Source organism: Rutidosis leptorrhynchoides, chromosome 8 (assembly GCF_046630445.1).
Source record: "Rutidosis leptorrhynchoides isolate AG116_Rl617_1_P2 chromosome 8, CSIRO_AGI_Rlap_v1, whole genome shotgun sequence".
Lineage (NCBI taxonomy): Eukaryota > Viridiplantae > Streptophyta > Magnoliopsida > Asterales > Asteraceae > Rutidosis > Rutidosis leptorrhynchoides.
This window is the reverse complement of record NC_092340.1, coordinates 225,515,007-225,587,095: the sequence shown is the minus strand read 5'-3', so window position 1 is coordinate 225,587,095 and position 72,089 is coordinate 225,515,007.

Sequence of the window (72,089 nt, the reverse complement as noted above, 5' to 3'; positions counted from 1 at the left end):
CAAAGTACCGGATGCTTTAGTACTTCGAAATTTATATCATATCCGAAGGGTGTCCCAGAATGATGGGGATATTCTTATATATGCATCTTGTTAATGTCGATTACCAGGTGTTCACCATATGAATGATTTTTATCTCTATGTATGGGATGTGTATTGAAATATGAAATCTTGTGGTCTATTGTTACGATTTAATATATATAGGTTAAACATATAACTCACCAACATTTTTGTTGACGTTTAAAGCATGTTTATTCTCAGGTGAATACCAAGAGCTTCCGCTGTTGCATACTAAAATAAGGACAAGATTTGGAGTCCATGTTTGTATGATATTGTGTAAAAACTGCATTCAAGAAACTGATTTCGATGTAACATATTTGTATTGTAAACCATTATGTAATGGTCGTGTGTAAACAGGATATTTTAGATTATCATTATTTGATAATTTACGTAAAGCTTTGTAAACCTTTATTTATGAAATAAAGGTTATGGTTTGTTTTAAAAATGAATGCAGTATTTGAAAAATGTCTCATATAGAGGTCAAAACCTCGCAACGAAATCAATTAATATGGAACGTTTTTAATCAATAAGAACGGGACATTTCAATTTAAGCCACGATGAATACCTTCAATCACAAACTGCCACTGCTTCATGTTAACTTCTCGAACTTCTGCTACTGCTACGGGTGTTCTGTTTTGATCAACCAACAACCACCATCAAACCAACACCGCTATTACAGCTACTGCTATGTCTCTTTTACTGTTGCAATAAAAACCCAACAAAATTTTGGTCAGACATATGTATTTAATCACTACAATTAATCTGACCACTTCTCTTTACAGTTCATAATCGCTACCATTGTAATCGACTACTTGAAAACCATGGAAACCGAACCCACCATCAATCCACAACCAGGTTCAGCTACTATCTTAATTACAGCAAACTGCTACTGCTGCTTCTCTTTAACCTGATACTGTACGAATCTGTTCAAATCAAAGGCCTCATCAAACCCACTAATAATACCATTATTTACTACTCTTGTTCAATCACATATGGGTACAGAATACATAATAGAGGGATGAAGGAATTAAATGAATAATAGATGAACCGATTACTTACTTGAATCAATTTACTAACCGATTTAGTGATCGATTGATGAGGGATGAAGATGAACGATGATGAAGATGACAATGGAAGATGGAGGAGGATGATACTGTAAATATAGTATCGATGAAGAACAAGTGACGGCTGCTAGTTTTGTTCATACTCCGATCACCCAACATCATTGAAGGCCTCTGTAAATCTTCAATCTACCATATTTATTTCTTCCTGATTCTGATTTCCTTTGCACCAAATTATAGCTGTAAAAAAACCCTAATTCGTGATGTCCTTTAAACCTATTTTTTTTTGTCGATTAATATTACCACTTGTCACTTGGGTTACAAACACTCTTGGGCTTCCTGATCTAATAATCAAATAAGAGGTTTATATGTGTTGGACTATGATTGTTGGGCTTATGCTTTGGATATTCTAATTGGGCTTAGACAGGTAGAACGGGTTAAATAGTTTGGGTCCGTAGTTTAAATAGGAAAACGATTTAGCTCAGCTGGTATGGTTTGGTGACATGGTAACGAGAGGTCGGGGGTTCGAACCTGGGCGCGAGCGGTTTTCTTTTTGGAACTCATTTTCTTTTGAGGTAGTCTTTTGTATTATTATTATTATTATTATTGTTGTTATTATTGTTATTGTTATTATTATTATTATTAGTATTAGTATTATACTTATTATTATCATATTTACATTTAAAGTATTATAATTATTGTATCATGAAAATTATTATCATTTTAGTATCATCCTTAGGTATTATTATTATTGTTATTATCATTAATTACTATAAGTATTATTAATACTATTATTATTTAATGTTACCATTTTAGTGTTAATATTATTATTATAATTATGGATATTATTATTATCATCACACTTATCATTTTTGTTACTATTATTATTATTATTATTGTTAAGTGTTAGAATTATTAATAGTATTAGTATTATTAATATTAGTTATTACTATTATTATTATTATTAAATCATTATTATTATCAAAACTATCTCTTTAACCAGATAAATATTTTGTATATAAAATATACTTGTTACATATACTTATTACATATACATATAACCAACTAATGATTTTAAATATAATACAGATCATATAATATATATAGATATATTGATACAACTAAATATATAATATTATTCATTTTAAATATATCTACAAATAATTATATATATAACATATAATGTAAGATATAATATATGTAAATGTTTTAATGGATTTTTAGAATAAATTCTATATAACTAAAATATATAAATAACAAATAATAATAAATAAAATTATGTGAATCCATTATATATTTTAATAATTATACAAATGATATAGGTTCGTGAATCTGAGGCCATCCTTGCATCGTTTAGTTGTTCAATGTCGTTATATGTATTTTTACTACAAAATACAATACGGTGAGTTTCATTTGCTCCCTTTTTAAATGCTTTTGCAATATATATTTTTGGGACTGAGAATACATGTGCTGCTTTATAAATGTTTGACGAAATAGACACAAGTACTTAAAACTACATTCTATGGCTGGATTATTAAACCGGATATGCCCCTTTTTAATCTGGTAATCTAAGAATTAGGGAACAGACACCCTAATTGACGCGAACTCTAAAGATAGATCTATCGGGCCCAACAAGCCCTATCCAAAGTACCGGATGCTTTAGTACTTCAAAATTTATATCATGTCCGAAGGAGGATCCCAGAATGATGGGGATATTCTTATATACATATTGTGAATGTCGGTTACCAGGTGTTCAATCCATATGAATGATATTTTTGTCTCTATGCATGGGATGTATGATTATGAGAAATGGAAATATGAAATCTTGTGGTCTATTGAAAATGATGGAAATGATTATTTATGTTAAACTAATGAACTCACCAACCTTTTAGTTGACACTTTAAAGCATGTTTATTCTTAGGTACGAAAGATATCTTCCGCTGTGCATTTGCTCATTTTAGAGATATTACTTGGAGTCATTCATTACATATTTCAAAAGACGTTGCATTCGAGTCGTTGAGTTCATCAAGATTATTATTAAGTCAATTATAGATGGATATATTATAAAATGGTATGCATGCTTTTCACTGTCGATGTAAATGAAAGGTTGTCTTTTAAAAACGAATGCAATGTTTGTAAAATGTATCATATAGAGGTCAAGTACTTCGCGATGTAATCAACTATTGTGAATCGTTTGTAATCAATATGGACTTCGTCCGGATGGATTGGGATGGGTCCTTTCATCATAAGTACATTCTTTCTTAGGAAGTGGAGGCAACTTATCACACAAAGCAAGCATTTGTACTAATGATTGACATTTAAGTTCCAAATCAACATTTTCCTGTTCAACTATACCTAATATACGTTTCAAGTTTCGTACAACTGGTATGTTTTAGTAAAATTCATTCAAAGGATCAATTGTTGTGTCAAAGTCTATCAAGTTTTCAACAGTTGGTTCATCTCGAGGTTCTACCTTTACATCTAAATCACTTTGACCTAGGGATTCTGTCTCAAAGAAGACAGTTAGTTCATGTGCTAGGTCTTCACAGAAAACATTATCAGAACACGCAGGTAAGGCCGGTAGAATTGGTTTCACATCAAAAGTTGGTTCATCAAACACGTTATCAATGGTAATAATGCTAGAACTAGGTTTATTAAACACTTCATTCTCAAGCATTAAAATGTATTTCTCTAGCATAAGTGTTGGGATATAAACCAGTCTACGTTTAGGCACATAATTTTCATGTTGCATATTATTTTCAGTTTCAACAAGTTTCTTCAAGAAATCAGGATTTGATTTACCCATTTTAGCATTGATTTTATCATACATTAAGCTAATTTAATGGTATTTCCTATATTTGCGATTAACAATAATATCATCAAAATCAGCATTAGAAGCATGCACAAAATGAGATGGTAAACCAGCTTGAAAGTAATCAAAATGATATAATCCTGGAATCTTTTTGGAAGCATTATCTAAGATCGTAGGATCTTCATAACCCAACCCCCACTTTTCACCATGAATTGTTTTTGGTCTATTCATGAAAATCATTTGTTTTGAAAGTTACATATTCATGATAGCTTTGGATTGATCTGTTCGATAGAGTTTTTCCTCATATCGAGCAAGTTGTGCTTTCATTTGAAAAGACTCTTTTGACAATGAAGAAATTTCAGAGTTCTTTTCAATTATGGTGTTTTCCAATTGAATAATTTTCTTGTTTAGCTTTGAAAGTGTGGGTTCATGTTCAGTTTTCAAATCAGAAAGATCTTTTTCTAGAAATTGAACTTTTTCTGCAAGTCGTTCCGATTTTAGACGATAATCTGTCCTTTCGACCTTAATCGGATGAATTGATTTTTTAAGATCTTTCAACTCAGTTTTCGTGGAGCTGAGTTGGACAGTCAATCTTTGCAATTCCAATTTTAATTTAGATGAAGATGGTTTGGTCTCAGAAACTTTGATTTTATCTTTTAAAACCTTATTTTCAGATTTTAAACCTTTGACTTCTTTTGACATTGAGACCAAATTCTTCATCATGTCATTTTGCACTTTTATAAAATCAGGTGGAATTTCAGATGATTGTACCTCATCATCATCAGATGCTGAGTCAGAATTCTCCATTACTTCCTTAGCCTTGATGAGCTTAGTCACCTTGTAAACATTTGCATGTTCCACCTCTGAATCTGAATCGTCAGTCCAGTTAAACCAAGTATCATCAACCGGTTTCAGCTCTCCCCCAGTTTCTACAATCTTAGCCATCAACATTTTCTTCTTGTAGTAAGCTGCATCCTTCTCCTTAGGCATCTTGCACTCACGAGAGTAATGACCATCTTTACCACAATTAAAACAGATTGATTCATCCTTCTTGGAATCATCAGCACATTGTTGTTGTTTTGAGTGATCAGCTTTCTTGTAGTACGAGTAAGACGATGAATTCTTGCGTTGATTGCTTGATTTGGCTTTAAACTTGTGTTATGGCTATCATTTTGACTAATTCAAGGTGAGAATCATTAACATCAGAAAGATTCAACTCTTCAGAATCAGTTGATTCTTCAACAAGCACTTTCTTGGACAAACTTTTGGAAGTCGTAAATGATTTGCTCTTCTTTTTGGCAATGAGAGCAAGATGATCACTTGGAGATGACTCTTTCCTTCCTTCTTGAAGTTTAGACACTTTAGGTTGGTAATGCATAAGAACTCCAACAAGCTCATGAATAGCCAACTTGTCAATCTCTTTGGTAGATCGAACGATGGTTCCATAAGGAACCCAATCAACATTGAGTTTTTTGAGAAATTTCATGTTGACTTCAGCATTTACTTTTATGATCTTGCACCTTTTCAACTCATTAAGAAAACCATTGAAATGACGGTAGGTATCCTTGAGTGGTTCATCAGGTTCCTACTTGAAAACTTCATAAAATCCCAGAGCCTTATTCAGTTTAGTAACAACTGACATGTCATAACCTTCTTGCTGTCGTTTGATCTCATCCCATATATCTTTTGCAGTGGTGTTACTATCAACATTTTCAAACAACTCATACGAGATAGCTTGCATAACAATGTTCTTTGCCTCTATGTCACCATGAGCTCTCTCACGTTTATCACCAGAAAGTTCATATACTGGAATTGGCATAACAGTATCCGGATGATAATCTACAACTGGACCATCTCTCAGAGAAGCCCATATGTACTTTGCTTTCTCACCCTTATAGTCTATGTACTGAGTGATTCGGTAAAGCCACTGAGTGTACTTTCCATGAAACAACACTGGAGGATGGGAATCTGATCCAATGATCAAAGTATCTTGAGTAGACATCTTGAAAATGAGGTAGATTCGGTATTATACAAATCTAGGATGAAAAATCACAACAATCTAAAAAAAATGTCAGATTCGCTATCTGATTCGGTACTATAGCAGATTCGGTACAGATTATGTACTGTAGTAGATTTGGTAAACCAGATTCTGTATTAGAAACTGATCAGAAATACAAGTAACACACCTAGATTCAGTATAGATTTGGTAACCACAAGATTTGTAGCCTGAGAACATTTAAAACCAATGAATTAAGTGATACCGAGATTCTGATTCGGTATCTGACTCGGTAATCAGATTCTGTATGAATTTGAATTCAAACACAATTCAATTCCTTTGAACTAGATTCTGTAACCTTGATGCACATGGAAACAAGTTAGTATCACACAAAATATCAAATATACCGAATGTATAGGATACCGAATGTCAACTGTAGCAGTTGACAATACCGAGTCTAAGTATGAAAACTTAGAATTCAAACGAATCATTTCTCAAATCACACCAATTAGTTACGTATGACCAAACCGAATGTGATAGAATCATAAACACGCCACAATCTGCAACACTGATTGAGAATTAATAGCTTTGAAGCAGATTCGGTATGGCAGTTACGATACCGAATGTAGATCAAATCTTCAAAACTTGAAGAATTGAAGAAATTAAACCGTCAGAAATGTGATTAAACACCTCACGATCACAACTGAAACCTCAAACCTTTACTAAATTACAGAATCAAGCTGGAAATGATGAATACCGAGAGTTTTAGCCACGAACTCTAAAAATCAACTTGATTCTTCATAATTGATGTTAAAAAGCTGTAATGATGATTGAAACTCTTTCTAATCAACCTAATACACCTTCGCTGAACTTATTACAAGAATCTGAACGTCAGATTATCAGATTCGATTATACCGAATCTGATTTAATATACCGAGAGTGCTCAGATTATGTAATCTTCAATCTTTGGATCGATCTAGTGATGTAATATCACTCCCTGGAAGCTCTGATACCAAATGATAGGTCATATCATGTTGAGATTAGAAGAAAAGACAAGTTAGAATGAGATTCGATAAGTTTAAAGGAGACTCGATATGAGAGAGAATCAATAAGATTTACATTACACAGCTTCTAGAACTCAGTTACAATGCAATGGCTATCTAATTAGGACTACTTAGTTTTCTTATATAGCCCTCCCATCATTTAAGCTTATTTCACATTAACACTATACAACTTCGGGGTCCTAACACATATCATTGATATACTTTGTTTGACTGATAAAAATCCCGTTTGGTAATTGTTTTACTTGTAAACCCAAGAAGAAATTAAGCTGGTCAAGCATGCTTATTTCGAATTTGTTGGCCATAAGGTCACCAAATTCTTTGCAAAGGGCTGGAGATGTGGGACCAAAAATAATATCATCAACGCAAATTTGAACCAAGAGAATATGACCGGGGTTTTAACGGATGAAGAGCGTTGTATCAATCGTTCCACGAGAGAAGCCATTATCCAGCAAGTACTTTGTTAAGGTCTCGTACTATGCACGCGGTGCTTGCTTCAGACCATACAAAGCTTTCTCCAAGTAGTAGACGTGGTTTGGATGAATGGGATCGACAAAGCCTTCTAGTTGATCAACATAAACTTCCTCTTGAAGATGACCATTCAAAAAAGCAGTTTTGACATCCATTTGAAACATCGTGAACTTCATATGAGAAGCAAATGCAAGGAAAAGACGAATATCCTCAATCCTAGCAACCGGAGCAAATGTTTCATCATAATCAATACCCTCTTGTTGTCGATATCCCTTGGCCATTAGACGTACCTTGTTTCTAACCACAATTCCATCAGAATCCTTCTTGTTCTTGAAAATCCACTTAACCCCTATTGGTGGTTGACCCGTTGGTCTTGGAACTAATCGCCATACTTTCAAACAATCAAACCGATTTATCTCCTCTTTCATTGCTACCACCCAGTTTAGATCTAGTAAAGCTTTAGCAACCGTTGGTTCAATTTTACTAAGAAAGGCAGTATATAGACACATATTCCGTGTAGCTCTTCAACTTGAGATTGGAGCAGATTAATCACCAATGATAAGATCAATTGGATGACATTTAGTCCATCGGTTGTGATGTGGAAGAGGTTGTACATCAGTGGTATCAATTGAAACATCAAATGTTGTTGACGTTGAGCCTTGATCTGCTTGTGCTGATGTAACACTTTCTAATGGATTCATTTGAGTATCTGGAGAAACAACTGGAGTTGTATCAACAGATGAATCTTGAATTGGTTCAAGATTATCAGCAGTAGGATATGGGAGGGAGGATGAAGAAGCAACAGGTGAATCAGTTGGTGTTGAATCTTCATCAAAGAGACTTGGTTGAGTATCCACATTAGTTGACTGTGATGGTGTAAACGGTACGGCTTGAACATTTGAATTTCGTTGAGGAGCATAAAGACTATCAAACAAGATATCCAGTTTCTCTGTTGTAACCGTCAGAACACCCTTCTTCAAGAATATTGAATTGTGCGCGAAAGAAGTAGTAGCCAGGTTAGGATCGGGTTTTAAACCGAGTTGTTTAAAAGCCATTCCCAAAAATTCATCAAACTTGACATTAATGCTTCCCTTGATCGTCTTTGTTCGTTTATGATAGACACAATAAGCAACTTTGTTCGAAGAATAACTGAGAAATATGGCCTGATCGCCATGAGGATCAAACTTTCTGAGGCTATCAAAATCGTTAAGCACATAGCATATACAACCAAAGACACGAAAATATTTGACATTCGGGCGTCTACCATATAATAACTCATAAGGAGTTTTGTCAAAGTGTTTATTAATGATTCAACGATTTTGGGTATAACAAGTAGTTGAAATGGCCTCCTCCCACATTTTTGGAGGTAGTTTGGAGAAGGCAAGCATCGTTTGAGCTGCCTCGCACAACGTACGATTACGTCGTTCGACTACTTCATTCTGTTGAGGGGTTCGTGCAGCAGAGAACTGATGTTCAATGCCTTAGTCTTTCAAATAACTATCAAGCAGGTCATTCTTAAATTCCGTCCCATTATCAATTCGGATGTTCTTAAAATGTTTGTTAAAAGAGCATTGAGTTTTTTTGATGAACTAAATGATAATGGCGAGGGTTTTAGATTTGGTCCTCAAAAGAAAAATCCATGTAAATCGTGTATAGTCATCTACAATGACAATCACATGTTTCCGACCACCAGACTAGAAATTCTCATGGGTCTACATAAGTCCATATGCAATAAATGCAAAGACGATGAAGTACTGGGGTTTTGCTTAAGCAGATGATTGGTCCATTTCAGCTTACCCATCACACATGATGACATACATGATGCTTATCATACTGAAAGCTAGGAATACCATCATCTAAGTTTTTAGAGACCAGTCGATTAATACCCTTGTAATTCAGGTGTGAAATCCGGTGATGCCATAACCATGAATTTTCTTTTGTCGAACGGGTAGCCAAACACATGTTCCCATGTGATGGTGCATCATTGAGGTCAATAGTATAAAGTGAAGCACAATGTTTACCAAAAAGGAGATCATTTCCATCGGTGGATTTCACCGAGCATTGACGACGTTCAAATAGAACTTAGAGATCTCCATCGCAGAATTGGCTGACATTAAACAAACTGCACCCCAAACCCTCAACATATAAGACCCGTTTGATCGTAATGCCATTTTTCACATAATCTCCATATCCCGTTATCGTTGCAATATCATCATTTTCGAATGTAACCGTTCCTAGGAATTTGTCAACGAAATTGACAAGCAAGGAGTTATCGCTCGTCATGTGTCGAGAGCAACCGGAATCGATATACTAAACACATACATCGAAATCCTGTAAATGTTAATTTCCTAAAGTTTAGGTGCCCAAAGTTTCTTGGGTCCTCTACGGTTAGTACCAGTAATAAACTTTGGATCAACAATGAGATAATAACGTACAGCATCATGCAATTTAGTCAATAAAGCATCATTTAAAACCACATTACATGAAGCATCATACGCCATATCAGGTTTTACATCATTATCAAAAGTGTTAACACACAGCTTATTCCATGTGGATGTTTTGTTCACAGAAGAAAATTAAAATACATGTGATGACTTCCTAGGTCGACTAGCATATTTCTTTGGTTTGTTTGCTACTTTCTTAGTCGTTGACTTAGGAACCCATACAGACTTGTAAGTCAATTTTGAATTATGACCTGTGACATGGAAAACACCTCTGTTAGTTAGACGCTCAAACTTTTCAGTTGACACATGAGATGATTGATTTTGCAAAATTTCCAATTTGATTTTACGTTCCTTTGCATCATACTCACTCAAATCAGGTTTAGGACTTGTTTATTGTTTAGACTTGACTGATTTCTTTAAAAGACTCTCCTTTGATTTATTTGACATTGGAATCATAGGAATCTTTTCATTTGACACAGAACCATCTTGAGAATGAACTTTCTTTACAACAAATTGTGTTGAAGGTACAACTTTTGAAACACGGTTACCAAATTGAGAACGTAGAGGATTTTTAAGAATAGTAATGGGTTTAGCATCCTTAGATGTTGTTGACCCTTTCCCTTTCTTAGTAATCCCACCAACACATTCAAACACATTGGTTTTAACAATAGATGGTTGCTAAAGTGTGATAGCCTGTTTTAGTTGAATTATCTTTTATTTTAAGCTTTTAATCTCAAAACATAATTCCTCAGCATTGATGAAACATGACTAGGAACTTCGAAATCAACAGGTTTAATTAACACAAAGGCAGAATTAGTGAATCAAACCATTCTAGTGAATATTATGCTTTTTGGGATTAATTTAGTCAAATCACAACAATGGATGTGTGATTAGATTAACACCTAGAGCTATTATTCACCTCTTGAGTGATTTAGGTTGAGAGATAATCAGACAAGGCTACCAGATCTGAGTGATGTGTGTGTAATGAGAGGCTTAAACAAAAATGAAGAACATAACACTTAAATACCCCTATTATTGAGTCAACCATGCGAGTCAGCCGTCACTCATACGAGTGGGCTGCCTCAGCCGTACGGGTGATCACTCACTCGTGTATGTATACTCAGATTAGATTTGTGACTCAGCTCAGCTCAACCGTGCGTATGAGCTTGTCAGCCGTACGAGTGAGCCTTCACTCGTATGTCTGACTGAGTCTAAGATAGTCAAACTTCCATATCGTGTTCCTGCAGTACCTGTAACCACATATAAACACAGATAGGATAATAACGAGCGATCATGGTAGCCCATAAACTGAAGTACTGTTCACAAACGTAAGGTAGATGTCTAGGGACTTACAGAAAATGCATCAACAACTCCCCCTAGGACCTAGAACATCGATTACAATAAAGTAAAAATCCGTGATATACATATAAGCCCAAAAGTAACATCATTTTAACATAAAATACACATCCAGATTCTCTCTCTCACATAAATACATAAAAAACAAAATACAAACTAGCTACACAGTATCTAACAGGATTCAGTTGGCCTGAGCTTGGTTTGAGCTTTGAGCATCACTTTCTCTATTGAGGTAGGCATAGTAGACATCGATCACACGTTTATATCTCATAGCTTCCTCCTTTTTATCATCTCTGAACGTAATGTGATGGCAGTGAAGTGTCTCCATATCAAATCTCGACAAGTTTCTCAGCCACATAGGATCTAGAATCCCCACATTGTCAAACTGTATGCTTCCATCTTCTTTCTCAATTGCAGTCAGTATCACTGCTTTCTCTGACAATTCGTCATAGAACCACCATCTGAAGTGTTTACATATATCCTTGGGTAAGGGCATCAACGAAGATTGTTTCATGTACTTGGCTGGACGGAACTTAACAACGCGAATAGGTCCACCTTTTGAATTTAACTTTGTTGGTGTATGGAAAACCTGGCGGCTATTGACTTAAAGATATTTCATTTCCATGTCTTGTACTCATATCTGATGAGACAACCTGGAAAGGTCACTATCTTCAGCGTTCAACATCTTCAGCTTCGCAAGTTGCATGATCTCAAAGTAAGGTAGAGTTTTGAAGTGACTCAGTCTTGCCATATAATGAACCCCTCCTTCCCTCTTGATCGCAAAACAATTGATCTCCTTAAAGTAACCCCAGCTCAAAATTTTACCCTTGGAATACTTCTTGGTTCTCTTTCCCTTTTCATAGAAACTCGTGACAACCCAAAAATTTCCAACCAAATTTAAAATTTAATCTTTATATGTTTCCGACACGATAAGCAAAGTTTGTTAAGTTAAATCACAAGAATTTTAAACTGTGTTCATACATTCATTTAAACCTCGACCAACTTCCGACGATTCACGAACCATTAAATGAACGGATATGATTATATGTATATGTGTATATATTATAACTTGAAACATTATTAAAGTACTAAACGTATAATACTTTACATGAATGTATTTGTTTTAATATGATTATAGATGGAATTAGAAGATAATATCAAATGATTGATTTATCAAATACAATGTATAATTACAAGTCTCTGTTAAGAGGTCCATTTTGATTTAGGAAACCTTTCCTTTTTAACGGAATTCGGAAGGAAGACAGACACGCGGTGGACTGATCTCTTTAGGCAAGGGAGGCAGTAGGAAGAGAGCCATTAGAAATCAATTCAAAATGTTCCTGATGGAAGTGGCCAATTAACGAGAACTGGACAAGGGTTAGTGGAGACTCCTGTTTGATTTTCAATACATGCCTTACAATAATTTTCTCGTGACTATTGATATGTTAATTACTAAGCTTTAATAATATTTTATCATGAAGAGTAAATAATTGAGATAATATTCGTCGGCAAGATAAAACCATTTGTCATGATAAGATGATTTCATACGTTTAATTTTCCTTAAGACTTAATCCTACGAGTCATGAATAAACTAGAAGTTAAAACCTTGAAACCTGTTATGATTCTTATATGATGTTACTTTCTTAAACGAAAACGTTTTTCGATATAATAGACTTTTATTCTTAAGAACGTATTATGACATAACAACTTCTACTATTATAACCTTTCTAAACTTTAAAAATACAAATGTTACAAAATAATATTTCTTAATAATTAAACGATTTCAAAATATATAAGTTTTGAATATCATTTAGTGTTGAAAAACTTTATAATATATTGTTAAATAGATATTTCAAATTTATATTTCGAAATGAAAATATAAATATATATATATATATATATATTTTAACTTAGTCATAAAATGTTTTGATAATATGTATGTACCACGAGACGATGATTTATAGAAGCAAATAACCAAAACATTCAAATTCATAAGTTACACTTTGTGTAATATAGTTTACTAATGATTTAAGTCTATATTTTGATAAGGGTACGAATCACTAAACGTAAAACGCTAATTTTCTAGGCATACGAAAATGAGTTCAAGAAACCGAAAACGGGACATAAGTCGAGTGATAACGTACGAGTCATTGGAACTAAATTTACAAGTTAACTATGCACGTAAATATTATATAATATATAATTAATTATATAGATTATTAATTATTAAATTATATTTAATATTAATCGAGTGTCGGCAAAAGCAAATGATGGATACCAGCTAGAATCAAGTCCCATGAGATCGCATGGGCACTCCACACAACAGCCATGCGATCGCATGGCAAGTAAAGTGAGGCCAAGTCCTTAAAAGCTCGATTCGTTCTGATTTCTGAATTCATTTACTCAAACTCCCTCGCATCTCTTTCTTTCTATACATATAAATTATATTATTATTATTATTATTATGATTATTATTATTATTAATCTTAAATATTATTATTAGTAGTATTACTGTTAGTATTAATACTATTATACATAAAATACTACGACGAGGTTCTACTCGCGTGTTTTCAAAAATGGGTTTTGAGAGGGACAGAGTTAAGAAAATTATGGGTTATAACTATGGAGGTGATGAGTATGATTCAGGGGTATGCTCGTGAAGTCAACCTAGTGTTTATCATCTCCTTTGCGTCTACGTACTTTCCTGCAATATTGAATCTCAATATTGATACGTGAGCACTCATAACTTTTATATATTAATAATGTATGCCTGACTAGTGCTCGAGTATATAGGATTATGCATGCTTGTACATTTGATATTGTCGTTAGATAGGTTATGTTGAATCTTGAATTAGATACATATGCTACTAGGATAAGGTAAATGATATGCATGTCGTTGGAAAGCTAACGAAAAATCAATAACTTTTCATGTAGATATCTAATGGTTTCGATGAACGGATTAGAAGTTATAGTCAACTGAATTGTAGTATTATTGTTAAAATGATTATTATTACTATCGACGTTATTATCGTCGTTATTATTATTATCTAGTAATTATTATTATTATTATTATTATTATTATTATTATTATTATTATTATTATTATTATTATTATTATTATTATTATTATTATTATTATTATTATTATTATTATTATTATCATCATCATTATTAATATAAGTATTATTATTAAATTGTTATTGTCATTACTATTATTATTGTTATTACCATTAAAAATTATTAATATTATCATTATTATTATAATTATTAGTATTATCATTAATATTATTATAATTCTTATTAGTATCATTATCATTAAAACTAATATTAGTATCACCTAATTATTTTGATTGCTATTATTACCATTATTATGAACGCGATATAAAAGATGACCAAAAGTTATTAAAAAATCGATTAGGAAATAATGAATATAAGTATCATGATGAAATTAAAATATTATAAGATATTGATTTAGATAAAAATATCGTTTGCATTATTTTTTATCATTATTAATATTATTAAAAGTATTATTAATATTAAAATTATCATTTTTATTAAAATTATCATTTTTAATAGAAATATCATATTGAATAGAATTATTATTTTTATATAAAAAATATTATTAATTCAGTTAATATTAAAAAGTATTGTTATAGTTATCATGATTAGAATTATCATTTTATCATAATTAATATCATCATTAGTAAATATAAATATTATTATTATTATTAGTAAAATAATTACTATTATTATTACTATAAAATAATACAACTTTTACTTATTATTATTATTAATAATATTATTTTATCAAATAGATATGTGTCACAAAGATATTTTACTACGTGTAATATAATTACATTAATAATACCTATCATATTATTTTTATGATACTAAATGAACTTTATAAATTTTATTATTCAAGATATATATAAAAGTATATTTTTATTATATAAATTTTAATATAAAATTTTAAACGACTATATTTAAACTATATAATAATTATGTATAAATTTTTGGAAGTCATTTTGGTCAAGATAACTTTCGTTGACTTTTGCATAGTAGTCTCGAGCATTAGGATTGTGATACACTATGACCTGACCTAAATTGTTAGACAGATACTGACCAACTTATAAATATATATATACTTAATATAGGTTCGTGAATACAAGGCCAACCTTGCATTGTTCAGTGCCGTCATTTGCATTATTACTACGAAATACAATATCGTGAGTTTCATTACTCCCTTTTTAAATGCTTTTACAATATATATTTTGGGACTGAGAATACATGAGCTGCTTTTATAAATGTTTGACGAAATAGATACAAGTACTTAAAACTACATTCTATGGTTGGATTACTATACCGAATATCACCCTTTTAGCTTGGTAACCTAAGAATTAGGGAACAGACACCCTAATTGACGAGAATCCTAAAGGTAGATCTATGGGCACTAACTCCCCCCCATACTGGAAAATGGTATGCTTTAGTACTTCAAGTTATTAATACAGATGGATTTCTATTTTGGGGATATTCTATATGCATTTTGTTAATGTCGGTTACCAGGTGTTCAACATATGAATGATTTTTTATGCAGATTGCTATATGCATGCATGATGTTTATGAAAAATGGAAATGAAATCTTGTGGTCTATTAATATTATGGAAATGATTGATTATAATAAACTAATGAACTCACCAACCTTTTGGGTTGACACTTTAAAGCATGTTTATTCTCAGGTATGAAAGAAATCTTTCGCTGTGCATTAGCTCATTTTAAAGATATTACTTGGAGTCATTCATGGCATATTTCAAAAGACGTTGATTCAATTCGTTGAGCTCAATAGAGATTATTATTAAGTAAATGATAGATTAGATCATTTATAGGTTGGATATGATGAAATGGTATGCATGCCTGTCAACTTTCGATGTAATGAAAGTTTGTCTTTAAAAACGAATGCAATGTTTGTAAAATGTATCATATAGAGGTCAAATACCTCGCAATGTATCCATATGTTATTGTATTCTTCCTTATAGATTAGGACGGGTCGCTTCATGTGGTATCAGAGCGGTGGTCTTAGCGAACCAGGTCTTGCATTAGTGAGTCTAACTGATAGTTGTTAGGATGCATTAGTGAGTCTGGACTTCAACCTTAGCTGCATGTCAAAAAGTTTTGCTTATCATATCCTGTCGGAAATTACATGCTTATCATTCTTAGTCTAGACACATGTTACTGCATTGATTGCATGAATAGTGTATAGAAAAAAAATTCATATCTTAGTGTATCTGCTAATTCATATCTTAGCGAATCTGTTACTGTAAACTTTACCTGACATATTCCGTAAATTCCTTTGTAATCTACGAAATCTTTTGTTCTACAAATATAGATATTATATGTAATTAGAATATCATCCAATAGCCGGAAATCATTTCATATCGAAACATCCTTTATTCCATCGTACGAAATGGAACTCGCCACTAGTTCAAGTTCCTCGGATTCCGATATGGAGTTTCGCTCGAGCTCCGAAAGAGTGTGACCGGAATGGATCAACCAATCAGCCATCATCTATTCTGGATGAATTGGGGAAGGGTTCGTAGCCTCCTCAATCATTGGAGACAAGAAGAAGGTGATCCCTTCCATCCACCACATTGCCCTCTTGGCGAAGAATCTGAAGCACTTACTGGCGAACCTGTCCGAAACACCATTTTCTCTCTCATCTCCAGAGTATCTCGTCACGATTATATACTATCTCAAATTCTAGATCTCATTCACCCGCTCGTCCGAACCGACAATCATCCCGGTGTAATAGAAGAAGTCAACGAGCTTCACGCTTGAGTAGTGGCTTTAGAGAATATGGTGCAAAGGTTACAAGCACTAGCAACAACACCGGTATCAACCGTACCACCAACAGCAACATCCGCATCCCACACCTCAACATCACAATCTGTACCTCGAGCATCAACGTCATACATACCATAGATACCAAGGAGTACCAACAACAATAACTGATGAAGTATTGATTCATAACTTCATTGGAGAAACGTTCTACGACGATTATGTAATATCTAAAGTCTTAGAGATTATCTATTCTAGCTTTAACCATAAATCAGATAAGTGGACCAAAATGATAGAAGGAAGATTAGAAACCCTGACCGGAATGGTACACGATTTACAAGCTAGATTTGTTTTACCAGCAGCATCAACAGTACCGTTAGCATCACCAGCACAGTCAGTGCCATCAACATCATCAGAATCAGTAGCTCCTATAACATCACAAACTCCACCAGTTCAAGAATCACCGTGGACATTATTACGAATCAATAACGCGTATATTGTATCAACGAGTTATGAAGTATTAACTCATTCCCTCTAAAGAAATTATATATATATATATATATATATATATATATATATATATATATATATATATATATATATATATATATATATATATATATATATATATATATATATATATATATAAATTTTGAGATCAAAATAAATCTTTCGTACTATGCTATTATGTATGAATTAAATAAGGGTAGATACTACTCGATTAAATTCATATTACTAATATGCTAAGATGTACATTTTTCCTTAACGATTTAACCATCGTTAACTACAATCTCTATTTCAATTCAATAAATTCCAGGTCATAATAAACCAAGTGTACTATTCAAATACATGTTTGATATTACACTTTCATTTTTACCGTACTCGAAACTTTCTAGAAAACATCACTCATATCTTGTGAAGTTCACAAGAATTCCACGAGCACCAACATCATTCACCGAGTAAATATCACTAAAAATGAATAATGAAGTATTGATTCATAATTTCATTTGCGTTGAAGAAATAATCCACGAAGATTACGTAATTTCTAAAGTTTTAGAGATTATTCATTTCTAATTCCAGCCAAAAATGAAATGAGTTTAATTTAATATTAACTCATTAAATCTGTATTACATCTAAAGAAAATATACACATATATATTTTCATAAAGACTGTAATAAAAATTCTTTTGTACAAAATATTAATTGTGAACATTTTTTAACGGGTAGATAACACCCGAGAGATATATATAAATTCACAATTAATATGTTACATTCTTCGAATCTGATTAAGCAAATCATCAACTATATTCCCTGCTTTCACAACAATGTACATTCTTCTATAGAAATCAAGACAACCATACTCATTTCAATCTAATTACATATTCTGATTTTTGAAATCTCAGAATTCAAATCGAGATATAATCAAAATCATCACTCTTAGATTCCTACAAAGCTATACTTTGACTTCAAAACTGTGTTAGAGCATCATAGGTTTATTAACAATTACAATCTGTGTTCAAACCCTCCGAAATTCCTGAAGACATTTCAAATAATGAACAATTGAGATGATGATCCAACCACATATTACCCACAGTCTTGTACCTGAAAAACCCTCGAAACCAAAGTCATAGTTTAACACGTATCCGTGTCAGACCCTTTGGTATCTATTAGCTAAAATAATTTTTTAATTCCTTTTCAAAATAGACAGTTTTGTCACAGCTCCAACAAGTCAACTTCGATTTTTCAATTGAAACAGTCTTATTATAACCTCGATATATACGATGCTCTTTCGCCATCGTTATCGGAGAATCATTTATAATCCACCACATTAGCAGTAAACTTATCAGCAATCGTAATGATCTAAGATTTTTTTTAAAAAAATCATTATATTCATCAAAACCCTATCACTTACTCATCTGCATCTTGTAACGAGGATTGCCATACAAATTATCGGGAATTAGCAATCAGTATTTTGAAATCTCGTAGTATGTCTACGCCAACAGTTATATGTGTACATATAATGTCTATCTCTTAGATTTACATACTTCGAATGTAAAGTTTCTGAAAAACACCTCAATCTACGATTGAGTTCTCTAAAATTTTTTTTAAAAGCTGAATGAAGCAGCAGAAACTGTAGACAACCATAACAGTCAAAAGTTTTAATAGTGTGTTGGCAAAGCTCAGAAAAAGAGAAGATTTGGAACTGGAAAACGGATTAAGCAAAGTATGAAGGAGGCTGTGGACAAATCACAAGGACGAAATCTACCTTCAATGAATCTAAATGATTTAGTGTCTGCTGAAGTCAAAAACGAATACCTTGCTCCTGACTCTAAACCCTTGCGGACAATATTCTTCATCATCCTCTGATATTAGAAATTCTAAGATATCATCGTATCTTTCATTATAAATATCCTCCATATTTCTGAAGATATTCCATATTTATTCTTACCTGAAATCATTTACCTCTTCGCGCTATCTGTATTACATCATAAAAGAAACTATTTTAGTTTCTAAATTCTGAAACCTTCGAGTTTAAAATAAGAATGTTTTTGAAGTAGTGTTGGGAACTGAAGCATGAGTTAGTATAATATAATGACACTTGATCAATGTGATTATATTACGGTAAGTCATGCTGAGTTTCTAAATGAAACGTGATGATTCACAGATCATAACATCATAATGTGCCATGTTACATGACTCTTGTATTCTATTTAACCTTTAAGAATATCAAGAAAAATATTTTCTTGATGATTCGGTCTTTTCCAGGATATTTTGGAAATTTGACAAATCAATATCGTGCCAATACAATTTCCTTATTAGAACATTAACTATCCATACCTACAAATTCTGGACCATTATTCGCTTGACTTGAAGTCGGGAAGAGGAGGCAAAAGTATGGAACTCTTGAATATAAAAGAAAATATAAAGCTTGACAGTAACAAATAAATTACAAACCGTGCATATCAATACGTATTGCCACGTAAAGGCACGGGAGAATTAAAATTTCTATAACCCCAAGGTAATAGTAGAAATAAACAAAATCCTCAAGTGGTAGATGAAAAAGAAGAATGACAGATATGAAAGTTAGGAGTATATCCAGAATTAGTAATGGATGGAGCATACTGATGAATGCTTTAAAATATGAGTTGAGGGAGAAAGAATAGAAGGTGTAAATTGTACGGAAATGAAGGGAGTGGATTTATAGTAAAATATCCGACAGAGAAATCAAAACAGATGATTGCATTTAAAGCGGATCCTAATTCCCTTGATTACCGAAGAATCAAATCTTATTACGAAGATTTTCTCCAAATCTCTTGAACTTAGAAATCAATCCTATCTATGTCAAAAGATATCACGAATCTACACCTACTCATTTCACTCTTTTGTGGCACAAACGGATTGTTCTATCCATATTACTCAATGGTGATAAAACTCTATTTATCAACTCATAATTGTCATGAAAACATTCTTATTGTTAGCCATGACAACCTTGATCAAATTTTGGGGACGAAATTTCTTTAACGGGTAGGTACTGTGACAACCCAGAAATTTCCGACCAAATTTAAACTTTAATCTTTATATGTTTCTGACACGATAAGCAAAGTTTGTTAAGTTAAATCTCAAGAATTTTAAACTGTGTTCATACATTCATTTAAACCTCGACCAAATTCTGACGATTCACGAACCATTAAATGAACGGATATGATTATATGTATATGTGTTTATATTATAACTTGAAACATTAACAAAGTACTAAACGTATAATACTTTACATGAACGTATTTGTTTCAATATGATTATAGATGGAATTCGAAAATAATATCAAATGATTGATTTATCAGATACATTGTATAATTACAAGTCTCTGTTAAGAGGTCCACTTTTATTTAGGAAACCTTTTGAAATGTCCCGTTCTTATTGATTAAAAACGTTCCATATTAATTGATTTCGTTGCGAGGTTTTGACCTCTATATGAGACATTTTTCAAAGACTGCATTCATTTTAAAACAAACCATAACCTTTATTTCATCAATAAAGGTTTAAAAAGCTTTACGTAGATTATCAAATAATGATAATCTAAAATATCATGTTTACACACGACTATTACATAATGGTTTACAATACAAATATATTACAATGAAATAAGTTTCATGAATGCAGTTTTTACACAATATCATACAAGCATGGACTCAAAATCTTGTCCTTATTTAAGTATGCGACAGCGGAAGCTCTTAATAATCATCTGAGAATAAACATGCTTAAAACGTCAACAAAAATGTTGGTGAGTTATAGGTTTAACCTATATATATCAAATCGTAACAATGGACCACAAGATTTCATATTTCAATATACATCCCAAACATAGAGATAAAAATCATTCATATGGTGAACAACTGGTAACCGACATTAACAAGATGCATATTTAAGAATATCCCCATCATTCCGGGACACCCTTCGGATATGATATAAATTTCGAAGTACTAAAGCATCCGGTACTTTGGATAGGGTTTGTTAGGCCCAATAGATCTATCTTTAGGATTCGCGTCAATTACGGTGTCTGTTCCCTAATTCTTAGATTACCAGAATTAATAAAAAGGGGCATATTCGATTTCGATAATTCAACCATAGAATGTAGTTTCATGTACTTGTGTCTATTTTGTAAATCATTTATAAATCTGCATGTATTCTCATCCCAAAAATATTAGATTTTAAAAGTGGGACTATAACTCACTTTCACAGATTTTTTTTTACTTCGTCGGGAAGTAAGACTTGGCCACTGGTCGATTCATGAACCTATAAAAAATATGTACATATATATCAAAGTATGTTCAAAATATGTTTACAACACTTTTAATACATTATGATGTTTTAAGTTTATTAAGTCAGCTGTCCTCGTTAGTAACCTACAACTAGTTGTCCAACGTTAGATGTACAGAAAAAAAATTGATATATATTATCTTGAATCAATCCACGACCCAGTGTATATACGTCTCAGGCTAGATCACAACTCAAGTTATATATATTTTTGGAATCAACCTCAACCCTGTATAGCTAACTCCCACATTACTGCATATAGAGTGTCTATGGTTGTTTCAAATAATATATACACATGGGTCGATATGATATGTCAAAACATTTGCATATGTGTCTATGGTATCCCAAGATTACATAATATATTACAATAAATGTATAATACAATATAAGTTAGCTAGGATATTATTAATATAGATTTGTTACCAATTTTCACGTTGCTACAACAAGAAAAATTATCCAATCTTGTTTTACCCATAACTTCTTCATTTTAAATCCGTTTTGAGTGAATCAAATTGCTATGGTTTTATATTGAACTCTATTTTATGAATCTAAACAGAAAAAGTATAGGTTTATAGTAGGAAATATAAGTTACAAGTCGTTTTTGTAAAGGTAGTCATTTCAGTCGAAAGAACGACGTCTAGATGACCATTTTAGAAAACATACTTCCACTTTGAATTTAATCATGATTTTTGGATATAGTTTCATGTTCATAAGAAAAATAATTTTCCCAGAAGAACAACTTTTAAATTAAAGTTTATCATAGTTTTTAATAAACTAACCCAAAACAGCCCGCGGTGTTACTACGACGGCATATGTCCGGTTTTACAGTGTTCTTCGTGTTTCCAGGTTTTAAATCATTAGGTTAGCATATAATATAGATATAGAACATGTGGTTAGTTGATTTTAAAAGTCAAGTTAGAAGGATTAACTTTTGTTTGCGAACAAGTTTAGAATTAACTAAACTATGTTCTAGTGATAAAAGTTTAAACCTTCGAATAAGATAGCTTTATATGTATGAATCGAATGATGTTATGAACATCATTACTACCTCAAGTTTTCTGGATAAAGCTACTAGAAATGAAAAAATGGATCTAGCTTCAAAGGATCCTTGGATGGCTTGAAAGTTCTTGAAGCAGAATCATGACACGAAAACAAGTTCAAGTAAGATTTCCACTCGAAATAAGATTGTTATAGTTATAGAAATTGAATCAAAGTTCAAATATGAGTATTACCTTGTATTAGAAAGATATCTTACTGTAAATAAGAAAGATTTCTTGAGGTTGGATGATCACTCTACTAGATTGGAAGTAAGCTAGCAAACTTGGAAGTATTCTTGATTTTATGAAACTAGAACTTGTAGAATTTATGAAGAACACTTAGAACTTGAAGATAGAACTTGAGAGAGATCAATTAGATAAATAAAATTGAAGAATTAAAGTGTTTGTAGGTGTTTTTGGTCGTTGGTGTATGGATTAGATATAAAGGATATGTAATTTTGTTTTCATGTAAATAAGTCATGAATGATTACTCATATTTTTGTAATTTTATGAGATATTTCATGCTAGTTGCCAAATGATGGTTCCCACATGTGTTAGGTGACTCACATGGGCTGCTAATAGCTGATCATTGGAGTGTATATACCAATAGTACATACATCTAAAAGCTGTGTATTGTACGAGTACGAATACGGGTGCATACGAGTAGAATTGTTGATGAAACTGAACGAGGATGTAATTGTAAGCATTTTTGTTAAGTAGAAGTATTTTGATAAGTGTCTTGAAGTCTTTCAAAAGTGTATGAATACATATTAAAACACTACATGTATATACATTTTAACTGAGTCGTTAAGTCATCGTTAGTCGTTACATGTAAGTGTTGTTTTGAAACCTTTAGGTTAACGATCTTGTTAAATATTATTAACCCATTGTTTATTAAATCAAATGAGATGTTAAATTATTATATTATCATGATATTATGATGAATGAATATCTCTTAATATGATATATACATTAAAATATCGTTACAACGATAATCGTTATATATAAGTCTCGTTTCGTAATTCTTGAGTTAATAGTCTTGTTTTTACATATGTAGTTCATTGTTAACACACTTAATGATATATTTAAATATCATTTTATCATGTTAAACATAGTGTATCAATATCTTAATATGATACATATGTATTTAGTAGACGTTATCATAATGATAATCGTTATATATATCATTTCGAGTTTCTTAACTTAGTAATATCATTTCTTATGTATATCACACATTGTTAATATACTTAGTGAGATACTTACTCATCATAATCTTATGTCAACCATATATATATATATATATATATATATATATATATATATATATATATACAACAACATGTAGTTTTTACAATTTTGTAACGTTCGTGAATCGCCGGTCAACTTGGGTGATCAATTGTCTATATGAAACTTATTTCATTTAATCAAGTCTTAACAAGTTTGATTGCTTAACACGTTGGAAACATTTAGTCATGTAAATATCAATCTCAATTAAGATATATAAATATGGAAAAGTTCGGGTCACTACAGTACCTACCCGTTAAATAAATTTTGTCCCGAAATTTTAAGCTGTTGAAGGTGTTAACGAATCTTCTGGAAATAGATGTGGGTATTTCTTCTTCATCTGATCTTCACGCTCCCAGGTGAACTCGGGTCCTCTACGAGCATTCCATCGAACCTTAACAATCAGTATCTTGTTTTGCTTAAGTCTCTTAACCTCACAATCCATTATTTCGACGGGTTCTTCAATGAATTGAAGTTTTTCATTAATTTGAATTTCGTCCAACTGAATAGTGAGATCTTCTTTAGCAAAACATTTCTTCAAATTCGAGACGTGGAAAGTGTTATGTACAGCCGCGAGTTGTTGAGGTAGCTCTAGTTGGTAAGTTACTGGTCCGACACGATCTATAATCTTGAATGGTCCAATGTACCTTGGATTTAGTTTCCACCGTTTACCAAATCGAACAACGCCTTTCCAAGGTGAAACCTTAAGCATGACCATTTCTCCAATTTCAAACTCTATATCTTTTCTTTTACTGTCCGCGTAGCTCTTTTGTCGACTCTGGGCGGTTTTCAATCGTTGTTGAATTTGGATGATTTTCTCGGTAGTTTCTTGTATTATCTCCGGACCCGTAATCTGTCTATCCCCCACTTCATTCCAACAAATCGGAGACCTGCACTTTCTACCATAAAGTGCCTCAAACGGTGCCATCTCAATACTAGAATGATAGCCGTTGTTGTAGGAAAATTCTGCTAACGGTAGATGTCGATCCCAACTATTTTCGAAATCAATAACACATGCTCATAGCATGTCTTCAAGCGTTTGTATCGTCCTTTCACTCTGCCCATTAGTTTGTGGATGATAGGCAGTACTCATGTCTAGACGAGTTCCTAATGCTTGCTGTAATGTCTGTCAGAATCTTGAACTAAATCTGCCATCCCTATCAGAGATAATAGAGATTGGTATTCCATGTCTGGAGACGACTTCCTTCAAATACAGTCGTGCTAACTTCTCCATCTTGTCATCTTCTCTTATTGGCAGGAAGTGTGCTGATTTGGTGAGACGATCAACTATTACCCAAATAGTATCAAAACCACTTGCAGTCCTTGGCAATTTAGTGATGAAATCCATGGTAATGTTTTCCCATTTCTATTCCGGGATTTTGGGTAGTTGAAGTAGACCTGATGATTTCTGATGCTCTGCTTTGATCTTAGAACACGTCAAACATTCCCCTACGTATTTAGCAACATCGGCTTTCATACTTGGCCACCAAAAATGTTTCTTGAGATCCTTGTACACCTTCCCCGTTCCAGGATGTATTGAGTATCTGGTTTTATGAGCTTCTCTAAGTACCATTTCTCTCATATCTCCAAATTTTGGTACCCAAATCCTTTCAGCCCTATACCGGGTTCCATCTTCCCGAATATTAAGATGCTTCTATGATCCTTTGGGTATTTCATTCTTTAAATTTCCCTCTTTTAAAACTCCTTGTTGCGCCTCCTTTATTTGAGTAGTAAGGTTATTGTGAATCATTATATTCATAGATTTTACTAGAATGGGTTCTCTGTCCTTTCTACTCAAGGCGTCGGCTACCACATTTGCCTTCCCCGGGTGGTAACGAATCTCAAAGTCGTAATCATTCAACAATTCAATTCACCTACGCTGCCTCATGTTCAGTTGTTTCTAATTAAATATGTGTTGAAGACTTTTGTGGACGGTATATATAATACTTTTGACCCTATATAAGTAATGCCTCCAATTCTTTAATGCAAAAACAACAGCACCCAATTCCAAATCGTGAGTCGTATAATTTTGCTCGTGAATCTTCAATTGTCTAGACGCATAAGCAATCACCTTCATTCGTTGCATTAATACACAACCGAGACCTTGTTTTGATGCGTCACAATAAATCACAAAATCATCATTCCCTTCAGGCAATGACAATATGGGTGCCGTAGTTAGTTTTTTCTTCAATAACTGAAACGCCTTCTCTTGTTCATCCTTCCATTCAAATTTCTTCCCTTTATGCATTAATGCAGTCAAGGGTTTTGCTATTTTGGAGAAATCTTGGATGAATCTTCTGTAGTAACCAGCCAATTCTAAAAATTGACGTATATGCTTCGGAGTTTTTGGGGTTTCCCACTTTTCAACAGTTTCGATCTTTGCCGGGTCCACCTGGATACCTTCTTTGGTCACTATGTGACCGAGGAATTGAACTTCTTCCAACCAAAATGCACACTTTGAAAATTTAGCGTACAGTTTTTCTTTCCTCAATACTTCTAGCACTTTTCTCAAATGTTCTTCGTGCTCTTGATCATTCTTTGAGTAAATAAGTATGTCATCGATGAAAACAATGATAAACTTATCAAGATATGGCCCACACACTCGGTTCATAAGGTCCATGAACACAGCTGGTGCGTTAGTCAATCCAAACGGCATAACCATAAACTCGTAATGACCATAACGTGTCCTAAAAGCAGTTTTTGGAATATCATCCTCGTTTACTCGCATTTAATGATATCCAGAACGTAAATCAATTTTCGAATAAATCGATGAGCCTTGTAGTTGATCAAACAAGTCGTCAATTCTCGGCAGTGGATAACGGTTCTTGATGGTAAGTTTGTTCAACTCTCTGTAGTCGATACACAACCTAAATGTACCATCCTTCTTCTTGACAAATAAAACAGGATCTCCCCATGGTGATGTACTTGGTCGAATGAAACCACGTTCTAATAGTTCTTGCAGTTGGCTTTGCAGTTCTTTCATCTCACTGGATACGAGTCTGTAAGGAGCACGAGCTATTGGTGTAGCTCCTGGTCTATTTGAAATTCAACAGATCGATGTGGAGGTAGTCCTGGTAATTCTTTCGGAAATACATCGGAAAATTCTTTTGCGACAAAAACATCATTGATGCTCTTTTCTTCAGTTTGTACTTTCTCGACATGTGCTAGAACAGCATAGCAACCTTTTCTTATTAGTTTTTGTGCCTTCAAATTACTAATAAGATGTAGCTTCGTGTTGCCCTTTTCTCCGTACACCATTAAGGGTTCTCCTTCTTCTCGTACAATGCGAATTGCATTTTTATAACATACGATCTCAGCTTTCACCTTCTTCAGCCAGTCCTTGCCAACTATTACATCAAAACTCCCTAACTCTACTGGTATCAAATCAATCTTAAATATTTCGCTACCCAGTTTAATTTCTCGATTCCGGCATATATAATCTGCTGAAATTAATTTACCGTTTGCTAAATCGAGTAAAAATTTACTATCCAACGGCATCAATGGATAACTTAATTTAGCACAAAAATCTCTACTCATATAGCTTCTATCCGTAGCCGAATCAAATAAAACGTAAGCAGATTTATTGTCAATAAGAAATGTACTCGTAACAAGCTCCAGGTCTTCCAGTGCCTCTGCCGCATTAATATTGAAAACTCTTCCGCGGCCTTGTCCATTCGTGTTCTCCTGGTTCGGGCAATTTCTAATAATGTGGCCCGGTTTTCCACATTTATAACAAACTACATTGGCATAACTTGCTCCGACACTACTTGCTCCACCATTACTCGTTCCGACACCATTTGTTCCTTTCGTTCTGTTAACCCCTGGTCCGTAGACCTCACACTTCACCGCGCTATGACCATTTCTTTTACACTTGTTGCAAAATTTGGTGCAGAACCCCGAGTGATACTTTTCACACCTTTGGCATAGCTGCTTCTGATTATTGTTGTTGTTGCGGTTGTTATTGTTGTTGGGATGATTGTTGTAGTTGTTGTTGTTGTTGTTGCTGTTGTTGTTGTTGTTGGGCCGTTTGTTGTAGTTGCGATTGATGTTGCAATTGTTGGGATATTTGTTACGATTATTGTTGTAATTGCTGTTGTTGTTGTATTGGTGATTCTTATCACCGTTTTCCTCCCACTTTCTTTTGACTTGCTTCACATTGGCCTCTTCAGTCGCCTGTTCTTTAATTCTTTCCTCAATCTGGTTCACTAGTTTGTGAGCCATTCTATATGCCTGTTGTATGGAGGCGGGCTCGTGTGAACTTATATCTTCTTGGATTCTTTCCGGTAATCCTTTCACAAATGCGTCGATCTTCTCTTCCTCATCTTCGAACGCTCTCAGACACAATAGGCACAATTCTGTGAATCGTCTTTCATACTTGGTAATATCAAATCCTTGGTTTCGTAACCCTCTAAGTTCTGTCTTGAGCTTATTGACCTCGGTTCTGGGACGGTACTTCTCGTTCATCAAGTGCTTGAATGCTGACCACGGTAGTGTGTAAGCATCATCTTGTCCCACTTGCTCTAGATAGGTATTCCACCATGTTAACGCAGTACCTGTGAAGGTATGCGTAGCATACTTCACTTATTCCTCTTCAGTACACTCACTTATGGCAAACACCGATTTGACCTTCTCGGTCCACCGTTTCAATCCGATCGGTCCTTTGGTTCCATCAAATTCCAAAGGTTTGCAGGCAGTTAATTCTTTATAGGTGCATCCTACACGATTTACTGTACTGCTAGATCCAAGGTTATTGTTGGTATGTAGCGCAGCCTGTACTGCGGCTATGTTCGAAGCTAGAAAAGTACGGAATTCCTCTTCACTCATATTCACGGTGTGTCGAGTAGTCGGTGCCATTTCCTTCAAAATAGTCAAATGGAACAAGTTAATCATACAGAATATTAAGAGTAGTTAATAGTATTTCGTAGCATAATATGAACTCATTTATAAAAGCTTTTTCTTCATATTAGCATTTTATAGTTTTCATTCGGGTAGTACCTACCCGTTAAGTTCATACTTAGTAGCTATTATACAATTCAACTACTACAATTCTATATGAAAAACTGATTATAATAATATTTCACGTTCAAACTTTTACACAATATTTTACAAACTTATAATACCGCTTATTTTACATATAGCATGAAATATAGCATACAATAACTTTGATACAAGATAGTTGTGAAGATAATTCTAGCTAGTACACAAGTCGTTCAGCAAAGGCAACAAAGACACGTAATTCATACGTCCAAAAACAAGTCATGCATTCTGGTTTTACTAGGACTACTTCCCATCCTTGGTCTTGTGGAACATAACCGTTATGGCCGTTGATAAGACAGCGTATTGTAACGTCGTCAAAGGGACGAGGGTTACGTAATGTCCAATAGTCCCGTAACAATCTAAAAACCTCATTTCTTACCCCAATTACAGACTCCGTCACTTGTGGGAACGTTTTGTTTAATAGTTGTAGCCCGATGTTCTTGTTCTCACTTTGGTGAGAAGCGAACATTACTAACCCGTAAGAATAACATGCTTCTTTATGTTGCATGTTAGCCGCTTTTTCTAAATCACGAAGTCCTATATTCGGATATATTGAGTCAAAATAATTTCTTAACCCGTTGCGTAAAATAGCATTTGGGTTCCCCGCAATATATGCGTCAAAGTAAACACATCGTAACTTATGGATTTCCCAATGTGATATCCCCCATCTTTTGAACAAAAGCCTTTTATAAACCAAGGCATTCTTGAAACGTTCTTCGAATGTCTTACAAACTGATCTCGCCTTAAATAGTTGTGCCGAGGAATTCTGACCGACTCTAGACAAGATTTCATCAATCATGTCTCCGGGTAGGTCTCTTAAAATATTGGGTTGTCTATCCATTTTGTGTTTTTATACTGTAAAATAGACAAGAGTTAGATTCATAAAAAAAATACTTATTAATACAAGCAATTTTTACATATATCATAAAGCATAAGCACACTATATTACATATATTACACCACACGAATACAACTATCTTATTCCGACTCGCTCGTTTCTTCTTCTTCGGTTTTGGTTTGTTTTGCCAAGTTTCTAGGGATATATGATGTTCCCCTAATACGAGCCGTCGTTTTCCACATTGGTTTAGAAAAACCTGGTGGTTTAGAGGTTCCCGGGTTATTGTCACAACTTAAGAAATACAGGTGTTGACGATACATATAAAGTTCATCGGGTTTGGAATCAAATTTCTCTATTTTTATGCCCTTTCCCTTATTGTTCTCTTTTGCCTTATTAAATTATGTTGGGGTAATTTCTATAACATCATCGGAATCCTTGTCGGGATCCGATTCATCGGAGAATTGGTAATCCTCCCAATACTTTGGTTCCTTGGCGGAAACACCATTGACCATAATTAACTTTGGTCGGTTAATTGAGGATTTTCTTCTACTTAACCATTTTATTATTTCCCCCACTGGTTCTACTTCTTCTTCCGGTTCCGATTCTTCTTCCGGTTCCGACTCTTCTTTCGGTTCCGACTCTTCTTCCGGTTCCTCTTCGGGAACTTGTGAATCAGTCCACGAATCATTCCAATTTACATTTGACTCTTCATTATTATTAGGTGAGTCAATGGGACTTGTTCTAGAGGTAGACATCTATCACATAATATCAAACACGTTAAGAGATTAATATATCACATAATATTTACATGTTAATAATATATAGTTTCCAACAAAAATGTTAAGCAATTATTTTTTAAAGAAACACGGTCGAAGTCCAGACTCACTAATGCATCCTAACAGACTCGATAAGACACACTAATGCAAATTTTCTGGTTCTCTAAGACCAACGCTCGGATACCAACTGAAATGTCCCGTTCTTATTGATTAAAAATGTTCCATATTAATTGATTTCGTTGCTAGGTTTTGACCTCTATATGAGACGTTTTTCAAAGACTGCATTCATTTTAAAACAAACCATAACCTTTATTTCATCAATAAAGGTTTAAAAAGCTTTACGTAGATTATCAAATAATGATAATCTAAAATATCCTGTTTACACATGACTATTACATAATGGTTTACAATACAAATATATTACAACGAAATAAGTTTCTTGAATGCAGTTTTTACACAATATCATACAAGCATGGACTCCAAATCTTGTCCTTATTTAATTATGCGACAACGGAAGCTCTTAATAATCACCTGAGAATAAACATGCTTAAAACATCAACAAAAATGTTGGTAAGTTATAGGTTTAACCTATATATATCAAATCGTAACAATAGACCACAAGATTTCATATTTCAATATACATCCCATACATAGAGATAAAAATCATTCATATGGTGAACACCTGGTAACCGACATTAACAAGATGCATATTTAAGAATATCACCATCATTCCGGGACACCCTTCGGATATGATATAAATTTGAAAGTACTAAAGTATCTGGTACTTTGGATGGGGTTTGTTAGGCCCAATAGATCTATCTTTAGGATTCGCGTCAATTAGGGTGTCTGTTCCCTAATTCTTAGATTACCAGACTTAATAAAAAGGGGCATAATCGATTTCGATAATTCAACCATAGAATGTAGTTTCACGTACTTGTGTCTATTTTGTAAATCATTTATAAAAGCTACATGTATTCTCATCCCAAAAATATTAGATTTTAAAAGTGGGACTATAACTCACTTTCACAGATTTTTTTTTACTTCGTCGGGAAGTAAGACTTGGCCACTGGTCGATTCACGAACCTATAACAAATATGTACATATATATCAAAGTATGTTCAAAATATATTTACAACACTTTTAATACATTTTGATGTTTTAAGTTTATTAAATCAGCTGTCCTCGTTAGTAACCTACAACTAGTTGTCCAACGTCAGATGTACAAAAAAAATTGATATATATTATCTTGAATCAATCCACGACCCAGTGTATACACGTCTCAGGCTAGATCACAACTCAAAGTATATATATTTTTGGAATCAACCTCAACCCTGTATAGCTAACTCCCACATTACTGCATATAGAGTGTCTATGGTTGTTCCAAATAATATAAACACATGGGTCGATATGATATGTCAAAACATTTGCATACGTGTCTATGGTATCCCAAGATTACATAATATATTACAATACATGTATAATACAATATAAGTTAGCTAGGATATTATTAATATAGATTTGTTACCAATTTTCACGTTGCTACAACAAGAAAAATTATCCAATCTTGTTTTACCCATAACTTCTTCATTTTAAATTCGTTTTGAGTGAATCAAATTGCTATGGTTTTATATTGAACTCTATTTTATGAATCTAAACATAAAAAGTATAGGTTTATAGTCAGAAATATAAGTTACAAGTCATTTTTGTAAAGGTAGTCATTTCAGTCGAAAGAACGACGTCTAGATGACCATTTTAGAAAACATACTTCCACTTTGAATTTAATCATGATTTTTGGATATAGTTTCATGTTCATAAGAAAAATCATTTTCCCAGAAGAACAACTTTTAAATTAAAGTTTATCATAGTTTTTAATTAACTAACCCAAAACAGCCCGCGGTGTTACTACGACGGCATATGTCCGGTTTTACAGTGTTCTTCGTGTTTCCAGGTTTTAAATAATTAAGTTAGCATATCATATAGATATAGAACATGTGTTTAGTTGATTTTAAAAGTCAAGTTAGAAGGATTAACTTTTGTTTGCGAACAAGTTTAGAATTAACTAAACTATGTTCTAGTGATTACAAGTTTAAACCTTCGAATAAGATAGCTTTATATGTATGAATCGAATGATGTTATGAACATCATTACTACCTCAAGTTTTCTGGATAAAGCTACTGGAAATGAGAAAAATGGATCTAGCTTCAAAGGATCCTTGGATGGCTTGAAAGTTCTTGAAGCAGAATCATGACACGAAAACAAGTTCAAGTAAGATTTCTACTCGAAATAAGATTGTTATAGTTATAGAAATTGAATCAAAGTTTGAATATGAGTATTACCTTGTATTAACAAGATATCTTACTGTAAATAAGAAAGATTTCTTGAGGTTGGATGATCACTCTACTAGATTGGAAGTAAGCTAGCAAACTTGGAAGTATTCTTGATTTTATGAAACTAGAACTTGTAGAATTTATGAAGAACACTTAGAACTTGAAGATAGAACTTGAGAGAGATCAATTAGATGAAGAAAATTGAAAAATGAAAGTGTTTGTAGGTGTTTTTGGTCATTGGTGTATGGATTAGATATAAAGGATATGTAATTTTGTTTTCATGTAAATAAGTCATGAATGATTACTCATATTTTTGTAATTTTATGAGATATTTCATGCTAGTTTCCAAATGATGGTTCCCACATGTGTTAGGTGACTCACATGGGCTACTAAGAGCTGATAATTGGAATGTATATACCAATAGTAAATACATCCAAAAGCTGTGTATTGTACGAGTACGAATACGGGTGCATACGAGTAGAATTGTTGATGAAACAGAACGAGGATGTAATTGTAAGCATTTTTGTTAAGTAGAAGTATTTTGATAAGTTTCTTGAAGTCTTTCAAAAGTGTATGAATACATATTAAAACACTACATGTATATACATTTTAACTGAGTCGTTAAGTCATCGTTAGTCGTTACATGTAAGTGTTGTTTTGAAACCTTTAGGTTAACGATCTTGTTAAATGTTGTTATCCCATTGTTTATTAAATCAAATGAGATGTTAAATTATTATATTATCATGATATTATTATGTATGAATATCTCTTAATATGATATATACATTAAAATATCGTTACAACGATAATCGTTACATATAAGTCTCGTTTCGTAATTCTTGAGTTAGTAGTCTTGTTTTTACATATGTAGTTCATTGTTTACACACTTAATGATATATTTAAATATCATTTTATCATGTTAAATATAGTGTATCAATATCTTAATATGATACATATGTATTTAGTAGACGTTATCATAATGATAATCGTTATATATATCATTTCGAGTTTCTTAACTTAGTAATCTCATTTCTTATGTATATCACACATTGTTAATATACTTAGTGAGATACTTACTCATCATAATCTTATGTCAACCATATATATATATATATATATATATATATATATATATATATATATATATATATATATATATATATATATATATATATATATATATATATATATATATATATATATATATATATATATATATATATATATATGGCTATATATACCACAACATGTAGTTTTTACAATTTTGTAACGTTCGTGAATCGCCGGTCAACTTGGGTGATCAATTGTCTATATGAAACTTATTTCATTTAATCAAGTCTTAACAAGTTTGATTGCTTAACACATTGGAAACATTTAGTCATGTAAATATCAATCTCAATTAATATATATAAATATGGAAAAGTTCGGGTCACTACACCTTTCCCTTTTAACGGTATTCGGAATAATTGGTAAAGTGAATTACAAGTAAAAACAAAAGTGTCAATTAACGGGAACTAGACAAGGGTTAGTGGAGACTCCTGTTTGATTTTCAATAGATGTCTTACAATAATTTTCTCGTGACTATTGATAGGTTAATTACTAGGCTTTAATAATATTTTATCATGAATAGTAAATAATTGAGATAATATTCGTCGGCAAGATAAAACCATTTGTCATGATAAGATGATTTCATACGTTTGATTTTCCTTTAGACTTAATCCTACGAGTCATGAATAAACTAGAAGTTAAAACCTTGAAACCTGTTATGATTCTTATATGATGTTACTTTCTTAAACGAAAACGTTTTTCGATATAATAGACTTTTATTCTTAAGAACGTATTATGACATAACAACTTCTACTATTATAACCTTTCTAATAAAATGATTTTTAATATAAAATAATTTGATTATTAAAATGTTTTTATGAACATTTGTACATAAATGAATTATATTAATTTTAAACTTTAAAAATACAAATGTTACGAAATAATATTTCTTATTAATTAAACGATTTCAAAATTGAGGCCAAGTCCTTAAAAGCTCGATTCGTTCTGATTTCTGAATTCATTTACTCAAACTCCCTCGCATCTCTTTCTCTCTATACATATAAATTATATTATTATTAAGATTATTATTATTAATCTTAAATATTATTATTAGCAGTATCAGTGTTAGTATTAATATTATTATACATAAAATACTACGACGAGGTTCTACTCGCGTGTTTTGAAAAATGGGTTTTGAGAGGGACAGAGTTAAGAAAATTATGGGTTATAAGTATGGAGGTGATGGGTATGATTCAGGGGTATGCTCGTGAAGTCAACCTAGTGTTTATCATCTCTGTTGCGTGTACGTACTTTCCTGCAATATTGAATCTCAATATTGATACGTGAACACTCATAACTTAACTTTAAATATTAATAATGTATGCCTGACTAGTGCTCGAGTATATAGGATTATGCATGCTTGTACGTTTGATATTGTCGTTAGATAGGTTATGTTGAATCTTGAATTAGATACATATGCTACTAGGATAATGTATATGTGATAATGCTTAAAACGGACATATATTTCATAGCATTATCCCTCAAAAAAGACAAGATTTTAGTTGAAATTGTTCTATTTACAAGTGATATTCGTTTAAATAATAAAAGGTGAAGACAAAAGACAGATTCGACGATTTGAAGACGCAAACGACCAAAAAGCTCAAAAGTACAAAGTACAATCAAAGTGGTTCAAATTATTGGTGAGAAAGGTCTCAAAATTACAAGAGTACAAGACGCAAAACGCGAAATACAAGATATTAAATTGTACGCAAGGATGTTCGAAAAACCGGAACCGGGACCAAAGTCAACTCTCAACGCTCGACGCAACGGACTAAAAATTACAAGTCAACTATGCACATGAATATAATATAATATATAATTAATTCTTAAAATTAATATATATATTATATTATATATTATAAATGTCGGCAAACAAGAAAACAAACTCATGTGAGCTGATACCTACCTCCATGCGATCGCATGGCCTGGAGGAACAAAAGCCATTCGATCGCATGGCACACTTTTTCAGCTCAGGCCCTATAAATTTCACAGTTTGGTGATCCAAATATCCATCATCCATCTCTCTATCTATCACGTGTATATATATATATATATATATATATATATATATATATATATATATATATATATATATATATATATATATATATATATATATATATATATATATATATATTTATATTATAATTTTCATTTTCATTTTAAATTCTAATAATAAGGGTATGTTAGCGAATGTTGTAAGGGTGTAAGTCAAAATTCTGTCCGTGTAACGCTACGCTATTTTTAATCACTGTAAGTTATGGTTAATGTTATTTTTAAATTAATGTCTCGTAGCTAAGTTATTATTATGCTTATTTAATGCCGAAGTAATCGTGATGTTGGGCTAAATATTAAAATTGGGTAATTGGGCTTTGTACCATAATTGGGGTTTGGACAAAAGAACGATACTTGTGGAAATTAGACTATGGACTATTAATGGGCTTTATATTAACTAAATGATACCTCGTTAATTTAATATATAGACTTATAATTTGACGTATTTATATATAACCACATATACTTGACTGGGCACGGTGGGCGGGATATCTATAAATACCAATAATTGCTCATTTTAAAGGACACGGAACTGGATTAATAGTTAATAGACTTGTTGAAACAAGGGTGGATTACATTCAAGGGTAATTGGTGTAATTGTTAACAAAGTAGTAAAACCTTGGTTTACACGCAGTCGATAACCTGGTGTATTCATTAAACAAAGTATTAAGACCTTGTTACAATTCGAATCCCCAATTAGTTGGAATATTTGACTTCGGGAATAAGAATAATTTAACGAAGACTTCCGCATTTTATGATTATGACTGATGGACTATTATGGACAAATCCGTATGGACATATTGAATAATCCAAGACAAAGGACAATTAACCCATGGGAATAAACTAAAAATAACACGTCGAACATCATGATTACGGAAGTTTAAATAAGCATAATTCTTTTATTTCATATTTAATTGCACTTTTAATTATCGCACTTTTATTTATTGTCATTTTATTTAATTACATTTTTAATTATCGTACTCTTTAAATATCGCAATTTTATTTTATCGCACTTTTATTTATCACAATTTCATTATCGTTATTTACTTTACGCTTTAAAATTAAGTTATATTTATATTTTACATTAGGTTTTAACTGCGACTAAAGTTTTAAAATCGACAAACCGGTCATTAAACGATAAAAACCCCCTTTATAATAATAATACTACTTATATATATTTTTGTATTTTTACAATTATAAGTTAAAACTAATATAGCGTTAAGCTTGTTTAAAATATCCCTGTGGAACGAACCGGACTTACTAAAAACTACACTACTGTACGATTAGGTACACTGCCTATAAGTATTGTAGCAAGGTTTAGGTATATTCATTCTATAAATAAATAAATATCTTGTGTAAAATTGTATCGTATTTAATAGTATTTCGCTGTAAAAATAATACTATTTCCTAGCACACCTCGCACACATCAAGTATTTTTGGCGCCGCTGCCGGGGAACTTCTTGCTTAAACACCGGAAGCGTAACGCTATATATAAAAAAAAGATTTTTATTAATTTTTAGTTTACTTTTATAAAAATACGCTTTTGTAAAAATACGTTTTAAATATATGAAAATATAAAAAGAAAAGAAAAACAAAATATTTATATATTTTTAATAGTTTGTTATATATATATAAAATTATAAAGTTTCTTTATTTTTATTTTAGTTTTTAAAATACAAGTTTTTATTTATTTATATAATTATTTATTAAAACGGAAAACAGAAAAAAATATATATATATATAACTCTCGGCCTGGTACTGTAGCAGCCCAACACCTGGCCCGAAAACCTAGTCCATGCGATTGCATGAGCCCGAAGCCAAAATTTCATGCGATCGCATGAGGGTACCTGACACGCCAGGTTTGACCATCCAACAACAATCATTACGGAGTATTATTATTAATTATAATTAATTAAAACCCTAATTAGGTTTTTATTTAATTATTATTTAAGTTTTAGTTTTTAGTTTTAATTTGTATTTTAAGTATTAATTAGTTTTTATAAATTATATAAAAATTAATAGTTTTATAAAATAAATAATATAAAAATAATATTTTTATAAAAATTGTACTTTTTACAACTTTAAGTTTATTTTTATATTTTGTATTTTTTTTGTTTGTTTTAGCGTAATATTTGTATTTTTCGCTCGTATTTAGTTTTAAGTTATAGTTTTTGCCATAGTTATTTTTATTTCTAGATTTTTAGGCTTTGCCATAAAAACCCTTAAGTGCTTTTTCTTTAGACTAAGATTTAGGAGCTTTAGAATTTTGCGACGCCGTTTTTATATTTTAGTACCTTTTTAAGTAATTGCCGTTTTTGAATATAGAATTCCTTTTAAGCTTTAATACTTTTAGACACAACTTTTAATTCTTAGTTTTTAGTTCCTTTTTAAGTTTCGACGCGCTACTTTCCTTTTATTTTTCGACATTTTTCGACGCGCAATCTTTTTCTTTCTTATTTCTCGACGCTCTAGTTTATAGGACATAGAATTTTTTTCTATTTCTTCTCTAAAATTTCAAAACGAAAAATTATTTTAAGTGGTTAAATTGATAGACATCCATTTTCTGGTTCGTAGTAATAGTTGGATTTGTACGTGGACCGGGTTATTGGAGCCAAACAGTACTCAATTATATTGAGACCAAACGAATCCTGCCCCTCTGCTGCATCTTTTGGCTATTCGAAACGTGGACAAAAGCAGAAAAGTCTATTAATTTGATAACTTATATAATTTTTATTTTTATAACTAATAGGATATTCAGTGAATGCACCAAGCAAAACGTTCACCACCTTTTGTACGTTCACCACCTGTAACTCGATCAAGACATCTAGCAAATATTGTCGCCGTTGATTTTTCTTTAGAATCGTCATCTAGTCGACCAAGTACTCCAATTCAAATTTCCGATAATCCATTTTTTGAACCCGACCTCACAATTGAGAATCCGAAGAATATTCAGGGACAATTCAGAGATCCTGAACCATTAATCTTTCCTCCGGAACCACCAATCATTCAAACAGAGATTGTAGAGGAACCAACCATTAAATCAGAATCCTCTAGTGATTCAGATTCAACAAATTCAATCATGGAGAATCTGGAACCTCTAAGTGTGGAAGACCGAATGAGAGCTAAACGCACTGGCCAAGGTCACGCAATTACTCAAACGGGCATCAATGCACCAGATTTTGAAATCAAAGGACAAATCCTACACATGGTAACTAATCAATGCCAATTTAGTGGTGCGCCGAAGGAAGATCCAAACGAACATCTTCGTACATTTAATAGGATCTGCACTTTATTTAAAATAAGAGAAGTGGAGGATGAACAGATATATCACATGTTATTTCCCTGGACTTTAAAGGGAGAAGCCAAAGATTGGTTGGAATCGTTACCTGAAGGGGCGATTGATACATGGGGCGTTTTAGTTGAAAAATTTCTTAAACAATTCTTTTCGGCATCTAAAGCCGTGAGACTTCAAGGAGAAATTGTTACATTCACACAAAAACCAAATAAAACTCTGTATGAGGCATGGACAAGATTTGGAAAGTTGTTGAGAGGATGTCCGCAACATGGTTTAGACACTTGTCAAATAGTACAAATATTCTACCAAGGATGCGACATCACTATAAGAAAAGACATCGATATAGCAGCTGGTGGTTCCATTATGAAGAAAACCGCAATTGATGCTTACAAAATTATTGATAACACTGCTTCCCACTCACATAAGTGGCACCAAGAAAAAGATATCGTTAGATCATCTAAAGCAGCTAGAGCCGATTCTAGCCATTACTTAGATTCCATTTCTGCAAAAATAGATGATGTAGAGAGACGAATGGAAAAGATGACTAAAGATATCCACTCAATACGAATTAGTTGTGAGCAGTGTGGATGATCACATTTAACAAAAGATTGTCTTAGTATTGAACTAACAATGGAACAAAGAGAGAATGTTTCATACATAAACCAAAGGCCTGGAAATAATTATCAGAATAATTATCAACCACCTAGACCCATCTACAATCAAAACCAGAACTATAACCGAAATGTTCTATACAACAACCAACAAGGTCCTAGCAATCAACAAGTATCCAACAATACTTACAACCAGCAAAGACCTATTTTTCAAAATAAACCACCACAAACCGATGATAAAAAGCCAAATTTAGAAGATATGATGTCAAAGCTAGTTGAATCTCAAACTCAGTTTTTCACATCTCAGAAACAAACGAATGAACAAAATGCTCAAGCATTTAGAAATCAATAAGCTTCTATCCAAAATCTGGAACAAGAAGTAAGTAACCTAGCAAGGTTGATAGGTAAAAGAAAATCGGGAAGTTTACCTAGTGATACAAATGCTAAGCCCCGGAATGAAACAGCTAAACCCATTACCACAAAAAGTGGTATTACACTTAAATCACCTGAAATACCTGTAATTTCTAATGAAGCTATTCCTACTCCACAAGAACCACAACCTGAACAAGATAAGGAAAAAGAACCTGTAGTTGAAAAGGATAATGAAGATAACACAGTTAAGGCTAAACCTTATGTTAAACCATACCAACCACCACTTCCTTACCCGAGTAAGATGAGAAAAGAAAGACTTGAAGCCGAGCAATCCAAATTCTTGGATATGTTTAAACAAATAAATGAAAATCTTCCTTTCATTAATGTAATTTCAGGAATGCCTAGATATGCTAAATTCTTGAAAGATCTAATCACAAATAGAAAGAAAATGGAAGAACTCTCAGCTGTTACTATGAATGCAAATTGTTCTGCAGTGCTGTTGAATAAGATACCAGCAAAATTATCAGATCCAGGAAGTTTCACAATTCCATGTTTTCTGGGAAGTCTTAGTTCAATAGAAGCATTGGCAGACTTAGGTGCTAGTATAAATCTAATGCCATATTTACTATACGCTAAACTAGACCTTAGAGAATTGAAACCAACACGAATAATCATACAACTAGCCGATCGATCAGTAAAATATCCTAGAGGGATAATGGAGAACATGCTAGTTAAAGTTGGTACTTAAGTATTTTCAGTAGATTTTGTTATTCTAGACATGGAAGAAGATTCTCAAGTTCCTCTCATATTAGGAAGACCATTCTTAAACACGGCTAAAGCAACGATAGACGTGTTCGGTAAGAAACTGACCCTAAGTATAGAGGACGAGAGTGTTACCTTTTCAGTTGAAAGAGCCATGCAACAACCGCAATCTGCAGATGATACATGTTATTATATTCAAACTATAGATTCACATGCAGAATTGTTAGAAGAATTTCCAGAATTACAAGGAACAGGAGAATGTTCTTTAGGAGAAGGAACTGAACCAATTGATGAAACTGAAATGTTAACTACACTTATGGCTAATGGATATGAAACAACAACAGAAGAAATTCAAATGCTAAAAGAGGAAGACAGATATCGATATAAATCATCGATAGAAGAACCACCGACATTAGAGTTAAAGCCACTTCCAAACCATTTGGAATACACTTATTTACATGGTGAGTCTGAATTACCTGTAATAATATCGTCTTCTCTTACTGAAAATGAAAAATCTCAACTCATTTCTGTGCTAAAAGCTCATAAACCAGCTATTTCATGGAAAATTCATGATATTAAATGAATAAGTCCTTCGTATTGCACACATAAAATCATTATGGAAGAAGGTCATAAAACGTATGTGCAACGCCAACGAAGACTAAATCCTAATATGCAAGATGTTGTTAAGAAAGAAATTATTAAACTGCTTGATGCAGGTTTAATTTATCCAATCTCTGATAGTTCATGGGTAAGCCCAATTCAATGCGTGCCTAAGAAGGGTGGCATGACTGTCATCACAAATAAAAAAAATGAGCTTATTCCTACTAGGACTGTAACAGGATGGCGTGTTTGTATTGATTATAGAAAATTAAATGACGCCACCAGAAAAGATCACTTTCCCTTACCTTTAATTGATCAAATGTTGGAAAGATTAGCCAGAAATAGTTACTATTGTTTCCTTGATGGCTTTTCCGGATATTTTCAAATTCCAATTGCACCCGAGGACCAAGAGAAAACCACATTCACGTGCCCTTATGGTACTTTTGCTTACAAACGCATGCCATTTGGACTTTGCAATGTCCCTGCAACCTTTCAAAGGTGCATGATGGCAATTTTTCACGACATGATAGAAGAATGCATGGAAGTTTTCATGGATGACTTTTCAGTCTTCGGTGATACATTTGAATCATGTCTAGTTAATCTTGAACGAATGCTTATTAGATGCGAACAATCAAATCTAGTACTTAATTGGGAGAAATGCCATTTCATGGTTAAAGAATGCATCGTTCTTGGTCATAAAATTTCAAAGGAAGGAATTGAAGTGGATAGAGCTAAAGTAGATGTAATTTGCTAAACTTCCACATCCCACCAATGTTAGAGGAGTTAGGAGTTTTCTAGGGCATGCCGGTTTTTACCGACGTTTCATAAAAGATTTTTCTAAAATTGCCACTCCTATGAATAAACTCCTAAAAAAGGATGCTCCATTCATCTTTTCAGATGAATTCATCAAATCTTTTAATATTTTTAAAGAAAAACTCACTAATGTGCAGATCATGATAACTCCAATTTGTAATCTACCGTTTGAACTAATGTGCGATGCAAGTGATTTTGCAATGGGAGCCGTTTTAGGACAAAGGATTGAAAAACAATTTCAACCTATATATTATGCTAGTAAGATGTTACAAGGAGCACAAACGAATTACACAACTACTGAAAAAGAACTCCTTGCTATTGTCTTTGCTTTTGACAAATTTCGTTCATATCTCGTTCTAGCTAAAACGGTGGTCTATACTGACCATTCTACTCTTAGATACCTATTTTCGAAACAAGATGCTAAACCAAGATTAATTCGTTGGATCTTACTCTTAAAAGAGTTCGATAATGAAATCCGAGATAAAAAGGGAGCAGAAAATCTCGCCGCTGATCATCTTTCTCGTCTTGAAAATCCTGAATTAGAAGTTCTAAATGAATCGGCCATACAAGACAACTTTTCTGATGAATATCTATTGAAGATAGATTATAATGAAATTCCATGGTTTGCAGACTATGCAAACTACTTAGTATGTGGATTCCTTGAAAAAGGATTATCGTACCAAAAACGAAAGAAATTCTTTAGTGATATAAAACACTATTTCTGGGAAGATCCACATTTGTTTAAAAGTTATCCCGATGGAATAATACGCCGATGTGTATTCGAAAATGAAGCCAGTCAAATCTTAAACCATTGTCACACAGGACCAACAGGAGGGCATTATGGGCCTCAACTAACAGCACGAAAAGTTTACGATGCTGGATTCTATTGGCCTACAATTTTCAAAGACGCACACCTTCTTTGCAAATCCTGTGATGCTTGTCAAAGGGCTGAAAAAATAAGTCAACGTGATGAAATGCCACAAAATGTCATTCAAGTATGTGAAGTATTTGAAATTTGGGGTATTGACTTTATGGGTCCATTTCCAAAATCTCATAATAATCTCTACATTCTCGTTGCCATTGATTATGTATCTAAATGGGCGGAAGCACAAGCTCTCCTAACTAATGATGCAAGAGTTGTAGTCAACTTTTTAAAACGTCTTTTTGCAAGGTTCGGAACACCGAAAGCTTTAATAAGTGATCGGGGTACTCATTTTTGTAATTATCAACTTGAGAAAGTTCTCAAAAGATATGGAGTAACTCATAAAATCTCCACTGCTTATCATCCACAGACAAGTGGACATGTTGAAAATACCAACCGAGCATTAAAACGTATTCTAGAGAAAACCGTAGGATCAAATCCGAAGGAATGGTCCATGAAATTAGAGGATGCACTCTAGGCTTTTAGAACAGCCTAAAAAACTCCAATTGGAACCACACCTTTTAAACTCGTTTACGGAAAAGCATGTCATCTTCCAGTAGAAATTGAACACAAATTATTTTGGGCTTTGAAGACATGTAATCTTGATTTAGATGAAGCTGGACGTCTACGGTTAAGCCAACTAAACGAATTAGAAGAATTGAGACATGAAGCATACGAAAATTCGTTAATCTATAAGGAAAGAACGGAGAAATGGCATGATAAAAGAATCAGAAGTTCAAAAGAATTTAAAGAAGGAGACAGAGTTCTTCTTTTCAATTCACGATTCAAGCTATTTCCTGGAAAATTGAAATCAAGATGGTCTGGACCATTCATAGTCAAAAGAGTTTTCCCATACGGAACAATACAGTTAATAAATTCAAATGGGATTGAATTTAAAGTTAATGGTCACAGAGTTAAACATTACATACATGGTCAGATGGAAGTTGACAATGAAGTCAATCATAATTTCACCACCCAAGAAAACCTTCAAAATGAAAACATAAATATGTTATCAACAACATATGAAAAATCAAAATTGGAAAATAGGGAGGATTCAAATTGGAGTGATGAAGAAGAATTCTTATACAAACCTCCCATTCCAAGAAACGAAGAAAAATGTGAACAAGAAGTTCAAATAGAAGTGAAAGAACCAAGAAAAGAACATCCGAAAAAGGTTTACAAACCAACTCGACTTACTAAAGCAGGAGACCCGGGTGAATTTATCATTTCTTGCTTGCTTAATGATGGTGCTGTATATAATGGACTCGCAGATTTAGGAGCAAGTGCAAATATTATGCCTCTTTCCTTATACAAAAGATTAGGTATGGGTAAATTAAAACCAACCAAAATAGGGGTTCAATTATTTGACCTAACTATTAAACACCCGGTTGGAATAGCAAATAATTTACTTGTTAACGTGGGAAGTTTGACCTTTGTTGCAAACTTCATAGTGATTAATATGGAGGAAAACCTTGGTATTCCTATAATCTTAGGTCGCCCATTTTTAGCAACCACCGAGGCATTCATTGATGTAAGAGAAGGTAGAATGACACTTAGGGATGGTAATACATCGATCACCTTTGTGAATCGAAAGTTTAGATCTCCACCAACCAAAACTGTTAAACCAATAAAAATGCATAAGTGTGGGGAAGATGAAGAAACACTTAATGATGATCCGATCACAAAGAACCCCGTTGATGATAAGAAATTAGATGAACCCGTTTTTAACAGTTCAACGAAGAAACTTTATAAACGGATTCACGATGCTAAGATTAAGGGAAACTTTAAGTTATGTAACCGATTACTATCGAATTTATCGCCAAAAGAAAAGGCAATGTTAGTTGAATTTGTGAAAGTTATGGAGGAAACAACAATTGGCTTGAAGCAAAAGTCAAAGATATACAAGTTGTTGATAGTCCAATTAAAAACGAAGTTAATCATAATTTTAACACCACATCTAACTAAGTGTGGGGAGAATCAAGTCTTTAAAGGATAATATGTATTTCTGTTAGAGTTAGATATTCTGTTTTCGTGTAGTTCTCGAAAATGGAACCCGAATGGTCTTTCCCTAGCAGACCCTAAAGAACTAGTCTTCTCCCCCCATTCTGAATTTCTATTTTTTTAGGTTTTACGAGATGAAGACTTCCTGTAAACTAAATCATGGTCTAATGCTACACGCTTTGATCACTAAACGTAATAATGACACCCTTCCAAGTGAATTGGTATCATTAATCAGAGGCAAATTGGACGGAGCAAGAAAAGAATCCAGGAACGAAAATATTAAGTTACATTTTGGTAAAGGAAAATCAAAATCCGCAGCGAAAAGAAGAGCACGACACCTTGAAAGATGTCACAAATGCGGAAGATGGTCACACGAAGGAAAATGCTCGACGAATCAGACATATTCCAATACCGAATTTGTTACTTTATGCAGAGATGGACCGTTCATATGTTTCGAAGAAAAAACGTTGAATGCTCGAGGTTACGCCTATGTAGCTATGGAAAACCAATTAGTCCGACTATCTTATGAGTGGGATAAAGCAGATCACTAAGAATTCTATTTCACAGGTAAGTATGTACAGTTTTTATGTTTATTTTTATTGCTTTTAACCTTTTGATTATAAACGCTAAATCGTTCGCTATAAAGTATTAAATTGGTATTCAATAAAATTAGGTTTTGTGACCGAAATTATTGATATCATGCAAAAATTTATTACATCACTGCGAAATTTACCGTTTATTCTTAAGGTATAAATACCTTTAATCATTCAACCCAAAATATTTCAAAAATTCGTCATGAGTTAAACTAGGTTATGGAACCGAAATTAATTTACTGAAAAGAGGGGCGTATATTTTTGATAATATTTTATTGATTAAAGTGGGATAAAAGACCAAAAAGATTTTTAATTTTATTTTTACTTTGTTTTTAAAATTAATATTAAATTAATATTGTAAACATTTTAAAATCAATATATTTAAATTTATAAATATTTGAAAAAATTAATATTTTTAATATAAGTTTGTATATATAAAAACAAAAATATAATATAAATTTGGTGTGAATTTTTAATTTTAATAATATGAATTTTTAATTTTATGCATTTTAAATTTAAGTTTGGTGTGAATTTAAAAATAAAAATTTACTTTATTTCGCTAAGTTAAAAATTGATTTCTAAAAATTCGTCGTGAGTTGAAGACTAGGTCGTTGAACCGAAATTGCTCTACCCAAAGGAGGGTCAAGAACTTTTATTATCATTATTTTTAATCTTATTGAATTAAAGTATGCCAAAAACATTTAAAAAACTCAAAAATCTTTACTTTTAAAACCACGCTTTGAATTGACAAATTTTAAAATTTTGTCGAGGGACGGACTAGGACAACGATCCGAAACGCCCTCATCCTAAAAAGAAACAAAATTTTAATTTTTATTTAATTATATGTTTTAATAAGTATAAGGTTAAAAAAAAAGTACTGTACCCGGACCCCATGCGATCGCATGGGGTTTGCACTGCAACTCCATGCGATCGCATGGAGCTGGAATCCAGGCCAGAAACATAAAACCCAGCGAGCTGTGTTCTGTCTCCACACTTACACACACATATACACACGAACACACACTCAAATCCTCACCAAAAATCACCAAATTTCACCGTAATTCGTCAAATTTATTGCTCTAATCATGCCTAGGTTCGGATTCTTCAACCAAAGGGTAAAAATTACACCCCTAAACTCTTAAAATTTCTAGTTTTTGTGATAATTACCAATATTATACCTGATTTAATTTTGTTAATTTCTAGTGTAATTAGAGTTAAATTGCTAGTATTTTATGCATGTATAACCTAGATTGATGCTATTTAACATGATTTGAAGCCAAAAACTTCAAAATTTTTAGAAATCTACGGTTTGTGTTCTTTAGCAATTTGGGGCTTTTTGATATAAACAGGTTATGGCCGATTTTTATCATGAATTATTGCTAAATTAAGTAATGTAACATGTTTAGGTAGCTAAATGATCCAAACATTGATCCTAAACATGATTTTTGGAGATTAAAGTAGACTTTTTAGGTACAAAATTCATGAATTTGATTAATTTGATATAATTGCCATTTGAGACTTGTTTAATTGTTAGTAATGACTATTTTGACATGTTATTTGAGTTAAATGCTTATGAACTTTGTATACATTTTCATATAGGCTTATTTGAAAAAGTGTAGAATTAATAAAATAGTGAAAATGTGTATAAGTTTAATTTTGATTTAACATGATATTGTAATTGTTTCAAGTTGTTATTTTGCTAACACTAATGCATATTTGGATGCACAAATTTTGTGTTTAATGTATTTTGCAGAAAACCGATACTGTTGGTGCTTCATCATCATCTAGACAACCACAACAAGAACCTGAACCAGAATATGAGCCACAATACGAGCCAGAACCCGAACAAGAACCACAACAGGAACAAAAACATCAACCTAATCAACATGTACCTTATTATGATCCGCTACAATTTGTTGATGCCTTCACAGTATTTCTAATACATCCGCCAGTAGAATACCCGATGATTCCTAAACATATGTTGCATCCTAATCTGAGATTCGATAGAAGTTGGAGAGATTACCTGGCATATCAAAGTAATAAATTCAAATTAGTAACGAAAGATGTAGAGGTGCCTAGGGTAATTGATTGGAATCCTTTGGAAACGGTACATCTAGCTGACCGTGTTAGACTGCTACTGATTCAAAGGTATGGCAGTTCTTCTTTTACCGATTGGGAACGTCTATTCACCATTCGTAGACCTGTATATAAGGAATGGTGTGTCGAGCTTATGAGTACTATAGCATTAAATGCAGATGTAGATAGGTTAGATGATAGAAGTTTTCTTAGATTTATACTTGGCCGTAGGATGTACAGGATGTCCATGCTGGACATGGCCAGGGCTTTGCAGATATGTACGCTCGCTGAATTACTACTACTCGATTTTATTAATTTGATTTATCGCGGTGAAAGGGTAGATAGGAATTTTGATGCGAACGCCGTCTGGAGGCGTATGTCAGATTATAATGTTTTTGGGCAGGCAGGAACACATACCTACTTACATATTAACAGAGCCGAGCTTCGTATAATTCATAGATTTTTGGCTACCTCGATTACACAGAGAGGTCACAACAAGGAAAAATTGACCTTACATGATTTATTTTACCTAAATTATATTCGAGACCCAAGAGGCTTTGTTAATATCCCTTACTGTGTTAGTTTTTATTTATCTAAAATGGTGGAAGGAATACAGGAAGGGGGGATAATTGGAGGAGGTATTTTTGTTACTCTCATTGGATAGTATTTAGGTGTAGATAGGGACCAAGGGGGTCCACTTTTGATATGTAGAGAACAGGTTGAGCCTTTAGGATTTAGAGTTTATGCGGGTGCTAAGGTATTAAAGAGTAGACGCAATCAGGCAGTACCCTATGAAGGTAGTCATCCTCAGGTAGAGAGAGGTTCAGACGAGGAAATGGAGGAAGCGGATGACATTAGGGATGTCATTTGGGAGGCTATGACTGATGTCTACCAGCGTGTAGATGAGGTAGACATGACAAACGCAGAGAGATTTCGTCGGATGGAGCAGTGGCAAGCCCGGAATGATTACGAGCATTCCAGGCAATGACAGCATGATAGATGGGACTATCATTAGCGTCAGATTATGAGTCGGCTATCACCTCAGGAGCACTACGTCCCGACCCGACCAGCTTACTATCCTCCACACCAGCCCGAGATGAGACCGCCATTTACTCTCTACGATCCTAACCAGGCATACCAGTACACCTATCACCAACCATGGAACCCGGACGACGACATGAACTTGAACCCCTATCCAGATTGATTTAGTTCCGGTTGGTAATTTATATGACTTTTAATTTTTATTATTTCTGTTTATTTATGTTTAAACACATTATATTATGATACTTTTATTGTAATGTTTAATATTTTTATTTGTTGTACTAATGTTTCATATTTGATTTGAAAGTGGGATTTTAAGTTCCATTTCAAATTACCATGCATGTTTATATTTGTATTGTATGTATTTTATTTCATGTACACAACAGGGTAAAACAGCGCATTTTCAAATACAGGCATTAAGTTCAGCAAAAGCTAGTACTTTTGACGACAAAACGAAAAACAAATGTGATGTAACAACAAGATGGAATGAACAAATGATGTGCACCATTTATCATTCAACAAACAAACGCCAATATGTTTGGAAACTTTGGTAAAATTTAATCATTTTTCTACGCTAATCACCCTCAATAATTTAAATTGTTACCGATTTCTTGCAAATGAGGGCATTGCAAGATCTTAAGTGTGGGAAGGGGTTAAATTCTTTCAGATTTTTAAAATTTTTACCTTATACACTTGGTTACTATTAAAAATACTAGTAATGCAGTAGTTGTATTAGAATCTAGTGCTCTCTGATAATAAAGAACAGCCCTAGTCTTATATACTGACTACCCAATTCTAGTAAAATTTTCAAAATTTTCAATTAAATGAATTCAAAATCATGTTTATACATATTTATGAACGATAAAACTAGGTGTTAGCACCGAAATTATTGTTACCTCGGAAAGGACATAAATTGAGAAACAGCCCAAAATGCTTGAATTCATTTAATATGGAATAGAGGAGAATAAAAAGGCAAAGAAAGAAATAAATAAAAGCTGAGTGTGGGAAGAATTCACCAAGTTCTTTAAAACATATATCACATATCTGTACAAGCTTATTGCAGGTACTTTTGTTTTGGACTAAACTAATCAGTTTTACCCGATTTATTGTAATACTTTTGAAAGAAAGATGGATCTACACGATGAATCAATTCCATCATTAAAAGGAAGTAAAGTCTTTCGAAAAAGAAACGCGCTTCTTGATTTAGGTCAGGAAGTTGTCGTCCAGACCAGCTGTAGGTTGACGAAAAATCTTGAAAAATTTTCTCGAAAATCAGCTGGAAATCCACGGACCTCAGCATCAAACATGGTCGCCAAGTGGTCAGACTTATCCTAACCATGAGAGGATCTGTCTCATAAAATAGGGAGGACGCCATGCAAATTAGCTCGATAAGACTAATGAATCATATCCCCAGAAAGGATAATCTCCTTAAAGATCAAAAATCAGCTTTTAAGCCTGATATTAATCAATCTTTGAGATTGACTTTTAAAGATTGAGAATTACAAACTCATGGAATTCGATGATATCTAAACACGAGCTTGAACGAGAAAATGTTTTGATCAAATTATAAACCGATTTGTTTTCTGAAAACCCATTTTTAATGCATTCATTACTAGTGAATGTAAAATCCTAGGAATTCACCGGGAATTCATTAGGTCACCTGAACCAAATCGGGTGTCAACCGTAAGAACGGTGGTTGCATAGCATGGTCGAAGACAGGACCTTGTACTAGACCGAAAAACTATAGGGTGAGCTTTACTATTGCTCCTACCAAGGATAGTAATTGCATCCGACACATTATAGACCATAATTAAAAGCATGTCAGGGGACATTGCCTTAACAGTTGATTGTTCAACGCTTTCCTTTACAACCGGACGGTAGTTTACCGAAAGGTAATATACGGAGCAAGTATACTGGACGTGTTGCTTTCCCAATACAAGGTTAGCAAGTGGGTGACACAAAACCACAAGTTTTGAGCTAAAATTTTCAAATCTGAAACCCACCAAACCTACAAAAACAATTTGCAAAACACCGGTGAAGGGTTATTCTGGAAAACTTATCTAGGGTAAAATCTAGATTGTATTTTCAAAAGATCAAATGTTTTCATAAAGATCCAATTTCCTTAAAGGATCTAAATTTTTATAGTCATGTGGGACTGTAAACCATATCGTTACTACCATTGTTTATACCGCCGTATAGAAATTACTGATGTACAAAGTGTGGAGAATAAAGAAGTGATTCTAGTATTCTTATTTCAAGACTATATTGCTTGAGGACAAGCAATGCTCAAGTGTGGGAATATTTGATAATGCTAAAAACGAACATATATTTCATAGCATTATCCCTCAAGAAAGACAAGCTTTTAGTTGCAATTGTTCTATTTACAAGTGATATTCGTTTAAATAATAAAATGTGAAGACAAAAGACAAATTTGACGATTTGAAGATGCAAACGACCAAAAAGCTCAAAAGTACAAAGTACAATCAAAGTAGTTCATATTATTGGTGAAAAACGTCTCAAAATTACAAGAGTACAAGACGCAAAACACAAAATACAAGATATTAAATTGTACGCAAGGACGTTCGAAAAACCGGAACCGGGACCAAAGTCAACTCTCAACGCTCGACGCAACGGACTAAAAATTACAAGTCAACTATGCACATGAATATAATATAATATATAATTAATTCTTAAAATTAATATATACATTATATTATATATTATAAACGTCGGCAAACAAGAAAACAAAATCAGGTGAGCTGATACTTACCTCCATACGATCGCATGGCCTGGAGGCACAAAAGCCATGCGATCGCATGGCATACTTTTTCAGCTCAGGCCCTATAAATTTCACAGTTTGGTGATCCAAATATCCATCATCCATCTCTCTATCTATCACGTATATATATATATATATATATATATATATATATATTATAATTTTAATTTTAATTTTAAATTCTAATAATAAGGGTATGTTAGCGAATGTTGTAAGGGTGTAAGTCGAAATTCTGTCCGTGTAACGCTACGCTATTTTAAATCACTGTAAGTTATGGTTAATGTTATTTTTAAATTAATGTCTCGTAGCTAAGTTATTATTATGCTTATTTAATGCCGAAGTAATCGTGATGTTGGGCTAAATATTAAAATTGGGTTATTGGGCTTTGTACCATAATTGGGGTTTGGACAAAAGAACGACACTTGTGAAAATTAGACTATGGACTATTAATGGGCTTTATATTAACTAAATGATACCTCGTTAATTTAATATATAGACTTATAATTTGATGTATTTATATATAACCACATACGCTTGACTGGCCACGGTGGGCAGGATATCTATAAATACCAATAATTGTTCATTTTACCGGACACGGAACTGGATTAATAGTTAATAGACTTGTTGAAACAGGGGTGGATTACATTCAAGGGTAATTGGTGTAATTATTAACAAAGTAGTAAAACCCTGGTGTACACGCAGTCGATAACCTGGTGTATTCATTAAACAAAGTATTAAGACCTTGTTACAATTCGAATCCCCAATTAGTTGGAATTTTTGACTTCGGGAATTAGAATAATTTAACGAAGACTTCCGCATTTTATGATTATGACTGATGGACTATTATGGACAAATCCGTTTGGACATATTGAATAATCCAGGACAAAGGATAATTAACCCATGGGAATAAACTAAAAACAACACGTCGAACATCATGATTACGGAAGTTTAAATAAGCATAATTCTTTTATTTCATATTTAATTGCACTTTTAATTATCGCACTTTTATTTATTGTCATTTTATTTAATTGCATTTTTAATTATCGTACTCTTTAATTATCGTAATTTTATTTTATCGCACTTTTATTTATCGCAATTTTATTATTGTTATTTACTTTACACTTTAAATTAAGTTATATTTATATTTTACATTAGGTTTTAACTGTGACTAAAGTTTTAAAATCGACAAACCGGTCATTAAACGGTAAAAACCCCCTTTATAATAATAATACTACTTATATATATTTTTGTATTTTTACAATTATAAGTTAAAAATAATATAGCGTTAAGCTTGTTTAAAAGATCCCTGTGGAACGAACCGGACTTACTAAAAACTACACTACTGTACGATTAGGTACACTGCCTATAAGTGTTGTAGCAAGGTTTAGTTATATCCATTCTATAAATAAATAAATATCTTGTGTAAAATTGTATCGTATTTAATAGTATTTCGTTGTAAAAATATTACTATTTCCTAGCACACCTCGCACACATCAATATGATATGCATGTCATTGGAAAGCTGAAGAAAAATCAATAACTTTTCATTTAGATATCAAATGGTTTCGATGAACGGATTAGAAGTTATAGTCAACTGAATTGTACTATTATTGTTAAAAAGATTATTATTACTATCGTCGTTATTATTATTATCTAGTAATTATTATTATTATTATTATTATTATTATTATTATTATTATTATTATTATTATTATTATTATTATTATTATTATTAATATAATTATTATTATTAAAAATTATTATTGTCATTACTATTATTATTGTTATTACCATTAAAAATTATTAATATTATCATTATTATTATAATTATTAGTATTATCATTAATATTATTATAATACTTATTAGTATCATTATCATTAAAACTAATATTAGTATCACCTAATTATTTTGATTGCTGTTATTACCATTATTATGAACGCGATATAAAAGATGACCAAAAGTTATTAAACAAATCGATTAGGAAATAATGAGTATAAGTATCATGATGAAATTAAAATATTATAAGATATTGATTTAGATAAAAATATCGTTTGCATTATTTTTTATCATTACTAATATTATTAAAAGTATTATTAATATTAAAACTATCATTTTTATTAAAATTATCATTTTAATAGAAATATCATATTGAATAGAATTATTATTTTTATATAAAAAATATTATTAATTCAGTTAATATTAAAAAGTATTGTTATTGTTATCATGATTAGAATTATCATTTTATCATAATTAATATCATCATTAGTAAATATAAATATTATTATTATTATTATTAGAAAAATAATTACTATTATTATTACTACAAAATAATACAACTTTTACTTATTATTATTATTAATAATATTATTTTATTAAATAGTTATGTGATATAAAGATATTTTACTACGTGTAATATAATTACATTAATAATACCTATCATATTATTTTTATGATATTAAATGAACTTTATAAATTTTATTATTTAAGATATATATAAAAGTATATTTTTATTATATAAATTTCAATATAAAATTTTATTTATTAATAAATGAATTATATTAATTACTCTAATAAAATCTGTTAAAAATATTTAAATATATAAAACGACTATATTTAAACTATATAATAATTATGTATAAATTTTTGGAAGTCATTTTGGTCAAGATAACTTTCGTTGACTTTTGCATAGTAGTCTCGAGCATTAGGATTGTGATACACTATGACCTGACCTAAATTGTTAGACAGATATTGACCAACATATAAATATACTTAATATAGGTTCGTGAATCCAAGGCCAACCTTGCATTGTTCAGTGCCGTCATTTGCATTATTACTACGAAATACAGTATCGTGAGTTTCATTACTCCCTTTTTAAATGCTTTTGTAATATATATTTTAGGACTGAGAATACATGCGCTGCTTTTATAAATGTTTGACGAAATAGTCACAAGTACTTAAAACTACATTCTATGGTTGGATTACTATACTGAATATCACCCTTTTAGCTTGGTAACCTAAGAATTAGGGAACAGACACCCTAATTGACGCGAATCGTAAAGGTAGATCTACGGGCACTAACTCCCCCATACTGGAAAATGGTATGCTTTAGTACTTCGAGTTATTAATACAGATGGATTTCTATTTTGGGGATATTCTATATGCATTTTGTTAATGTCGGTTACCAGGTGTTCAACATATGAATGATTTTTATGCAGATTGCTATATGCATGCATGATGTTTATGAAAAATGGAAATGAAATCATGTGGTCAATTAATATTATGGAAATGATTGATTATAATAAACTAATGAACTCACCAACCTTTTGGGTTGACACTTTAAAGCATGTTTATTCTCAGGTATGAAAGAAATCTTTCGGTGCATTAGCTCATTTTAAAGATATTACTTGGAGTCATTCATGGCATATTTCAAAAGACGTTACATTCAAGTCATTGAGTTCAATAGAGATTATTATTAAGTAAATGACATATTAGATCATTTATAGGTTGGATATTATGAAATGGTATGCATGTCTGTCAACTTTTGATGTAATGAAAGTTTGTCTTTAAAAACGAATGCAATGTTTGTAAAATGTATCATATAGAGGTCAAATACCTCGCAATGTATCCATATGTTATTGTATTCGTCCTTATAGATTAGGACGGGTCGCTTCAAAACTGAAAAACTTTGGCTCGAGTTCTGGCTTATTCATCTGATCAGGGTTAACAACGTTTTGTTTCCACCAACTCTGACGAATTTTGTCTTCTTCAACGTTTCTGTTAACTTTAACCCTATCACGTTTGAACCACTTATTAATCTCATTCCATACCTAGCTTTAGCTTTCTTGGCTCAGAGTTTCTTCTTCTTTAGCTCAATCTCTTTTCTTTCTTTCTCAACGAGCAGTTTCTCATGTCGGATTCTTTTATTCCTTTCCATTAACACATCAACTTCCTTGATTTGCTCCTTGTATACCTTCCTCGCCTCTGCTAATTCATTCAACCTCTTTGTTTTCACCTCACTACTCAAATTGAAAAAGTCACTTAAAGTATTGAGTGACGGATTCCAGTAGGGCTCGAGCGAAGGCATAACAATGTCAACTTCTTCTTCTTCTTTGGCAGTTCGGAAGTCATCGCTCCTTTACCTTTCCTCTTCCTTTGAATCAAATTAACATCTTCCTCTGTTGCTTCATCATCATCACCATCATTAACATCATCATTAACATTATCTCCTCCTTGAGCTTCACCAGTTGCTCTTTGATTATCATCTCCACCTTCCTCCTCATCGGTAACTTCATAGTTAGAGTCGGAATTGTCATTTCTCCAAGCATTACCAACTGGACATCGATAATTCTCCTTGATGAGATGGAAAACAAGCTTTCTATTAAAATCAGGTTTCAAACCCTCATTTCTTGTTTCCTCCATTCTCCGAAAAGTTATTGGATTCATTGGTTTAAGGTGAATTATATCCTCTTCAAGCTTTGATAGATCTGGTGCAGCGTCATTTATAATCATTTGAAGAAAACGGGCGTATATGAGATATCTATGTGTAGAACTGAAAAGATTTTCTTTGAAGTAATAGAAGATGAATCCTGAGAAATCATATGGATCCCTTAGGACAAGTGCCACAAATATACTCTGCACTTTCTCATTCAGCTTATCAAAACTAGCTTTACATCCACTCAAGCAGTGCATTATCACATGAGCAAGATATCTAAACTGTGGAGGAAGAAGAGTCTTCATCAGTTCAGATTTACCAGAGATATAACCAGAATATGCACATCTCTTGAAGCATCCGTGGATTCTTTCTCGATTGATTGTCATATAGGAGCAGTTCTCATCATTAAAACTTAAAATCCTCCTTATCACAGTCTTAGAAACAACGATCTCATGCCCTTAAACAGTACTGACCAGCTTAGTCTCAGCTTCTGACACATCAAGTATCGCATTTCTCCAGAACTCCCTTTGGTGACTGTAGTAAGCAGTGCATTGAGTAAAAATAGCAGTATGGATCCTTGATCGCTGAAGAAAAGCTATAATCTCTTTAAAATGATCACCCCTCTCGAGAGTAGTGTCATAGAGGGCAACTTGATTGTTGAGCTCTCCCTTCTCTAGAATAATCTCTTATTGAGCAGGTGGGTTAACGGGATTCACTTGAGGATTTACTTGCTCCCCCTTAGCTTCTTGATTAACAACTGGAACATTAACTTGTTGTTCTGCCATTGGTGATTTCTTAACAAACTAAAATAGCAACAGAAATGTTAGAAATACAACCCACATATCATAAAACATCAAAGCATTTGCATCAAAGTGTCATAAACTTGTTAACAGGACAAACGTGCGGCTGAGGGATCAGACGTGCGAGTAACATAGTCACTCATGCCACTGTTGACACGTTTGAGCAGTAATATGGTTTTAGACAAGGTACACAGTTGTGGCAACATTTATAAGCGAGTGAGTCAACCGTGTGGTGACTCGTGCGGTTAATCACACGTGTCAGCTCTGTTAAGCGAGTGAGCAGTCAAATGAAATCAAACGAGTGGGCTCAAAGGTTCACACGGTTGAGCCTTAACCACGTACTAAATTGTGCGAGTCATGTCCCACGCGTGTGAGTGATGTCACTCGTGCATGTCTGATGAAACCAATATTAAATGCACTTTTTAAATCGACGGGATTACATGTTTGTGCGTTTTATGGACCGATTTATATCACAATAGCAAGTATAGATAACGATTAACATAAAACAATAACAGATAGCATCCTAAACTCACTGCAATTTAACAAAATTCAACTTATAAACCCCTAGGGTTTTGACACATTTAAACAACAAATTAACCTACTAAAACTTGATGAAATTATACCTAATTGGTGGCACTGAGGTTGGCTTAATACGCTTAACAAACACTGCGGTGTAAAACTCGATTGGTGATGGTTAATTTTAGAGAGAGAAATTGAAGTGGGTGCACAAGTGTGAGTTCCTGTGCTCAACACCCTCTATTTATACTCTCGTGCTCAACGGTACGGTTAAGCATACGGTTCACCATTAACCGCGCGTCTCACAGTGTCACTCATACGTTTGACCCAGATGACTTAGGACAATTCTAGAACAGGGTCATCCATATGGTTAACCTCAATCGTTTGGTTACTCGTACGGTTCACACATCAATCGTGCGAGTGAGCCACTTAGGCAATTTCAAATTTTCACTAACTTAGGATTTCGACTCGTTTGGAAATCTTAGAGCTAACTAGCACTTTCAATTTGAGTCATAAATCACTAATCCATCAAGTAATGATCATTAACACTTAGGCAGATGAAAAATCCTAACCAAAATGAGGTTATTACTCTAAACATTCTGTTTCACATGAGTAAGTCCTAAAGTGTAATGTCATCTTAAGTTCACTAACACCTTAAATCATTTAAATTACTTCAAACAATCACAAGCTCTACAAACTTCTATCTTATGGACTTGGTGGCCAAAACTATCTTGATCTTGACAAGGTTCTTTCAGATGTCATTGTGCATTCAGAGGATAATCAGAAAACAAAGGAAAGATAAAATCTTTATAAGTTTTCTGAAATATAATATCATGCAACTAAAAATATGCAAATAAAAGACATTCTATCATGAAGTTTAATAACATGCAAAACCAAAATCTTTTTGTTGTTTTACAGTTTTCAATGTAAACTATTTAACAAACAGATAAACAAACACATAACTCCACATTCTTTTTGTGAGCAAGTTGATTAACAATTTTAAAAATAGATCAGAACTGACATATTGAATCAACTTCTGCTGTTCATTCCTAATTATCCAGTCTATGTCTATTATCATGCAATTACTGATATCAATCCTCATTAAACATGAACATATTCATTCCGGACACTTCGACAATCATGTTGGCATTAATTACTTAAACATTATAGAGCAATGATTTTTGAGATCATGTTAAGTTCATTAATCCTTGATTCTTTCATCACTTATGATTGTGCGTTTTTATTAGGTTGTCAATTCATTACGCGTAACTTTCTGTTATCTCTATCCATGTACTTCATTCAAATTGAATAGGATGGTTCTCACGGCATTTTAAATAACCCTGTCGGCCTTTGGCTTCTACCAATGTGTTGACAATCTTCAATCTAGTTGGTTCGGCAGATCTTAGAGTATGTTGGATTATCCGAATAGGCGCATTATTTACCGTGGGGATTGGTCTACAGTTAAATCAGACTTGCCTGATAACCAGTCGTCACACGAAATAAATCTCAAGGCCCTTAACTTCTTTATGTTCAAGTTGACATGGAAAACGGAATCGAAAAATAAACTTTCATTTATATATTATTTAGAGTATATCTAGGTAAGTATCTTTCCAACCTACAGTCTTAATAGGTATAACTCTAAATTGCAGACGACAAGAATCTTGATAGTTCAGTGTGAACGTCGTGATTAAACAATTCAAGCTGCGCGGGGGCATCACACTAAGAATGATCTGAGTTCTTTATGAGCACATCATGAATCAGCATTCTTCATACTTTCAGGACTTTGCCATCTTGATACGCCAATTATTTTTGACTTTGATTTTCTTTTAATATTTTGTTTCAGTATATCACTGTCTTTTGATATATTTATTTTGAACGCCATCATGAATGGATTTTCCATTTTTATGCATGAACTCATGTTTCTTTGTTGTGTGCTCAGATCACTCGAAGGTGTTCTCCCTTAAATGCTTGAACATACTGCAGTAAGGAATTATACTTTTCGACCTTAAGCGAGAAGGGACACTTACTTCGACATAAACTAATTTTCTCTGATATTTTCGAGGTTTAGTTTCGATTATTAAGTCTTAGGCCCGTGACAACGTGGTATGCATCAGCCAAACAGATAATCCTCAACCTTAAATCCACCCCCAAACTTTTCTAGTGATTATTAATTATGATAGGGGATACCCTCAACCGACTGTTGAGTTCCTCAACAATTATCATTAGATATAGTTTCGGAGATAATTAAGTGACTACCTTTAAACGCTACAGATCGTCCATAACTTCTGAATCTTAGATGATCGTTACTCTTATTATGATTGTCTAATACCAAGAATTCATAAGTCACATCTATCAGTACATCACACAACATATAAACATAAACGTTCAAATCAGTCCTTACTAATCAAATATATCAATTCTCAGTACAATAATTTCTTCATCTCCCACAAATTAATCAAAACAAGCTCATTTTCGGAATTTTCAACTTTTTAGGGTTTTCTGACGAGGCATTTTACACTTTTTAGGTATTTTCTATTGAAACAAATACTCCCCCTAAAATACTAAAACATAAAATATTTTTATCTTTTAGCATTTTAAACAAAGAAACAGAAAATAGCTATAGACTAGCATGCAAACATGAAAAAAATTATGCAAGGAAATGCAGACAGATAGCAAAAATATGCAGTACAGATAATAAGAAACTAAAATCTATATGTCATGCATCCTACATGCAAAGTCTAAAAGTTTGATTAAACCTCATAAATGTGACGACCCGGAAATTTCCAACCAAATTTAAACTTAAATCTATTATGATTTCGACACGGTAAGCAAAGTCTGTTTAATTGAATCTCAAAACCTTTGAACTGTTACATGGATACACTTAAACCTTTGACTATTCCTGACGATTCACGAACAAATTGTTTATAAATAAATGTGTATATATATATAATGTGAAATAATAAAATACCAATTAATCAGTAAATTTGAATATGTAAATTAATATAATATAATAGGGTTGCTATTAAAAGTCTATATATATGATATTTTTTCTTTTTAAATAATAAATATTTAATAAAAGTTATTATATAAAATATTATATGTAATTACAGATTAAAGTATAGATGTTATATTAATATTATGATCATGACTTTCATTATTGTTAGTAATTATAGAAAAAAAAAATATATATATATATATATATATATATATATATATATATATATATATATATATATATATATATATATATATATATATATATATATATATATATATATATATATATATATATATATATATATATATGTATATATATATGTATATATATATATATATATATATATATATATATATATATATATATATATATATATATATATATATATATATATGTAAGTTGATATATTATTATAATAAGTAGTATCATTAATAATATTATTGTTATCATTTTATTATGATTATTATTAAAATTATCAATTTTATTAGGATCACTACTATTTATCAATATCATTAATATAATTATTATTTTATTGATATTATTATCATTATTATTATCATTGTTATTATTTCTATTATCATTACTATTAGTTTCATAACAATGGAGTATTAAAATTAATATTGGATATTAATATTTACATAAAAATTATTATTATAATTATTAGAAAACAATACAATCTATTATTACTATTAAAATTGGTATTTTTATTATTAGTAATCCTATTATTATAAATCAGTATTATTATTAATTAGTATTAATGTCATTAATATATTTATTAATATTAATATTAATTAAATAAATAAATAAATAAAGAAGTAAATAAATAAATATATCTGGTACGAGTTTGTTACCCATACCCATCGAAACTATGTTTGATTTTTGTTTTTTTGGTCTCCTCTTGATAAAAATCGACAACGAAAAATCACAGATGGATAATTGAATTCAGTTGAGGGTCACTTTCTGTTTTATTTCTTTCTATTTTTTTTACTGATCGAATAATTTGTCAAAATCTTGTCGACTATCTTCATTAAAATACAATCAAATGTAATGCTTCAATGATTCAATTAACCTTTTCATTATTGTTTATATACGATTCCTCTCTGTTACTAATGGGAAGGAAAACAGAATTTTTTTTATCTCCATTACAGCTCGATAACTCTGTCTGGGTCAATTAAATCAAAAACTAGAATATGAGTCAAATTTCAAGAATCTAAAAATACAGTTCTGTTAAGAATCCACTATAAAAGCTATCTGCAAAGTACCCTTTTCCAATTTTTAATATCGATGTCGAATTTCTGCGTCAAAGATTTCAAATGAAAAAGTCAACCGTGTTGTTCATAGTGAAATTCGAAAATTCTTGGATGTTTTATGCTCAATTGATGATGGCAAAAGTTTCTAGGAGAGGTTTAAATTCTATTTCATGTAGGAAGTTTGATCTAAAATGGTCTAGAAATTGAAATCATGATTTGAGTTCAAAATTTTATTTTTCGTAAACAGTTTATAGCCTGGTATCTGTTTTAAAATTTTTTTTTCGAAAGATGTCGATTAATTACAATTAAAAGTCATTTTTAATTATGTTTCAAACATAAATCAAACTTTATTTTGAGGATTGGGATGAGTCTCTGGTCAACTGAATAACTGAATGAAGATGATGATAATATTATACGGATTATAACTAAATCGGGTGAGTATTAAAACAGAAAGACAGCAGATGGAGAGATGGTTAGGGTGTTAAGCAGGTTAGTGAGAGGTCGCGGGTTCGAGCCTCGTTTTGGGCAACTCTTTTTACACAAAGCTTTAAACGGTATACACAATTATTGTTTTTATTTTATTTTCATTATTGTTATCATTAATTATTATTATTATTATTATTATTATTATTATTATTATTATTATTATTATTATTATTATTATTATTATTATTGTGATTATTATTATTAGTTACTAAAGTTATAATTATGATTATAATCATTATTGTTATAAGTGTTATTATTGTTATTATTATTATTATTATTATTATTATTATTATTATTATAATTATTATTATTATTATTATCATAAATATAATTATTATTAACATTGTCAGTACTAATATTATTATTATTTTTGTATTGTTCTTAAGTATTAGTATTATTATTACGATTATAACTATGATTATCATTATTATTATTTTTATGAAGATAAGAAAGTTTAGTATTAGATCATTAAAAATTAAGACTTGTATCTTTTTAAAATTTATAGTAATATTGTTATTATTACCAGTATTATCATTAGTATTAGTAATATAATATTATTATTATCAATTATTAGTATCATGACTATTAGTATTATTAATATCATCATAAGTATTAGTATTATATAGATATTAAAAAAATTATCATAATTATCAATTACAGTAAAATCAATATTTTTACAAGTATTATTATTAATATCATTATTATTATCACTAATAGAGTTACTATTAACATAAGTATATTATTAATGTTATTATCATTATTTTTACTAATATTAACCTAGTATAATTAGAATTACTGTTTTGATAAAAAAATAAAATATATAAATATATATATTTAACACATATAACATAACAAAATATGTTACTATATAAAAAGAATATATGAAAAATAAAGATATTATTAATATAAAAATAATATCATTAATAGGTTATATATATATATATATATATATAAACTTATTCGATTATGATTATGTGTATTAATATATATATACACAAATGATATAGGTTCGTGAATCTGAGGCCAACCCTGCATTGTTAAATATAGTCATATGTATTTTTACTACAAAATACATTAGGTGAGTTTCATTTGCTCCCTTTTTAAATGCTTTTGCAATATATATTTTTGGGACTGAGAATACATGCGCTGCTTTTATAAATGTTTTACGAAATAGACACAAGTACTCGAAACTACATTCTATGGTTGAATTATTAAACTGATTATGCCCCTTTTTAGTCTGGTAATCTAAGAATTAGGGAACAGACACCCTAATTGAGGCGAATCCTAAAGATAGATCTATTGGGCCCAACAAGCCCCATCCAAAGTACCGGATGCTTTAGTACTTCGAATTTATCATGTCCGAAGGGAGTCTTGGAATGATGGGGATATTCTACATGCATCTTGTTAAGGTCGGTTGCCAGGTGTTCACCATATGAATGATTATTTTTTTTGTCTCTATGCATGGGACGTATATTTATGAGAAATGAAAATCTTGTGGTCTATTAAAATGATGGAAATGAATGTTTATGATAAACTAATGATGAAATGTCCCGTTCTTATTGATTAAAAACGTTCCATATTAATTGATTTCGTTGCGAGGTTTTGACCTCTATATGAGACATTTTTTCAAAGACTGCATTCATTTTTAAAACAAACCATAACCTTTATTTCATAAATAAAGGTTTAAAAAGCTTTACGTAGATTATCAAATAATGATAATCTAAAATATCCTGTTTACACACGACCATTACATAATGGTTTACAATACAAATATGTTACATCGAAATCAGTTTCTTGAATGCAGTTTTTACACAATATCATACAAACATGGACTCCAAATCTTGTCCTTATTTTAGTATGCAACAGCGAAAGCTCTTAGTATTCACCTGAGAATAAACATACTTTAAACGTCAACAAAAATGTTGGTGAGTTATAGGTTTAACCTATATATATCAAATCGTAACAATAGACCACAAGATTTCATATTTCAATACACATCCCATACATAGAGATAAAAATCATTCATATGGTGAACACCTGGTAACCGACATTAACAAGATGCATATTTAAGAATATCCTCATCATTCCGGGACACCATTCAGATATGATATAAATTTTGAAGTACTAAAGCATCCAGTACTTTGGATGGGGTTTGTTAGGCCCAATAGATTTATCTTTAGGTTTCGTGTCAATTAGGATCTATGTTCCCTAATTCTTAGATTACCAGACTTAATAAAAAGGGGCATATTCGATTTCGATAATTCAACCATAGAATGTAGTTTCACGTACTTGTGTCTATTTTGTAAATCATTTATAAAACCTGCATGTATTCTCATCCTAAAAATATTAGATTTTAAAAGTGGGACTATAACTCACTTTCACAGATTTTTACTTCATCGGGAAGTAAGACTTGGCCACTGGTTGATTCACGAACCTCAAGTTCCTTGGATAAACCTACTGGAAATGAGAAAAATGGATCTAGCTTCAAAGGATCCTTGGATGGCTTGAAAGTTCTTGTATTAGAAAGATAACCTACTGTAAGTAACAAAGGTTTCTTGATCTTGGATGATTACTTGGAATGGATTTAGAAAACTTGGAAGTAAACTTGCAATCTTGGAAGTATTCTTGATTTTATGAAACTAGAACTTTTGGAATTTATGAAGAACACTTAGAACTTGAAGATAGAACTTGAGAGAGATCAATTAGATGAAGAAAATTGAAGAATGAAAGTGTTTGTAGGTGTTTTTGGTCGTTGGTGTATGGATTAGATATAAAGGATATGTAATTTTGTTTTCATGTAAATAAGTCATGAATGATTACTCATATTTTTGTAATTTTATGAGATATTTCATGCTAGTTTCCAAATGATGGTTCCTACATTTGTTAGGTGACTCACATGGGCTGCTAAGAGCTGATCATTGGAGTGTATATACCAAAAGTACATACATCTAAAAGCTGTGTATTGTATGAGCACGAATACGGGTGCATACGAGTAGATTTGTTGATGAAACTGAACGAGGATGTATTTGTAAGCATTTTTGTTAAGTAGAAGTATTTTGATAAGTGTCTTGAAGTTTTTCAAAAGTGTATGAATACATATTAAAACACTACATGTATATACATTTTAACTAAGTCGTTAAGTCATCGTTAGTCGTTACATGTAAATGTTGTTTTGAAACCTTTAGGTTAACGATCTTGTTAAATGTTGTTAACCCAATGTTTATAATATCAAATGATATTATAAATTATTATATTATCATGATATTATGATGTACGAATATCTCTTAATATGATCTATATACATTAAATGTCGTTACAACGATAATCGTTACATATATGTCTCGTTTCAAAATCATTAAGTTAGTAGTCTTATTTTTACATATGTAGTTCATTGTTAATACACTTAATGATATATTTACTTATCATTTAATATAATTAACCAAGTGTATCAATATCTTAATATGATTCATATGTACCTAGTAAGACGTTATAACGATAATCCTTATATATATCGTTTTCGAGTTTCTTAATTTAATAGTCTCATTTTTATGTATATAACTCATTGTTAAAATACCTAATGAGATACATACTTATAATAAAATCATGTTAACTATATATATAACCATATATATGTCATCGTATAGTTTTTACAAGTTTTAACGTTCGTGAATCACCGGTCAACTTGGGTGGTCATTTGTCTATATGAAACCTATTCCAATTAATCAAGTCTTAATAAGTTTGATTGCTTAACATGTTGGAAACACTTAATCATGTAAATATCAATTTCATTTAATATACATAAACATGGAAAAGTTCGGGTCACTACAGTACCTACCCGTTAAATAAATTTCGTCCCGAAATTTTAAGCTGTTGAAAGTGTTGACGAATCTTCTAGAAATAGATGCGGGTATTTCTTCTTCATCTGATCTTCATGCTCCCAGGTGAACTCGGGTCCTCTACGAGCATTCCATCGAACCTTAACAATCGGTATCTTGTTTTGTTTAAGTCTTTTAACCTCACGATCCATTATTTCGACGGGTTTTTGAATGAATTGAAGTTTTTCATTGATCTGGATTTCGTCCAATGGAATAGTGAGATTTTCTTTAGCAAAATATTTCTTCAAATTTGAGATGTGGAAAGTGTTTTGTACAGCCGCGAGTTGTTGAGGTAGCTCTAGTTGGTAAGCTACTGGTCCGACACGATCTATAATCTTGAATGGTCCAATGTACCTTGGATTTAGTTTCCCCCGTTTACCAAATCGAACAACGCCTTTCCAAGGTGAAACCTTAAGCATGACCATTTCTCCAATTTCAAACTCTATATCTTTTCTTTTACTGTCCGCGTAGCTCTTTTGTCGACTCTGGGCGGTTTTCAATCTTTGTTGAATTTGGATGATTTTCTCGGTAGCTTCTTGTATTATCTCCGGACCCGTAATCTGTCTATCCCCCACTTCACTCCAACAAATCGAAGACCTACACTTTCTACCATAAAGTGCTTCAAACGGCGCCATCTCAATGCTTGAATGGTAGCTGTTGTTGTAGGAAAATTCTGCTAACGGTAGATGTCGATCCCAACTGTTTCCGAAATCAATAACACAAGCTCGTAGCATGTCTTTAAGCATTTGTATCATCCTTTCGCTCTGTCCATCAGTTTGTGGATGATAGGTAGTACTCATGTCTAGACGAGTTCCTAATGCTTGCTGTAATGTCTGCCAGAATCTTGAAATAAATCTGCCATCCCTATCAGAGATAATATAGATTGGTATTCCATGTCTGGAGACGACTTCCTTCAAATACAGTCGTGCTAACTTATCCATCTTGTCATCTTCTCTTATTGGCAGGAAGTGTGCTGATTCGGTGAGACGATCAACTATTACCCAAATAGTATCAAAACCACTTGCAGTCCTTGGCAATTTAGTGATGAAATCCATGGTAATGTTTTCCCATTTCCATTCCGGGATTTCGGGTTGTTGAAGTAGACCTGATAGTTTCTGATGCTCCGCTTTGAAAATGCACACTTTGAAAATTTAGCGTACAATTCTTCCTTCCTCAATACTTCTAACACCTTTCTCAAATGTTCACCGTGTTCTTGGTCATTCTTTGAGTAAATAAGTATGTCATCAATGAAAACAATGACAAACTTGTCAAGGTATGGTCCACACACTCGGTTCATAAGGTCCATGAACACAGCTGGTGCATTAGTTAAACCAAACGGCATGACCATAAACTCGTAATGACCGTAACGTGTTCTGAAAGCAGTCTTTGGAATATCATCTTCTTTCACCCGCATTTGATGATACCCGAAACGTAAGTCAATCTTTGAATAAATAGACAAGCCTTGTAGTTGATCAAATAAGTCATCGATTCTCGGTAGTGGGTAGCGGTTCTTGATGGTAAGTTTGTTCAACTCTCGGTAGTCGATACACAACCTGAATGTACCATCTTTCTTCTTGACAAACAAAATAGGAGCTCCCCACGGTGATGTGCTTGGTCGAATGAAACCACGCTCTAAAAGTTCTTGTAATTGGCTTTGCAGTTCTTTCATCTCGCTGGGTGCGAGTCTGTAAGGAGCACGAGCTACTGGTGCAGCTCCTGGTACAAGATCTATTTGAAATTTAATGGATCGATGTGGGGGTAATCCCGGTAATTCTTTCGGAAATACATCGGGAAATTCTTTTGCGATGGGAACATCATTGATGCTCTTTTCTTCAGTTTGTACTTTCTCGACGTGTGCTAGAACAGCATAGCAACCTTTTCTTATTAGTTTTTATGCCTTCAAATTACTAATAAGATGTAGCTTCGTGGTGCCCTTTTCTCCGTACACCAGTAAGGGTTTTCCTTTTTCTCGTATAATGCGAATTGCATTTTTGTAACAAACGATCTCTGCTTTCACTTCTTTCAACCAGTCCATACTGATTATCACATCAAAACTCCCTAACTCTACTGGTATCAAGTCAATCTTAAATGTTTCGCTAACCAGTTTAATTTCTCGATTCCGACATATATTATCCGCTGAAATTAATTTACCATTTGCTAATTCGAGTAAAAATTTACTATCCAAAGGCGTCAATGGACAACTTAATTTAGCACAAAAATCTCTACTCATATAGCTTCTATCTGCACCCGAATCAAATAAAACGTAAGCAGATTTATTGTCAATAAGAAACGTACCCGTAACAAGCTCCGGGTCTTCCTGTGCCTCTGCCGCATTAATATTAAAAACTCTTCCGCGGCCTTGTCCATTCGTGTTCTCCTGGTTCGGGCAATTTCTAATAATGTGGCCCGGTTTTCCACATTTATAACAAACTACATTGGCATAACTTGCTCCGTCACTACTTGCTCCGCCATTACTCGTTCCAACACCATTTGTTCCTTTCGTTCTGTTAACCCCTGGTCCGTAGACCTCACACTTCGCCGCGCTATGACCATTTCTTTTACACTTGTTGCAAAATTTGGTGCAGAACCCCGAGTGATACTTTTCACACCTTTGGTATAGCTGCTTCTGATTGTTGTTATTGTTGCGGTTGTTATTGTTGTTGGGATGATTGTTGTAGTTGCTGTTGTTGTTGTTGTTGTTGTTTTTGTTGGGCCGTTTGTTGTAGTTGTGATTGATGTTGCGATTGTTGGGATAGTTGTTCCGATTATTGTTGTAATTGCTGTTGTTGTGTTGGTGATTCTTATCACCGTTTTCCTCCCACTTTCTTTTGACTTGCTTGACATTGGCCTCTTCAGCCACCTATTCTTTAATTCTTTCCTCAATCTGGTTCACTAGTTTGTGAGCCATTTTACATGCCTTTTGTATGGAGGCGGGCTCGTGTGAACTTATATCTTCTTTTATTCTTTCTGGTAATCCTTTCACAAACGCGTCGATCTTCTCTTCCTCATCTTCGAACGCTCCCGGACACAATAGGCATAATTCTGTGAATCGTCTTTCATACGTGGTAATATCAAATCCTTGGGTTCGTAACCCTCTAAGTTCTGTCTTGAGCTTATTGACCTCGGTTCTGGGACGGTACTTCTCATTCATCAAGTGCTTGAATGCTGACCACGGTAGTGCGTAAGCATCATCTTGTCCCACTTGCTCTAGATAGGTATTCCACCATGTTAACGCAGAACCTGTGAAGGTATGCGTAGCGTACTTCACTTTTTCCTCTTCAGTACACTTACTTATGGCAAACACCGATTCGACCTTCTCGGTCCACCGTTTCAATCCGATTGGTCCTTCGGTTCCATCAAATTCCAAAGGTTTGCAGGAAGTGAATTCTTTGTAGGTGCATCCTACACGATTTTCTGTACTGCTAGATCCAAGGTTATTGTTGGTATGTAGCGCGGCCTGTACTGTGGCTATGTTTGAAGCAAGAAAGGCACGAAATTCCTCTTCATTCATATTCAAGGTGTGTCGAGTAGTCGGTGCTATTTCCTTCAAAATAGTCAAATGAAACGAGTTAATCATATAGAATATCAAGAGTAGTCAATAGTATTTCGTAGCGTAATATGAACTTATTTATAAAAGCTCTTTCTTCATATTAGCATTTTATACTCTTTAATTCGGGTAGTACCTACCCGTTAAGTTCATACTTAGTAGCTAACATACCATTTCAACTACTACAATTCTATATAAAAAATTAATCACAAAAAAATATATATCATATTCAAACCTTTATACAATAACTTGCAAACTTACAATACCGCTATTTTACATATAGAATGAAATATAGCACATAAAACTTTGATACAAAGTAGTTGCGAAGATAATTCTAGTTAATAAATAAGGCATTTAGCAAAGGTAACAAAGACACGTAATTCGTACGTCCAGAAACAAGTCATGCATTCTGGTTTTACTAATACCACTTCCCATCCTTGGTCTTGTGGAACGTAACCGTTGTGACCGATAGTATGACAACGTGTTATAACGTCGTCAAAAGGACGAAGGTTACGTAATGACCAACAGTCTCGTAATAACCTAAAGCCCTCATTTCTTACCCCAATTACCAACTCCGTCACTTGTGGAAACGTTTTGTTTAATAGTTGTAGCCCGATGTTCTTTTTCTCACTTTAGTGAGAAGCGAACATTACTAACCCGTAAGCATAACATGCTTCTTTATGTTGCATGTTAGCCACTTTTTCTAAATCATGAAGTCTTATATTCGGATACATTGAGTCAAAATAATTTCTTAACCCGTTGCGTAAAATAGCATTTGGGTTCCCCGCAATATATGCGTCAAAGTAAACACATCGTAACTTATGGGTTTTCCAATGTGATATCCCCCATCTTTCAAACGAAAGCCTTTTATAAACCAAGGCATTCTTGGAACGTTCTTTGAATGTCTTACAAACTGATTTTGCCATAAATAGTTGTGCCGAGGAATTCTGACCGACTCTAGACAAGATTTCATCAATCATGTCTTCGGGTAAGTCTTCTAAAATATTGGGTTGTCTATCCATTTTGTGTTTTTATACTGTAAAATAGACAAGAGTTAAATTCATAAAAGATACTTATTAATACAAGCAATTTTTACATATATCGTAAAGCATAAGCACACTATATTACATATATTACACCGCACAAATACAACTATCTTATTCTGACTTACTCGTTTCTTCTTTTTCGAACTTGGTTCTCTTTGCTAAGTTTTTAGGGATATATGATATTCCCCTAATACAAGCCGTCGTTTTCCACATTGCTCTAGAAAAACCTGGTGGTTTAGAGGTTCCCGGGTTATTGTTACAACTTAAGAAATACGGGTGTTGACGATACATATAAAGTTCATCGGGGTTGGAATCAGATTTCTTTATTTTTATACCCTTTCCCTTATTGTTCTCTTTTGCCTTTTTAAATTCAGTTGGGATAATTTCTATAACATCATCGGAATCCTCGTCGGGATCCGATTCATCGGAGAATTAGTAATCCTCCCAATATTTTGCTTCCTTGGCGGAAACACCGTTGACCATAATTAACCTTGGTCGGTTGGTTGAGGATTTTCTTTTACTTAACCGTTTTATTATTTCCCCCACCGGATCTATTTCTTCTTCTGGTTCCTCCTCCTCCGGTTCCGATTCTTCTTCCGGTTCCGATTCTTCTTCCGGTTCCTCTTCGGGAACTTGTGAATCAGTTCACGAATCATTCCAAATTACATTTGACTCTTTATTATTATTAGGTGAATCAATGGGACTTATATTAGAGGTAGACATCTATCACATAATATCAAACACGTTAAGAGATTAATATATCACATAATACTCACATGTTAAAAATATATAGTTTCCAACAAAATTTGTTAAGCAATCATTTTTCAAGTAAACACGGTCGAAGTCCAAACTCACTAATGCATCCTAACAAACTCGATAAGACATACTAATGCAAAATTCTGGTTCTCT